Source organism: Alosa sapidissima, chromosome 5 (assembly GCF_018492685.1).
Source record: "Alosa sapidissima isolate fAloSap1 chromosome 5, fAloSap1.pri, whole genome shotgun sequence".
In the NCBI taxonomy this organism is placed as follows: domain Eukaryota; kingdom Metazoa; phylum Chordata; class Actinopteri; order Clupeiformes; family Clupeidae; genus Alosa; species Alosa sapidissima.
In genome coordinates this window covers 3,845,073-3,917,161 of record NC_055961.1, presented here as the reverse complement: position 1 = coordinate 3,917,161, position 72,089 = coordinate 3,845,073, and the positions used below count along the sequence as shown (strand labels likewise).

The 72,089-nt window shown below is 41.7% G+C and overlaps 1 protein-coding gene and 1 long non-coding RNA gene across 2 annotated transcripts; one reads left to right on the top strand and one right to left on the bottom strand.

The window, feature by feature from the left end:
- Positions 1-35,755: 35,755 nt before the first annotated feature.
- LOC121709278 (4-galactosyl-N-acetylglucosaminide 3-alpha-L-fucosyltransferase 9-like) lies at positions 35,756-58,604 on the top strand. Its single transcript, XM_042092521.1, has 2 exons — positions 35,756-35,837; positions 57,097-58,604. Exon 2 carries the CDS (start codon positions 57,097-57,099, stop codon positions 58,153-58,155), a length of 1,059 nt encoding a protein of 352 aa, XP_041948455.1. The 5' UTR covers positions 35,756-35,837; the 3' UTR covers positions 58,156-58,604.
- Positions 43,397-45,509, bottom strand: LOC121709279. The gene is made up of 3 exons (XR_006031891.1): positions 45,281-45,509; positions 44,328-44,423; positions 43,397-43,904 (listed from the first exon to the last, which is right to left on the bottom strand). It is a non-coding gene; the product is annotated as an uncharacterized LOC121709279 (long non-coding RNA).
- Positions 58,605-72,089: the final 13,485 nt, after the last annotated feature.

The following is a 72,089-nucleotide window of genomic DNA, read 5'->3' as shown; positions in this document are numbered from 1 at the left end:
TAGAAGTTATATTAAACAAAATGCAGAAAAGGAAATCAGAAATGAGGTATAAACTTTTTTATTAGAAACCAGAAACAAAAGTAGTGATGGACTCGCAAGTGCTTATAAGATATTGCAAAAAATGATAAACGTAGAATATAAAGCAAAAGAAAAATGGGGAAAAGAGCTATCGGTAAACATATCAGATGAGGCCTGGAGCGACTCTTTAAAAGAAAACTTCAAAACAACTCAGTCAAAACACTGGAAAGAGTTTGCATGGAAAATAAGCCAGAGGTACTTCACTACACCTGACCAATGTGGAAAACACATTTTAGGAACAGCTTGTTGGAGAGGATGTGGTGAAGGTAAGGCAAATCACACTCACATTTTTTTTCTCATGTCCGGTAATAAGGTCCTTTTGGGAAGAGGTAGGAAGAGCCGTTTCACACATCTTTGATTTAAAAGAACCCCTCACATTAGAAAACTTTTTAGGCATTGGCATAAAATCTAAGATTAAAACAAGTACTGCAAACTTTTTAATATCCTGAGACTAACGGCACTTAAGCAACTCACAAGGCTATGGAAACAACCAAAACAACCTGTAATACTTACATGGTACAATACAATAGAAAAAGTTTTGGAAATGGAGAAAATGATATTAAAAACTAGAAACCGTTCAGAAATATCGAATAAAACTTATCCAGAACTTATACTTAACAAAATAAATAACTACTTTGAAAATATATGTGTATAACAGACCTGCCTCTACAATGACACTCATACATACTGACACTCTACTATGACACTCATACAGGCGCACACTCATGCACACATTCATACACTTATATAGATACATACATGAACACAGGTAAGCCAATTCACTTATGTCTATTATTTAATTACTTATGTCTTGTATTTATGTCTTTGTCTTTGTCATTTGCTGGGGATGTTTGTTTTTGTTGTTGTGATGTTCCTCCTGTTGTTTTTTTGTTTTTTCTTTTCTGTCAATGTAATGTCTGTCAATGATTGTCTGTCAATGTTATGTTTTTTTGTGTTTTGTTTCTGTTGGTGATTGTTTATTTTTTGAAGGACAAAATGTAAAAATGTTAAATAGTAGTGCAGTAGAAGACCTGTCATAATGATTTGATTGTAAATGAAAGCACTACATTTAAATAAAGTAATAAAAAAAAAAAAAAAAAAAAAAAATACTAAGAACATGCTAACCGATTAGAGTCCACATGACATTTGTTAGCAAAGCCTATATATATATATATATATACTACCACAACAACTTGCTGTGTTAGCCTCAACATGTATTATTGTTATTATTATTTTTCCCTTATTATTGTGCTAAATGTTCCAAATGTAAAGCACTTGGAGCTGCATTCTGTTATGAAAGGTGCAACAATACAAATAAAGCTTACTACTACTATTTTTATTATTATTATTATTATTATTATTATTATTATTATTGATCGGGCCTTATCTGGTCCTCATCTGAGTGTATATCTGGCTCTGATCTGGCCTTATCTGCCAGCAGGCATGCACTGTTGTGAGTGATCATTTGTTCATCCCTGTCGTGTTCCGACAAGAAGTGGCCTGTGGCTTTGCTGTGATTTGAGTAATGGCTCTTATTTTGAAATCCAATCTGCCAGATCTGTCTGGGTAATGGATGTGGCCACGCCAAGGTCATGTGTCGGGACTTGCATCCGCGGAGCCTTGGGGGGACGGGTACTGAGAGAGCCGTCCTGGCCAGAGAACACGCTCGGGGCCCGCAGAGGGACGTTAAAGAGAGTGAGTGTATCGCCTGCGGTCACCCGACACTTGGGGCCACCTCACTGGACGCCACTGAAAGAGCCCTCTCCCCTGGGGACGGTCAGGTGAGCTGGCAAAGACAGAGAGAAATGGAGAGGGAGAGAGAGAGAGAGAGAGAGAGAGAGAGAGAGTACCACGGCGACGACACACTGAACAAGAGATTGCCTCTTGAACTGCCTTGTGTTCATTATCCAACTCCTTTGAGTTGAAACAAAAAAAGCCCACACATAGATATCTAGAGAGAGTACTAGAAAGAGAGAGAGAGAAGGAGAGAAAGGGAGGGAGAAAGGGAGGGAGGGAGGGAGAGGGAAGATATCTATCTCCATAGCGGGGGTTATTTAATGGATTCTTTAAGGATGGCAATTCAACTTTGACTATCTAGCAGAGAGGTCATAGAAAGGTCTTTGCATAGTCCAGGCTTCTAGAACCCCTGAGCTCAAACGGTCCCTTCTCCAGGCTTCTAGAACTCCTGAGCTCAAACAATCCCTCCTCCAGACTTTTAGAACCCCTGAGCTCAAACGATTCCACCTCCAGGCTTCTAGAACCCCTGAGCTCAAATGATTCCACCTCCAGGCTTCTAGAACACCCTGAGCTCAAACAAGGATACAAGGATACAAGGAAGTTTATTGTCACATGCATATAGTTACTGGAAGTAAGAAATGCAGTGAAATTATGTCTGGTGTCAGCCTATTTGTGCATTAATGGGGGGGGGTAAAAAGTGCAGTAGAAGAGGGGTTTAGTAGATTAAGTGGCAAGGGCTGCATAAAAAAGGTGGGGGAGGATTGGGATTGGGTGGGGGGCACCAACAAGGAGCACCCAAGAGCAACAGGGGCAAGGAAAAACTCCCTTACCAAGGAAGAAACCTTGGGCAGATCCACGGCTCAAGGGGCGACGATTCCACCTGCAAACTTCCCACCAGCTTTGCAGCAGGCCTACTGTACCTGGTGAGCATTTACTTTGGGCTTTTCTCTCTGTTGCTCCTCATCCAGATGTATGTTAGATCTATGTGGTTGCTAACACACAGTTTGGCAGTTTGGATAATGGCTAATAACCCTGAATGGATGCATAACTAGGCCTCATGGCTTCGTGTGTGTGTGTGTGTGTGTGCATGTGTGTGTGTCTGAGAGAGAGCGAGAGAGAGAGAGAGAGAGAGAGAGAGAGAGAGCGAGAGAGAGAGAGAGAGAGATTTGAGACCTCTATGGTCCCGGGCCTCATGCTAATCTGCAGGGATGTAGTCCAGACGTGGGCTCAGTGAGAGGCTTAGTCTCCACCATTAGGGGGCAGAGTGTGATTGGGAAAGTGCAACCCATTGGAGTCAAATAGCACTCAGGCTAACGTGAGCCACCATACAACATGACTGGCCTGCTTATAACTGTGTTACTGAAAGGCTGCCACTGCCATGTTGAAAGCAGACTGTTTGAACGAGTGGATGGGGGACCAGACAACAACAACAACAACAACAACAACAACACATTACATTTATATAGTGCTTTTCTTGACACTCACTCCTGGGGATCAATAAAGTATCTATCTATCTCTATCAAAACGTGTCACATGGAAGGGGGGACCTCACTAGTAACCACCACTAATGTGGTTACAACAACTATTCAAGGCTAAATATACAGGGTTAGGTACTGAATTCAGGAGTAGAGCGTTAGTTTTAGTACTCCATGACTATAAACAGACAAATGGAAAGCTGGTGATAGTTTAGACCACCAAATAAGAGTGACCAGTGATGGTCAAGAGCACGGGCGTCACTAGCAGCTCAAAACGGTCTAAACGGTTCTCATAATTCCGTCTGCTCTTGCTGTTCACTTTTGATAGATTAGTCTACATTGGAGACTCATTCATTTGCTTCTACAAAGGCAAAGTAAGTAAGACCAGCACTGCTTCACCATGTTTAGTGAAGTTTTCTAAGTCCTCTGAGTTTGGCAATATTTTTGAGGTGGTAAAAAGCTGATTTAGTTATCGCTTTCATGTGGCGGTTGAAATTTAGATAACTGTCAATTACTGTAATACACCAAGATTTTTAACAGTATCCTTTGCCTTCAACCCTTTTGTGTCAAGTAGAGTGGCAACCCTAAGTCTTTCCTCCTTTTTACCAAATATAACTACTTCAGTTATTTTCTTTGTTCAGCTGAAGAGACTCTGAAAAGAGTGAGATTGATAAACCTGTGACAACCACTTAGAAATTACATTCTCATCTCCCCTTCTCTTCAATGTAGAACATTATTGATTGTCTGAAAGTAACTCTTTTGAGTGACTGATATTCTAGAATGTTCTGTTTTAGTTCTAGACAATGTATTAGGACAGTGGAACACCTCCTACTGTAGATACTTAACTCATTGACTCGTTGGCCTTGTGTGTGTTTGCTTTCTGTCTTGTTGGTGTGTGACCGATTGCCGTGCTGGTCAGCAGATGCGCTCGCCGTCCTCCATGTCCAACACCCGCGCGCTCAGTGTCCGTCTGCGGTGCAGCTGCAGAGGATTACTTGTGACATTAAATCAACACAGTCTTAATGAAGAGGGCCGACCATAGCCAGCTGGCGTCTTCCATGAGACAGACACAGTGCCTCTGGGCCATGGACTCAGCTGAAGCTCTGGCCAACAGCTCTCAATATCCTGTTTCACCACGACAACTATGTCCGAGATATGGGTTCAGAAGAAGGACATTTATAACGATGTGCTATTGTTGCAACTCTACTGATGTATCACTGTACTGTTGTCAGTTTTCATTTCAAATCCAAATTGACTAAAGACTGCATTCATTGTAATAAAGCCATTTAAACGAACTTCCAAATGCCTCATCAGGAGCCTGAATAAAGAGCGATGATGACGAAGACTATTCTTCTGCTGCGGCTGTTTAGTTTTCCTTTTCTTTTCTTTTGCAAGAGGAGGATTAATTTATGGCCGTCCTGTCTTAAGGCAGTCATCATGGCCGAGCGAGCCCATTAATCAGCTGAACGGAGCAGCGTGGTGTAGTGGCCGTCGCTCGAGCACGTCTTTAATACGGCCTCTGTCATGCTAGCTTAGCTTAGCGCCCTCGGGAGGGTGAGGGAGTGGGCGTCTCACAGATGGGTTTCACGCGTCGCCTCGCGCAGACGGACATGCTGGTCTGCCGTGAGGCCGTCAGGTGCCTGGTAGCAGTGAGTGGAAAACCAGAGATTCAGCCAGCTGCTCCACTGCAAAGCACAGCCTGTCTGTGTGTGTGTTACGGTTTGATTATGTGCTAATGTGTGTGTGTGTGTGTGTGTGTGTGTGTGTTATGGTTGGAATATGTGTATTAATGTGTGTGTGTGTGTGTGTGTGTGTGTGTTAAAGCAACACCAATCAGTTTTTTGTACCTTAAAATAATGTTTCCAAAATCATTTCAGTGGTTCATCAACTTGTGACAGTCAACAGGGTGAACGGCAACCGCACTATGTAAGTTTGCCAGATCGGGTAGCGGATCTGTAGTTCGATGGAATGAGACATAAGAAACTACAAATTTAACTTGCATCTGATGTCGCAATACATCGTACTTTTATAAGTCATGCAACATACTCTACCTTGTCTGTGGACATCGTTATTTGCAAAGCCGGTGCTGGATAAACAAATAGTGTGCGTGTGAGTCCCAGATAACAAACTGAAGAACTCCGTTCGAACCCACAGCTTTAAACTTCCAGGTGGTATCGTGCATTCTATAGTGTCTGATTTGGAAGTATAGTATTAGGCTAGATTAAATAGGGGATGTCTACAAACCTCCTTACATATATATATATATATATATATATATATATATATATATATATATATATATATATATATATATATATATATAGATTGAGCAAACACTTAGCTAATAATACTCTATGTGCCACACTCTCCCCCACTTTTAAAAATGTCTCCTGACATTCAAGGCTGTCCTTGAAAGAACTGTACACACACTACAATACACACTAAGATAGCCCATGCACATAGTAGTGGACACTTAAAACATCAACTACCAAGGCCTCCAAGGTTTGAGGGGAGCTTGGATGCTATGCCAGTGGGGCACAACATTGATCTCTCCCACACCTATATCACTGTCACTAGGTGCGCCTGGCACGGTCAGTCTCTGCGGAGGGTATCTGTGTCTTCGTGGCCATGGCACAGTGGTCAACCATAGCAGGGGACAGGTGGTGGTGGACCTGTGTCTCTATTAGGTGCTCCTCTGACCCCACACTATCTGCACCAGTAGATTGGGGTGGGGACCTGTGACACTCAGGAACATGACAGACCGTGGGGGATTGGGACAGGAAAGGGCACAGGGATAGGTGAGTGGGGGGGTACGGACTCAGGAGCAGGTGACATGGACAGCAGGGACCTGTGGGTAAGCGACATGGGCAGGGGCCTGGGGGCAGGGGAAAGGGGTCTGGGGGGAAGGGGCTCAGATGAAGGGTTGTCTGAGGACGTGGAGAGGAACTGGGTGGGGCTCGGCTCAAAGGGCTCGGCATCTGGATCCAGCAAGGACTCTTCTTCTCTCCGGATGACTGAGCGACGACTCTGCAAGGGGTATCCGAGTCCATACTCCAGCTCTGAGTCACATTCTGAGTCTGAGTCACTATGCTTTGCCTGCCTTGTTGAGGGGGAGGGATTTGTTGGTCTCCTTATTGGCTTTTTAGGGTGCACTCCAGGGGCTACAGACTCAACCGGCTCCTCCACAGATAAGGTCACAGGGTAAGAGAAGGTTGCGATGAAGCACCCTCATGCCACCTTTGCCATTCTCTGCGGTCACCTCATAGACAGGGCCATCAGGAGTCTTTCTTTGGGTTATTATGTGTACCTTGTCCTCCCAGTATGATCTGAGCTTCCCTGGTCCCCCACGCTCAGATAAGTTCCTGACTAGGACTCTGTCACCAGGTTGCAACTCATGACCGTAGATCTTTTTGTCATAGTGCAACTTGCCTCGAGCTGCCCCCTTAGTTGCTGTTTGACTGGCGATGGAATATGCCTCCCTCATCCTCCTTTGCCACTTTTCCACATAGTCCTTGTGTTCTCCCTGTTTTTCATAGACTTTGAGGTTGAACAGTAGGTCAATAGGGAGTCTGGGGGATCTGCCAAACAGGAGAAATTAGGGGGAATAGCCAGTCGCTTCTGAGCGCGTGCAGTTGTAAGCATGAAAAACTTTGGGCAGAGAGCTCTTCCAGTCAGCTTTCTCCTCCTCTGTCAGGGTTCTCAACATGCCCAGCAGTGTCCTGTTAAATCTCTCTACTTGCCCGTTCCCCTCCGGATGATAAGGGCTGGTGTGGGACCCCCGTATGTCACACAGTTCCTTCAACCTCTTGAGGAGTTGAGCAAACTCCTTTCCCATGTCATGGTGGATTTTACATGGAAAACCAAATCGGAGGATGAAGTTGTTGAACAGCTTGTCTGTAACTGTCTTACCATGCTTGTTTTTAGTAGTTTAGCTTGTTTTGGTAGACCTGTGCAAATCGGGTGAAGTGGTCCATTACCACCAGGATGTACTCAAATCCATGTTTACAGGTCTCCAGATGGAGAAAGTCGACAGACACCATTTCAAATGGGTAGGTAGTCTTAATGGATTCGAGTGGGGCTCTTGTTTGTCTCTGTGGCTTTTTCTTTTTGAGGCACTCACATTTCTTGGTGACAAACTCCTTCAACATCGACATGCATTCTCGGCCAGAAGAATCTGTCTCTGATGAGGCTTAATGTTCTTTCCACCCCCAGATGTCCCATCTTCTGATGTAGCCAATATGAGAGGGTGAAAAACATAGGGTAGAACAAGTTGGTCTTTCTCCACTGTTCTCCTGTGTAATATCCCTTCACTATTGAGGTAGAGTTTCGGCCACTGTCTTAACAGGGTGCAAACATTGGAGTCTTCCCCATTCACAACTGGATCTTTCTCCTGGGCTTCCCCCGTCTGACACACCAAGACCCCTGGCAGTTGGGTTAGCCCCTTGAGCCGTGGATCTGCCCAAGGTTTCTTCCTTGGTAAGGGAGTTTTTCCTTGCCCCTGTTGCTCTTGGGTGCTCCTTGTTGGTGCCCCCCCCCAATCCCAATCCTCCCCCACCTTTCTTATGAAGCCCTTGCCACTTAATCTACTAAACACCCCTCTTCTACTGCACTTTTTACCCCCCCCCCCCCCCCCCATAAATGCACAAATAGGCTGACACCAGACATAATTTCACTGCATTTCTTACTTCCAGTAACTATATGCATGTGACAATAAACTTCCTTGTATCCTTGTATCCTTGTCTGCATCTGCATTGGATTTTCCAGGCCGGTATTTAATTTGAAGTTGAAGTCGGCCAGCTCTGCTACCCAGCGATGACTAGTAGCATTCAGCTTTGCAGTGGTGAGAACATAGGTGAGTGGGTTGTTGTCAGTGTACACCACAAACGATGGGGCAAGGTACAGGTAATCTCTGAACCTCACACAAATGGCCCACTTCATAGCCAAGAACTCCAGCTTGCCTGAGTGCATGTGGTAGTTTTTCTCAGGAGGTGTAAGAGTCCTGGAGCCATATGCGATTACGACCATTTTCCCACTTTGTCTCTGATAGAGGACAGCTCCAAGGTCATCTTGTGAAGCATCACAGTGCAGGACAAATGGCTGTGTCATGTCTGGATAACCCAGGATTGGAGGAGATAGCAAACAGTCAATCAACTGGTCCAACACAGACTGGTGGTGTGGCGTCCAGTTAATAGGGGTGCGAGAAGGCTTTTAGCTGGAATTCTTTGTTGGTCTCTTTCCTCTTCCCTTGGGTACTGTGGCTGCTGGTGGATTGGGTGAGCCTGGGCCTGGTGTGTCTCCAGAGAGGAGGGCTTGCAACCTTTGAGAAGTCCTTTATGTATGGCCTGTAGTATGAGACAAAACCCAGGATCTGTCTCAGCTCTCCTACAGTTGCGGGCCTTCTCTCCTTGAGTGCCTGTACAGGAGCTATGTCTTTTGGGTCCATGGTATACCCGTCTCCACTGACCATTCGCCCTAGGAACCTCACATTCCTCCTGAAGAGCTCACATTTGGGGGAGTGAGTTTAACACCATGCTGCTTGTACCTTTTCAACACCATTCTCACATGCTCCAGGTGACTTTCAAAAGAGAGGCTATGTACCAGGTTGTCGTCAAGGTACGGCTGACATACTGTGTCCTTGAGACCGGCCAAACACTCCCCCATGCTCCTCTGGAACTCAGCTGGGACGGAGCTAAGGCCAAATGGAATCCTCGTCCACTCAGAGAGGCCCCAAGGTGTGATGAAGGCAGTCAGTGGGCGGCTCACCAGATCCAGGAACCCTTGATGGTATGCTTTGCGTTGGTCGGGGACAGAGAACCAGGAACTGCCACTCATGGAGTCCAGCATGTCCTGTATACGAGGGATGGGATGACGGTCTGGCACTGATTTGCTGTTCAACTCCCTGTAGTCCCAGCACAGACGAAGACTTCCATCCTTCTTCCTCACACATACCACAGGGGAAGAGTACGGGGACCTAGAGGGGGTGATCCAACCTTTGTTCAGCAAGTCCTGGAGATACTCCTTCACCTCTGTGTGTAGTGGCTTGGGGATGGACATGTACGTCTTCTGGACAGGAGCAGGATCACGGAGTGTGATGAGCATGTTCAGTGTTGGTATACTGCCAATATCGTTCTTGTCATACCCAAATGCTTCACACTCATCATACAAGACCTTTTTCACTGCTTCCCTCTGATGCTCAGACAGGTGTTCCAGGTCAACTGGAGGGTGCCACTTTGGTCTGTGTATTTTTCCATGACTGGTGTTTCCTCCCTCACTTTGCGTTCCCCTTTTCACAGGGCTCATGCTGACTGCATAACAGGTGACATGGTGAGTGGAAATGGAGGCTGAGCCTTCTAGTTCATTGGGGGGAGCTTGGCAGCATAGACAGCCTTTACTGTATCCAGATGGCCAAGGATGGTATGCCGATCCAGAACAAAGGAGTGATTAGTGGTGTTGGCAATGGGAATTTTGATGAAATCCCTTCTTTTGTATAGAGTCTGTCCTTATCAGGCCCTCCGTCACTTCCAGGCCCTCTGGGAGTGAATGCAGGTCACTGGGACTGAAGAGGACTTCGCGACCCCTGAATCTGGCTCCCAAACAGGCAGGTACAGAAATGGTTGTCACCTCGTTGGCAGAGAGGTGGACTCGTCTACGGCCCGTAGTCACCACTCCCACACTTTCATGTTGGTCTGGAGTCTGTATGAGCTTCACCACCATCCTGGCTATCCATTGTATCCTATTATAGGTCGCTCTGCCATGGGTCTCTGGGTCATCTGACACAAGGATGGGTGCAGCAAGGGCCTCTGTCTCTCCCTCCGCATTACACAACCTGAAGTCCACTTCAATCCAGCCACAGAAAGGGATCTCAGTCCTGTTTGCTGCCAATCCGGTCAATGTATCGGGTCCTAGGAGTTCTTTAATAGGCCTGAGAATGGTGTGGGGGAGATGTTCAGTCCTCCAGGCATCATTGATGACAGTGACCTGTGCCCCACTGTCCCACAAAGCTTCCACAGTGATATCATCTATCCTGCAGTTCACCAGGCACTGTTTTCCAAAGAGGCTCACTAGCTTAGTTCTTTTGTGTGGCTTCATGTAGCTTACATGCATGGGCTTTGGTGGAGGTACGGGGGGATGAATGCTGTTTATCCTTTTCAGCTCTGTGGTGGGACCTGGAGCCTGGAGCTACGGGCGGTCTCCTCTCAGTAGCCCATTCTCGTTTCCCGACTGTCGTAGTTTCCTACACCCACGAGAGACATGGCCAGATTCCCCACAGCGGAAACAATGATCACAGAAATCTCCTCTCTGGGCCTGTTGACATGCTGCGCAGCCCCTGGGTCTCTGCCTGGCCTCTGGTCTCTCTCTTGCTGCTGGCTGATAGGTGGGTGGTCTCTGTGAGCGCTGGGTGGTGGCTTCCATGGCTGCGAAGAACACTTGCCTTATATCATACATGTCAGCCCTGAGCTGCTCTAGCATTAGATGGGTGGCAGAGTCTTGGGATGGAGCTTGCTTTGGCTGAGCCTGTGGCTCCTTTGCAGCCTTTGTGGCTCCTTTGCAGTCACTGAGGAGGAGCTTTTCATGGCTGCTGGAGCTGTACTGGGTACATCTGCCAGGATTTCACACAGGCATGCTTCTCTACCATTGGCAGATTTCCTCTGCTTCTTCTGTGTCTCTCCTTTCAGACTGGCCGCCTCATTCAGCTTATCAATGAGCATCTCATCACTCACCTCACTGTCAGTCAGGAAAGGCCTCAGCTGAAATGTTATGGAGTCACTCAAAAGACCAGTCTCAACCGCCCGGAGGAACCTCCTCTGTACCATTTTGGGGTCGTAGTAGTCATCTGCATCTCCATTATTGGACTTCCACAGCATCCTCTCCTTCAGTTCAATGGCACGGAACAGAAAAGTCTGAGCAGACTCCTTTGGCTCCTGTGAAATATTGACTAGTCTGTGGTAGATATCAGAGGTGCTCTCCTCCTTGCAGTGACCCTTTAGGATGGTCTTCAGAGTAGAGAGTGTCAAATTGCTCTTGATTTCAAGCATGTCCCTTAGATGGAGACCTGGGCTGATTGCTCTGATTACCACTTCTATTATTTCCTGCTCTGAATGTCCTTTCCGGAGGCCTGTGTCAATCTGGTGGACTAGACTGGTGTAGGACAGCTTATCTCTCTGCCCTCCCTCGCATAACCTCAGGCAAAAGCGTCTGTTTCTTACCTCCTCAGTTGCGTGACGGCTAAGGGGGGGTAATCTTTCTGTCGGGTGGTGCTCATGTGCTGAAAAGGTACCTTTTTCAATGGGGCTGAGAAGGTGGCTTTGATCAGGTGACGTGTTCTGCAGTTGACCTCTTCTCTCCTCTCTCATCTCCTGCATGAATGAAAGTAGGCCTTCCAGGTACATGCAAACATGTCCTTCATCGCCTTCCTCTTCTCCCATCTCCTCCAGTTTATCTTCAATCATTCTAATGAGCCCTCTCTTTGTTTTGCTGGTGAACCCCCCCTCGGCAGGCAAAGCACATTTCACATACTCACAGACTCTGATGATGTGTTGATGATCAAGTTGGTACAAGGTGGCAGTGACATCAGTCAGTAACAACTCCATACTTCTGCCCTAGACAGACCATAGATATAAACTGTTGTTGGGATGTTGGTCAAAAGAGTCTGGATCTTCTTACTGGAGTAGATCTTTTGCTGGCTGATCACTCTTGGGCTTGGCTCGCCAAAATATGTTACACATATGAAGTTCTATTTACTCCACTGGTGACATATTTTAATGATGTGGTTTATTCTGAAAGAATAAGAGTTGCGACATATGTGGGTAAGCAGATGCTTTACTTGAGTCCCAGATAACAAACTCAAAACAATACATGACAAAAAGTATAGGCTCACAAATTATGAAATACAGTGCAATTATAATAATGTAATATGATATTAATATAATTATAATAATATAATATAATACAATATAATATGACATATAACTACAACATCTAAATATCTACTCTAAACTATACAGTCGTCTTTATTTATGTGCAAACGATGTGCTTCTTTCAGGTGGGTTAATTTCACTTATGAATGGGCATTAACACAGTGTAACGTTGTGTATCTTGACTGGTATAGAAACTGCCATTTTGTCACTAATAATGGTTAGTATGAAACTATGTAGCGATTGTTTGATAAAACCGGATGAACGTTAATGTTAGTTGCTATCGTGCTAGCATGCCTTGAACATCGTTAATCCCTTAGTCAAAATGAGTGTGAGTGGTCAGGTGTAACACGTGCAACAGAAGGGGAAGTTCTTTGGTGTTGCTTTAATGTGTGTGTGTGTGTGTGTGTGTGTGTGTGTGTGTGTGTGTGTGTGTGTGTGTCTTTGTCAATACTGGAAGAATTTGGCCTGTCAGTGTAGCTGACGAACAGACAATTAGATCCTTGGCAGTGAATGACATGGATTGTGGGGCATTTAGAGAACATTAAAACTGTGCGACTACAGTTGATTCATCCCCTGAAATTAACATTTTTAATGATACAGGATGACATTGAATTAAAAATCATGTGTGTTTTGTGCGTGTTTGTGTTTTATGTTTATGCTTGAGTGAGTCAATGCGCGTGTGTGTGCGTGTGTGTGTGTGTAGGTGTGGGTGAGTCAGTGTGTGTGTGTGTGTGTGTGTGTGTGTGTGTGCATGTGTGTAGGCGTGGATGAGTCAGTGTGTGTGTGTGTGCTGGTTGTTTGCGCCCCTCTACTTTTTTGTCCCTCCAGGATGATTGAGAGCAGTTTTACTTCCCAATGATTAATTCTGAGGAGTCTTTATTCTCAGGATCTTCTCTCCCCTGGGGAAATGACTCATTTTAACATATGTCCCTGATGTAAATCTCACACCTGCCCTACACACACACACACACACACACACACACACACACACACACACACACACACAAACACACCATATCTGTGGCCGACATATTGTCAGGATTTCTGATTAACTGTCATGAATATGAATATATTGTCATTACTTGTGGAAGTGTGTCCTTGGTCTTGGAGAAGGTTGCCATACGAGGAGGCTCTGTTAATTGGAAGCAATCCAAAAGAGAACCGGATGTGTCCAGTGAAACGTGCAATCAACAAGAGAACCATAGAACCTGATGTGTCCAGTGACACGTGCAATCAAAAAAAGAACCATGCAATCCAAAAGAGAACCATAGAACCGGATGTGTCCAGTGAAACGTGCGATCATCAAGAGAACCATAGAACCTGATGTGTCCAGTGACACGTGCAATCAAAAAGAGAACCATGCAATCAAAAAGAGAACCATAGAACCTGATGTGTCCAGTGAAACGTGCGATCATCAACATGTGTCATTAGACAACGTGTCTTACATATCAACCTCTCATTAGACAACATATCTAACGTAAACAACATATCCTAGGTAAACAACATATCTTACGTAAACAAAATTACACAAGTTATGGACAAAGTGCTAGAACTTTTAAAAATTCGATCTTAGAAGTTCTTACCTAAGCTATTTGGCTTTTTTAATATTAAAACTTGTAAAATTTTAACTGGAAGCTGTGGAGTTTCCCCTCAAAAACAAGGACAATATTCTCTCTACAAACCACCAAGGACTTCACCACTGGATCATCAACTTCAGCCTTCTCCATAAACTTATCCGGACAGGTTTTTCCAACCTTAACACAAGGATTCATTACTACTGGCTGTGCAATAAAGTTTCTACTGGACTCTGAGGCTCACCTAACCGCTTAGGTGAGCCTTTTTACCTGGACTACTGCTTTTACTGAGGTAAGATTTCCCCACAGCTATCCCCTTTTAATCTTGTTTAAGCCTGTTTTGACTCTTTGTTTTCTTACATTTTAGCTATCCCCTTCACATTTTAGTCCTTCTCTTTTAATTAAAACCATTTATTGCCCTTCCCTTTTTTATATAAGTCATTTTATCCACACCTTTTCTTTGCCCCTTCTATTATTGTCCACCTGCTCACCTATAACCACACACATTTACTTTAATCTCATTTACCCCCCATGGTTTAGCCTAGCCTTACACTCAGCCTTTTTCTTTATTTTTTCTTTTTCTTTTTACTCCATTACTCACTTTAACTTCCTCCCTTCCCCACTTTTTAACCCTACACACACGCGCACACGCACGCACACACACACGCACGCACACACACACGCACGCACACGCACGCACACACACACGCACGCACACACACGCACGCACACACACACACACGCACACACAAACGCACCTTTTTTTCCCTTCTCTCCTGATCCCTACCCCACATACATTTACACTTCTCATATTTTATTTATATCCTCCTTTTTTAATCTTTTTTAATTATTTCTTTGTTTTTTTACTGCATGTTTTGTCTCCATCCACCCATAACATATCATGTCTGCCACGGTTCCCCCTCCCAAACACTCAGCTAGACCCACTCATAGACATCCCCCCCTTAGACCCCAACCCCATCCTAGACCTACCGCACTCCTACCCACCCCCCCTCACACTTACAGAAATGCAATTACCAACCCCACACAGAGAGGCTTTCCTTTACAGTACCCTACCCACTCCTACCTTCACATAACACGTCCTCTCCTACCTATGCCCCCACCCAACACCAGATACATTCACACACATAGACCCCCTAGGCCCACACACACATATGCATCCACCTTAACCTCCACTAGACCCCCCTCTTCACACACACGCACACACCCCACTCCACCACCAGACATGTACACAAACACTCTCAGACATGAACCAGATCCCCTCACACGCCAACAAGCCAAACAATACTTTAAATTAATCCAAGTCACACATCACAAACAGATCACACACACAGCTCTGGATACACACACTTTCCCCACAGGCATGTACAGACAGGTCACCAAACTCACAGAATTCATCAAACCAGCCGCCCCCACACCCCAGACACTAGAACTACTCAGAAACAACACAACACAGTGGATGGAACAGAACATGCAAATTTTACACAACCACTACACCTCACAAATTTTAAATTTTACTACATCTTCAGCACCTTTTAACAACACAGCTTTTCAAATAGCGTGTGGCTGGGCCAGGAAGAGGTACCAGAAAAGATTCACCGACTCCACTCTTCCCACAGTTCACCTGGCCCTCAACCCCCCTACTCCCGCCCCCTTGCCTACACCCCCTCCTCCCCATACCCCCCCATCTACTTTAACATGCCTTTCAGATTTTCCACCACTTTCATCCACAACTTCACCATCACACACAACCACAGACACGTTAGCTCAAACACTTCCCAACCCCACTTCCACCCTTCCAACCATACACAATCACAACACACCACCAGGATCCACCAACTTACAGACTCACACACATACAACACTGACAGCTGACACACTCACTACACCACACTTTACACCTCCACGCACTCCTGCTAACACAACCACACACCTTTCCCCCTACATAATATCACAAGCACATACAGCAAAGCCATTACCCCAGCGTCCCACATTGAGAGTCACCACACAGTTTCACCACACAATACACAGCCAACCTGAAACAAACACTACCCCCACCACCACACACTCACCCAGGTCAACACGTACACAACCCCCCAACCACTTAGTAGTACACACCCTCGATAATATAGTTTCCTTGTCCCCACAGCACCCACCAGAGGAGGAGAGGGAGACTCCGGCGCCTCCGCAGCTGTAGAGGGCGATGACGAAAGGGCGGACTCATCAAGTCAAACGATTTGTCACAACCGCAGCTGAGCCCTCTCCATCAAAAGCTGTGGGACCGCCGGAGACACCCAACCCTCCTATCCCTTCCACACCCCACACCTCACCACACACCATCTCCAACCTCCTCTTACAACCCACACCACCCACTACACACCTCTTCCACCCCACTTACCACCGGGCCCTCAGAAACAAACTGGAAGAATGGTCAATTTCAATACACAAACCACTAGCTTTCATAGGAGATTCCAATCTCAATAGGATTCCCCCCTTCACCCATCCCGATATACAAATTGACAGTTACCCTGGAGCCACCACCTACCACTTTGCCAAACTCTTACAGAAAACCACCCCCCTTCCCCAAGTGAAGTCGGTGGTCTTGTCAGTGGGCCTCAACAACAAGGACCATGACCCCAAAAACACCAGCATCAGACAGTTCCTCATCCTCTACAAACATGCTTCTACAGTTTTCCCCAATGCAATCATACACATTCCCCTCATTAATTTTTCACCCCACCTCACTACCCAACAGCAGGCCAATCTCACTCACATTAACAAATTTATAACTTCCCACTTCCCTCACATCCCCACTATCCCCCCAGACACCTTCCACACCACCCAAGATAACATACACTGGACACCCCATACAGCTCATACAATCTTTACACATTGGTGCCAATATTTACATTTTCAATAACTCCTCCCATAACCCTGGCCCCCCCAACTCCCACCCCTGCACACTCACCCCCTCCACCCACTCCCACCCTCCCTCATGATTTAATCATGAACCTTTCCACCCTTTTCCAACCCACTTCCCCACAACGCTCTCTGCTGGAGAGGGGGCTTACATTCATTCCACACACCTCTCGCATGGACCGGGAGGAACTCCAGAGGGACCTATACCTTTATCACCGCCGCCTTAAAATACTCCATCACTTTTCCTCAGACGACACCTACACTCCCACCCCCTTCACTCTCCCCTCCACTTGGGAACCCCACACTTCACAATTAGATAAGAAATTAGTTAAGCACATTCACACGGACAGGCGGGCACTCAATTCCTTTCTCAGACACCTCCCTCCCCCCACCACCAGCAACCTCACACTAGCGGAAAAACAGGCCATTTCACAACTCACAAACAATAAAAATATAGTCATCAAACCGGCGGACAAGGGTTCCAAAATTGTTATCATGGACACCCATCACTACCTCACTGAAGCACACAGACAGCTCAACAACACCCAGTTTTATACACCCATAGCACAGTCCACCCAACCCGCAGCACAGTCTGAAATCCGCCGGTTAGTCACCTCACTTTATCAACAACACTTCATTAACCATAAACAAAGTATATTTTTACAAGGACCGGACCACCCCCGACCACGACAATTTTATCTCCTCCCCAAAATTCACAAACCCCCACACACTTGGACAGTTCCCTCTCGGGTTCCTCCTGGTCGTCCCATTGTGTCAGATTGCAACAGCACCACATACAACATTTCCATCTATATTGACTCCTATCTTAACCCCCTTTCCAACAGACACCCTTCCTACCTCAAGGATACATACCACTTCCTCACCAGGCTTCGACCCATGGCGGTCCCACACCACACTCACCTCTTCACTTTAGACGTAGATAGCCTTTACACCAATATCAACACCCCCGCCGGATTACAAGCAGTTCAAAACACTTTTCAAAAATACCCAGACCCTCACAGACCGGACTCCATCCTCCTGCAACTTTTAGAAATCTGTCTCACTCACAATGATTTTAACTTTGACAATAAACTTTACCTACAAGTACACGGGACTGCCATGGGTCAACGCTTTGCACCTTCCTACGCCAACATCTACATGAGTGAGTGGGAGCAGGCCGCCCTGGCCAAGTGCCCCCTTCAACCCACTTTTTATTTTCGGTATCTGGATGACATCATTGGAGCTTGGCCACACCCCCTACAGGATTTCAACACTTTTTTAGACACCTTAAACTCACATCACCCATCCATCTCACTTAAGGCCACTATTGACCCTCACCAAATTAATTTTCTAGACACTACCATCTTTTTCACCCCTATTTCACCTACACATAAAACTTTTAGCTCCAAAGTTTATTTTAAACCCACGGACACTCACTCACTTTTGCACAAGCTCAGTAATCACCCAAAACACACGTTTAGATCCATAGTTAAATCACAAATAATCCGCTTTCATCGCATCTGCTCCTTTCCCACAGACCTTCACTATGCCATACAACAACTCTTTCAAGCCCTCCGTAAGAGGCACTATTCTAAACGTTTCCTCCGCCACATTAAGCACTTGACTTTGGCCGGCCTTGCTCCCACTCACTCATACACCCCAAACACTTGCCCATCACCCACTCCCACACCAGACCTTCCTCTTAACCCCAACCCAGATCTAATCCTAACCCTTTTCCTAACCTTAACCCTGACTCTAACCCCAACCCCTTTCCTAACCTTAACCCCAACCCTTTTCCTAACCTTAACCCCAACCCCAACCCTTTGCCTAACCCTAACCCCAACCCTTTTCCTAACCCTAACCCCAACCCTCTTCCTAACCCCAACCCTGACCCACCCCATCTCCTGCCCCTTATTGGCACCTACTCACACGGCATACAACACCTTCACCACACACTGAAACAACACTATACTGATTTCCAAACAACACACCCCACCTTCCAACACCACACACTCATCTCCGCATATAGACGCAAAAAAAACCTCAAAGACCTCCTCATACGCACCACCTTCACCCGTCACTTACAACCACCACCCCCTAAAGAAAACTTACACTTCACCCCTCACCTATTCATCACCAATATTCATAGTCACTGTTCTGCACCCACTAATCCACTAAACTTAGACACTCCCAACTTAGTATATGCTATCACCTGCACTCACTGTCACATGTTGTACATCGGGGAAACTGGACATACACTTCGCATACGCCTCAAACAACATCTGCACAACATACATAAAAATACACTCAACACTTATCTCGTCACACATTTCCAGACGCACAACATCACACATTTGAGGGTCTGTGGCCTTGAAGGGAACCCAGGCTGGACAATTTTACAGAGGAAAAGAGCAGAGAGATTGTGGATTTTAAAACTTCAAACACTACACCCACAAGGTCTTAATGAAAAATTAAATTAAAGTTTTAAACCACTCTGTGTCTTTTTTACAGCTCCTCTCTTTTATTTCCTTTTAACTTTTATTTTATTCTGTTTTATTTAATTTATTTGACTTTTAGATGGGATTAGTGGGGCGGGGACAACTGGCCAGTGCATAATGGTCCAAACAACCACTCACCAAAACAAATTTTAATTCTAATTTCTAACCTTAACCCATGACTAACCCTAGTACCTTCCAGGCAACGCTGCCTTGAAGACAATGTTGGGGGCATAAAAAAAATGCTAAGCCCCACCTCCACCTGCCCGCATCACACTCCCTGTTCTCCTGAATTTCACCTGCAGCTCTGCACTCACAGTGGCCCTCCTGCCCACAGCTCCAAACAGACACTCCCACACACACACACACACAGCTCCAAACAGACACTCCCACACACACACACACACAACTCCAAACAGACACTCCCACACACACACACATGCACACACAGCTCCAAACAGACACTCCCACACACACACACAGCTCCAAACAGAAACTCCCACACACACACAGCTCCAAACAGACACTCCCACACACACGCACACACACAGCTCCAAACAGACACTCCCACACACACACACAGCTCCTGCCCACAGCTCCAAACAGACACTCCCACACACACACACATGCACACACAGCTCCAAACAGACACTCCCACACACACACACACACGCACACACACAGCTCCAAACAGACACTCCCACACACACACACATGCACACACACAGTTTCAAACAGACACTCCCACACACACACACACACACAGACACACGCGCACACACAGCTCCTGCCCACAGCTCCAACAGACACTCCCACAGCATTTCCACTTTAGGCAACCCAGGACCATGGCCAGGTTCCAAGACAAACGAAAAATGAACAAAAGGCCAAGTTATATTGAAGGCAAGTCGTACCACACATGCGCACACGCACACACACGCACACACACACACGATACAGTATAATGCTTTTCATACACACAGGTAAGGGCATGCAGGCAAGGCAAGTCGCACAAGATTTCATTTCACATTTCATACACCCTGGTCATTCCAAAGTGCTTTACAAATAAGCACATTAGAGACAAAAGAAAACTAGAGATTACGGTTGGAAGGTGAAGAGCAAGTGAAAGTAAAGCATTGTGTGTGTTTGGATTTGAAACTGGCTCTGCTTTGGGCACCTTTGTAGCCATCTGAAAGTTGGTTCCTTTGGGTGTACGCCTGGGTCATCTTTTCCTGTGTGCTTGTTTACATACTGTGAAACCTGGTTTTAACAGCCAGTCCACCCTGACCTATCCGGATGCACATATGCCACACAGACCTCTTTTGTCCTTGTGGGCAGCGTGGAAAACAGGGGCATGTTCCTGAAGTCACCCAGCAGGAAGATGGAGCTTTATGGTTATGGCTATGTAGGTGGTGGGTGGTCAGCAGCGCATCAATAAATAACAGCTTTACTCAACGGCTTTATTCTCCCAGAAAGGGAACTTCATTTGCATCTTACACTACCTAGTCATAACATACATCATATTCACTACCTAGTCATAACACACAGCATCATATTCACTGGCAAGGTACTATATCAGAGGCAAGGTTTAAGCAATAAGCCCCGAGAGGCCCTAGGTTACGCTGATTCTACAACAGCTAAGGGGCGTTAAAAACCCCACTTAGCTGTTGTAGAATCAGCGTAACCTACGGACTCGAGTGACTTATTGCTTTTCTAAAACTGTTGCTATAAATACCTGGCAAAGTTTCATACAGTAAAGGCAAAGCAACGAGAAACGATTTATTCATAGATAGTCATTCTTCCGCCAAGAAATATATTTCCTCTATCTGAATGGTTGCCAAGCAACGTCGAGACACAGCTACTTTAACTTTTGTATCAAGTTATGGTAGCGCAGTAACATAGAACGGAATGCGGCCAAGGTGTATGTTTGTGCTGGATTTTAGAACGCCATCGAACGCGATTTAGCCAATCACAATGAAGGACCAGAACTATCAGTTTTAGAAAAGGTATTATATCAGAGGCAAGGTACTATATCTGTACTATAACTGAACAGTAAAATTATAGCGCTGTGAACGCTCCTGGCTGCGCCTGGCAAATACGCCACCATAATAGCAATCAGCTATGGAACAGCCTGTTGTTACAGGGAATGTGAGATGACGCCCTGATTGGTTTATTGCACGTTACGCCCAAACCACACCCATGATTAATGTAGCTACTTCAGACCACCCCATTTTAGATTTGCGTCGGGCGCAACAGTCAAATATCCCGCCGGTAAAATAGCATCAGCGCCCAAGATCCGCCCACAAAGTGACTTGCGTTTTGCGCAAAGACACTTAAAATATAGCCCAAAGAGTCAAAATAGTAGCAGCCAAAGAGGATTGTTGATAACAGAACAAGTGACGGTGAAAAAATCTTTTGCGGCACACGATTAATGCGTCAGCCTAGGCTACTACTCTTTGGCCGGCTCGTAAGCCCAAACAAGTGTGTGCAGCATGCCTTTACGTAGCCTAGCTAACGGCACATCATCATAAAGATACATTTAATCTGCATCACGCCCCATTTTAGCGGAAAACAAGTTAACATTATATCATTGATTCCAATGGGAAAGACGGCTAGTAATCACACGTTGACGTTACATCTACCGTATACTGTAAAAATTGGATAGTTCCTTGAAGAACCTCAATGTTACTCCAAGAACCCAGGGGCTCTTCTGAGAACTCAAACGTGCCTTGATGCTCTTAGAGGTATCTGCAAGAACCTTAACAATTTTTCAGTATGAAAGGAGGTTCCTCAAAGAACACAATTTAATCAAGGTTCCTGGAGGCTCTCCAGCTGAGAGAGTAATTTTCTTGAATTTATCTTTTGCAGGCCTACATTGCTGTGTAGCGTAGGCCTAGGCCTAACTGATTCAAAACATAACCTAATCAGATAATATGATAGGCTATGACAATAAAATAAGAGTTTTGATGAATATTCGCCTATAGTTTGACTAGTGGTTCATTGCGCAAAAGATTTGAAGCATTCAGCTACTTGTGTGGTGTTTTGTTAATTGTGTGTAATAAACTATTTTTAAAAACTAACCCCTCACTGCTCCCCGACCGCCGCTGTTGTTGCAGGCAGCTCACTGCGCCGGGATTAGTGTGTGCTTCACCTCACTGTGTGTTTACTCTGTGCTGAGTGTGTTTCACTAATTCACGGATTGGGATAAATGCAGAGACCAAATTTCCCTCACGGGATCAAAAGAGTATATATACTTATACTTAAACCAGGCCATTGCATTTGAATTTTTGGTAACACTCCATAATAAATAGCAAATTAGTAATTACCTAACCCTTTGTTAATATTTGTTAATTGTTACTAAAATATCTATTTGGCACAAGTTAATAGTTTTTTCATCATTAATTCAATGTTAGTTGTTTGCATAAAATCTGTATATTAATATTTTAACAAATCTATTAACTAATATTGTATTAATATGTGTTTAGTTAACTAAATGTCTTTTTGGCACTAATTTCTTAGTTATCAGTTATTTCTTACATCATTTAAATGTTAACTGTTTATTTACAAACTATATACTAATATAAAAGTTAATGACATATTATTATTTATCTAGCTTTTCTGATTAGCTTTGTGGAGAATTTATGGAATTTATGGTTTATGGCTGTATGGTCTTGTGGGGTGCATAAGGCACCCTACTGCCAGTGGTTGGTTGTGTGAGGGTTTGCACACCTCTTCTTCCACTTCATCCTTATTGGATACCTTTGTGGTTGGCTGTCCTGTAATTGGTGACCCTCTGTTAGGTGTTTGAAAGTAGTGTACTCTTTGCCTTTGGAAGTACTATTTGGTTGCTGCTTGAATTTGGTAAATTCAGGGGAGGGGTGTAACAGAGTTAGAAATATAGTTTAGTGTTTGTATGTGATTTTCGCCGTAATTAAGCAGCTTTTTTGAGATTGGTGTTTTGGAGCCCCCTTTGGAGAAACGGTATACTGCAGCTCTGCTGCGTTTTGTCCTTGCATTGTTGCCATAGCTGATCAGAAGCGGTATGCTTTGCATTGGGTAGGTTGACTGTATAAAGCATTCTCCACTTTGTTTTAGTTTTGTAACTGTAAAATGTTGTTTATGTTGAAAACTTCGATATAGCACCTGTATTATATTACTTTATATGTATTGTTAGGATTTGGTAGCAATTCTAGCAACTTAGAGAACGTTTATTAATGTTTTCATTATGACCACGAGTGCATACACACGAGTCTGGAAACTCCGCTAGCAACTTTCCATGCATTCAGTGTAGTTTAGCTTAGTGCTCATGGAAAGTGCAATTCAGTCTAGCAGGAAATGAATGTACTTTGAATGTATTTTGTTTAGCATTATGTTTATGCATTACCTCCGTATGGTCTACGTCTGTGAGTGTTTAGTGAGTCTCAGAATATTAATAAACTCGTTCTGTGCACCTGAACATTCCATGTCGCACGTCTCCCTTGCTAGTAGGGCTGACAGTGTATGCTATAGGAATCATGCATGTAATATAGCCCATTCAACTACTTCTTTTTATTTTGCTTGTGCAGATGCTGTTTTATGTATGCCAGTGCCTGAAGGCATGTTTTGTTTTAACTTTTCCTAAAGGAATAAATGTGATAAGCCAGTTTTGGTCTCAGTCCCTTCACTGTCTGACTAATAGTTATATATTACTAATATCCCACACAGCAAAAGGACTCCGCGGCGGATCCGCCGCGGAGGTATGACGGCTTCCGGAACGGACCCGCGAAACGGACCCGTATCGGAGTCCAGATGCTCTCAGGAACGGATCCGCTACGAAGGCGGATCGCGGACCCGCCGTGGCTCCGCACTGCATCCACTCCGCATCCGCGATTAAAACCTTACCTCCGCGGCGGGTCCGTTTGGGATCCGCAAATCGATACATACATCCGCCGCGGACCCGCAACGGACTCAAAGGCTCATCTGGCCCGGGTCCGTTTTGGACCCGTTTATCTAATTTTCAAAATTCCTTCTGTTCTTGCTGTAGGATAAAACTAGGCAACTATAGGATAAAAGTAAAACTATCACTAGGCCTAGCCTAGGCTACTACAGCAATATAGGCCTACGATTAATCTGCATTGCCTCGTATTTTTAACTTAACAGTCAATAAACCTAACAGAAAAGGTTTAAGTCAAGACATCAATTTACTGTACAAACGTGATCACTACTCAATGGAAATATAAAATGGACATTTATGGAAAGTTACAGGTTATAAGCTATTCTGTTTTTGTTAAGTAGCCTATATTGCCTAGGCTACTTTACATTCATTTTGTGGTCAAAACCTAATTTAGTGCATTATAGGCCTAGGTCAGTGCAGACATGAAATATTTTATCTAATAGGCTACAACTTCAATGAAATACTGCGCTATGCACAGCTAAAATATCAGAAAATGAATAACTGGTGAATGACAAGAAGTTCAATAAAAAGATTGTTTAATGCTTATTTCTCCTATTACTCCATTTGTGTGGATGGAGGCGGAACACATCTCCTCGTTGCCCGATCCACCGCCGGTTGAAACCGTGTCACCATGTTTTTCCTCACAGCACCTGTAATCAAACAGACAGATATGTTTATGTTTATGGTATGTAGCATCCAAAGCCAAGTATGCTTGCTTACACAATACAATATATGAGATAGGTATTAAGGAGATTACATTTAAAAAGAAACATGACTTACAAAGCTCCTCTGTTCGCTGCACGTTGAGGGCTGGTGTGGGGGTGGAGGGAGTTGAGGAGGGACTGCCGTTCCTGGCCCATAGTGAGGTGGGCGGTGTGCGAGAGGGGGAATTTTTTTTTATTAAATGGTAGTATAAAATTGTATTAAATCTGTTAACCATGACTGATAATACACATGGGGCCTTTCTATTCACTAATATTTCAGAGATCAGTCCCTACCTTGAGTAACTCTCCGTATGTTAAATGCAGGTGCAGGGAGTTGAGGTGGTGAAGAGTGTTGCGGTCCTGCCCCATGGTGAGGTGCTAAGGGAGATAAATGGTTGTGATCTGTTAACCATGGTAGGCTGAGAGCTACAGGGCCAAACAATGGCAAACAAAAACAAATCTCTGGTCATGCTGGACATGAATTTGTATGTTTCAATATTTTGGTATGCACTATCTATATCAACTCCATGAATGGATTGACATTGAAATCAATGTGTTTCAATACAATCTGATAATAATGAATGAACTTTTCAGACAATATTGCATGAATGCAGATGTTTTAACTGACAAAATATTTGGCTGAGATTTTGAAAGTAATGGATAAAGTATGCAGAAAATCTCAGATGGTAATGCAGATGCAATCTGTTGATCTGAAATGGAGTGACTACTGCTGTGTTAATATAGATGGGGCCACTGTATTCAATATTATTTCAGAGATCAGTCTTTACCTTAACAGTTTTCTCCAGGTTGAGGGGTAGTGACTCGGCTGCCTGGCACTCGGCGAGATGGTGGAGCTGGAGGAATAGATACAAAGAGAGGGGAATGTCTTTAGCACTGTCATCAGAGTCCCCGAAACGATGGCTGTTACATAACGATATCATTATGGTTATTGCAATCCCAAAATTTCCAAATATACATATAGTACAAGCATCTCTGGTCTATTTTGGAATGCTACGGGAATGTGTTCACATTTCATTTTAACAACCCAGAAAGTATCTTACTTGATCAAGCAAACCCAACAGAGGCAATCGTAACGTTAGATGCTAGAATCCAGCCGATAAAAGTTGACGCTGCAGAACAAACAAAATAGAAGATGGGGACCAAGTTCCATACAGTTAAGTTACGTTAGCATAATAAATCACAAACCGATGCCAATAGTTGTCTGAACCGACTTAAACAGTGATTAAAATGCCGAGGCTTTCATTACAAAGATGGCAGATAGACACTAAAGTTACGTATGAGATCAAACTTGGCAAAATGCAAACGTTAATGCACAGCTAGCTAGAGGCTAGGGCTAAACCATTACCAGTGAGTCAACATGCTAAAGTTGTAGGTAGCTATCATAGCAGAGTGCTTCACTGACTTCATTGACTGAAATACCAGTGCCAATATCACCTTAATCAAGGTTTGCATCGCAAACGTGATTTCAATATATGTATAGCACTAATAGACATTAGCAATAACTTATGCAATTGCGCCTAGCAGCATGCTAGCTAGCAGCTATATGCCGCTAGCATAGTAGCACTATATGGACAACAGCGACACATTAAAACAGACAAGACCAGACTAATGTTAAATAACAATGTGTGTTTTTTAAATCACACTACCATAACATATTCTGCCGAAATTGCTATCCCATTTTAAATCAGATAGGCTACAGACTCATATGAGCATCACAGCTAACAATAACGTTAACTTTGCACAAACTGTTGCACAAAATGACGAACGTCTCTGGTTGCACTAACGTTAACGTTAGTCCTAATATCAAACAACGTCATTACAATTAATAAACATGATGATTATAAAACCACAAAGGCCAATGTTTAGCTATTGTGAATGTCGCAATATATTAATAAATATCACTTACTCGAGGGGGTTCAGCGCAACCGTGTCCCAGCAAAGAAAATATCCACTAGTATGACTCTTCTTGGCTCTTGGTGTACAGTCATGTTCAACCGTTACAGTAAATGCGCGTCCGTGCCCGCGGATCCGACATGGGTCCACTCAGGATCCGCTGTTTGACAGTAGAATTTACGGGGCCGCCTGGAGGCGGAGCTGATCCTCTGTGCGGCACCAAAACGAATGCGACAGTCACGCGGGTTTGGCGTCTTGAAGGCGGATCCGCCTAGGAGTCTACTGCTGTGTGGGATATTAATAAAGCTTAACCAACTTTATTATAAGGGTCCCCCATACTGATAGTTATATATTACTAATATTAGGGCTGTAACGATACACCAACCTCACGATTCGGTTTGTATCACAATTTTTAACCCACGGTTCGATACGAATCTCGATTTTTCTTTTTTTTGGGGGCGGGGGCTAGACATTTTATTAAATAACATTTTAATAGTCTCCCTTAGAACACCAGAAGATTACAATATATATTTTATTTTATATCCTTTATATTTTTCTGAATGACTGATAGCACACTTTATGCAGATTAGCCTATAGCCTAGGCCTACTATTTACAGTGCATGAAAATGCACTGTACTGTTCTTCCAATGCATTTTATTACAGTGCATGAAAATGCACTGTACTGTTCTTCCTAGGCTTCTTCTTATTATAGTGCATGAAAATGCATTATACTGTTCTTCCAAGGCTTCTTCTTCTTCTTCTTCTTCTTCTTCTAACGCAGTTAATGCAGCTTCAACCGTTTAACATAGAAACCTCATTCAAACTATGTTACGTACAGTAGGTCTTACTTAGAACATGTGGGCTATGTATTTTTCAGCTTTGTAACTTTTATACTTTTTAAACTATTAATTAAAAACTACTCAAAATTTCCCCATAGACTTAACATGGGCTGATGACATCACAATAGAGCTGTTAAGCAATTAGAATCCTATGCCAGGTGTTCCGGCCACCTGGATCAACTGCCAGTCTCAGGCTTTAAGCATACAAACTGGCTCTATTCGCTACTTGCACTCGGCTTTGTTACGTATTTCTGTTTAAAACTAGTGCTGCCCGGACGCTTCCGGTACTATTTGTTTACATGGTAACGGTAACGCCCATTCATTCATTCATTCACGTTTTTTAACTTTTCAAACTATTACAACAACAACATGAGTGTGCGTCGCAAAGTAATGAAGACCCACCACCTACTCAAACAGGCTAGAAAGTACTCGGAACATTGCTGTGTTCCGTTATGTAATGCTTCGGCGAAATTTAACGGTGTCTTAAGCTTCCATAGTTTCCCAACCCAGCCCGATCTGCGACGAAGGTGGGTGGCAAACATTCGTCGGGATAGTTTTAATATAACATCCCACACTAAGGTCTGCAGCAGACACTTCATGGAAAGCGACCTAGTTGAGCCAAAAGAAGGAGGTCGAAGACGTCTGGCTAAAGGAGCAATACCTATGCTCTTTGAGTGGAATGCCTACAGGCTCACAACACGACCCAGTGTGTGGGAGAGGAGAGAAAGGCCAGAGGAACCGGAGTTATCTCTTCCTTTAGAGTCAGACACCGAAGTGTCAGCCGATCATGATTACTGTGCTATTCCAGAGCCGTCGTCTTTAGATTTGAGCTGTGCGGCAAACGAGGATTTGGCATGTGAAGTGGAGGAGTTAAAAAAGCAGCTGCAAGAATTACGGCTGCAGCGAAATTTCGGACTGCAGCGGTTTGCAGGATCCGATGAGGATATACGGTTTTACACTAGGTAGGCTAGAAGCTATGCAGATTGCAAATATTTTCAGTCTTCTGGTACCGATGGCAGGCATAATAACGTCCTCCTTTCCTTTACCCCCACCCTACAAAAACCTCAACAGAGGATAAACATACACTAGGCCAATTAGTTTATTCGTCTATAAAAATTATAAAGTACATATTTACATGTAAAATCAATCAAATGTATTTTTGCTCCACTAGATTCCCAAGTTATGATCATTTAATGGCCTTCTGGTGGCTCATTGAGCCGTTCATGTGTGTCAGGGGTAGGTGTCAGAGTTAGCTTTAATAGCTAGGCTATAAACACTATGTATTATTATTATTATTATTATTATTATGTTAAGTCAGCCATTTGGGTTTGTGGATTGAGACACATTTACAATATGTCTATCAAATCCACAGAGGCAGGTACTGCAGCCAATAGATGAGTTCTTCCTATTCCTTGTCCATCTTTCTGTTGGTCTGAAGGAGAGAGACTTAGGACATCGGTTTGGAATTCATTCCTCGACAGTCAGCAGAGTAGTGTCATCATGGACAAACTACCTATACACCCTCCTTGGGTCTGTATGCATTTGGCTGTCACCTGAGGAAGTTAAGGCAAATCTCCCAGCAGTTTTCAGCGACTTCCCTGACACACAGGTGATCATAGATTGCACTGAATTTAAATGCCAGACTCCGTCCTCACTGTTGCTGCAGAGTGAAATGTACTCACGCTACAAAAGTCACTGCACCATGAAAGGCCTGATTGGCATTGCTCCACATGGTGCAGTGACTTTTGTCTCCTCATTATATGCAGGGTCAGTGAGTGATAAAGAGTTGTTCAAAAGATCAGGGCTAGCAGAGCTACTTACAGAGGAGATGGCAGTGATGGTGGACAAGGGTTTCTTAATTAGCGACTGTGTGAATTGCAAGGTGTACTGTCCACCATTTTTGTCCAGGAAGAGTCAGATGCCTGCACATCATGTAATTGCAACACAAGCCATAGCACATCTCAGAGTACACGTGGAAAGAGTAATCAGGAGGATCAAAGAAAACAAGTTCTTCGATGGCATCATTCCACTAACTCAGACTGTAAATATCAGCCAAATGTTCACAGTGGCATGTCTGTTATCTAATTATCAGAACAAGGCATTAGTGAAGGCCTGGCTTAAATAAATAACTACATATCATGTCAACACAGAAATAATATTACTTGTACATACATTTTAATGTAAAATTAGATACATCACAATAGTATAACATACATTAGTTCAAAAGTAAAACAGTGGGTACTCTACGCATGAATATCACATAAATAAATAAAAAATGTTCTCTGAAATTGCAAAAACTACCTACCTAATATATATACATTATTTATTGTTTACAAATGCGCAGTGAAACCACTTCAGATGATCCAGAACGCGGCGGCGCGCCTGGTCTACAACCAACCCAAAAGGGCACATGTTACCCCGCTGCTCATCCAGCTACACTGGCTACCTATGGCGGCCCGCATCAAATTCAAGTCTCTAACGCTTGCCTACAAAGTAGTCTCTGGTTCTGCTCCCACCTACTTGAATGCCCTCATACAGACTTAAACTACCTCCAGACCGCTGCGCTCCTCTGACGAACGACGTCTAGCTCTACCATCGGTACGCTCAAGCCAATCCAAACTTTTCTCATCTGTTGTTCCTCGTTGGTGGAACACACTGCCAGTTCCTACAAGGGCAGGGACATCCTTTTCCACTTTCAAAAAACTCCTGAAGACCCAGCTCTTTAGAGAACATCTACTCTCATAGCAATACTTACAACAAGTCTTACTGATCCTAGCACTCACTAGCCGTTAAACTGACAAGTAACTGTTAAAATACAGCAGTCACCGACGCACTTATTCTTACTGTACTCTAATGTGTTTTTTTTAAACTGTCCTAAAATTGTGAGAATTGTTCTAAAACTTACTGTTTACCATGTTGTTAGTCGCTTTGGTTAAAAAAGCGTCAGCCAAATGTAATGCAATGTAACAAATAAAAATCTATAACACATTTGAACCATATTTTTGTCCATCATGTCTTTGACTCAATAATTAGTGTTATTTTTTAGGAGTGGATTATACAGAGGCAGTGACAGTACATTACAACAATCAATAGGGTCCTTTGTATAGATTTGTAAAAATGAACAACTCAGAAGTGGCAGATGGAGTCAGAAGTGGCAGCTGGATACAGTAAGCGGCCATGCGCTCCTTTGTATAGATTTGTAAAAATGAACAGTCATTAAACCCCTTTGTATAGATTTGTAAAAATGAACAGTCATTAAACCCCTTTGTATAGATTTGTAAAAATGAACAGTCATTAAACCCCTTTGTATAGATTTGTAAAAATGAACAGTTATAATACATTGGATTTGTAAAAATGAACAACTATTACAATATATTGGTCTATTTTTTTCTTTTTTATGATGATGATGATTTGTATTGGATTGAATAAGTTATATTTTGATCATGTTTTTAGAGCTCATTTTTCATTTGTAGGTATCGTGGCATGTAGAATAATCAGCTTTCTCTCTGATTGATTTTTGCACCTCAGTGTCTATGTAAATCCGTTGCACAAGATAGTCCTCCTGTGCCCACACAACAAAATCGCACCACTGCATCCCTGTGAGGAGCAGTTGCCCTTGTACTTGCCAGTAATAGGCGTGGCTTTTTTTAAGTTTTGGGGAACCATTTTCCATTTTTACGTATTTGCAGTCTACAAAGTTTTTGACATTAGGGCATTTGAATTCAACAAGGCCGAATTGGGGGTTTGCGTTTGGATCATAAACAACACCATCTGGAGAAGCAGCAAGCCAGGGGGTGGTTTGATGAATAACTAGACCACTGGGTGCATAGTTGACATGGACCACTGGCGTTGAATCACCAAGTGTAATCTGAGAAGAAAGAGAAAGAAAGAAGTCAGCCTGCTTTAAAAAAAAAAAAAGGAAAACCGTGGTGTTATTTAACATATGCAAAAACCTAAACTGCTGAATGCTTAGACCATAAACTTTCTCACCCTATTCAATGTTGATTACATTCATTACATACAAAACTATCATTACATTAACATTAGGCAACATGGGGGAGGGTTAGGATGAATAAAGCTGGAGCTCCTGCCTACACTTAAACGATGTGGCATCTCAGACTTCAGCATAGACCTGTAGCACAATGATCTGACGCCAACTTGCCCTGTCATCCTGTCTTTATTGGACACTATAAAATAACAGATTAAGTTGTTAGCGTTATGGGTCATTGGTGATAACCTGTGTATCAACAGCTATGCATCATTCACGTCAACACATCCTACAAGTAGCAGCAAGCTAAACAGCCGTTACACGATTGAACTACCTCACGTGAGTTAACGTTAGTTAGACATAACATTACGGTTCACAGACAACACTGTCAAAGTTAACCTCACTATTAGCGAATGTGAATTAAATCTAGATAAAGCACACCGTGTTTACTACATTGCTACTCAGATAGCATACTAATCATGACACCCACACCGAAAAAAAACAAACGATAACGATTGCTATAGCTTCTAACTAGACTATCTATCAACGTATGAAGTAAGCTATAGCTAGCGCTAACATTTACTAACGTTAGTCAGTTAGTTTAAATTATGTTCTTACCTTCATAGTTGTGTATGTACATGCCCACATACAACCTAAAACCCTTGTCCATTTTAAATGATGGGACCTTCGACATGTTGCAGATGCGGTGGACATCTGTCATACTCAATTTTGGGAGTTCTTGAAGAGACCGGGTGTAAAACACAGCTGTCGCCATCGTAGCACCGGAAACAGCTGAGCAGTACAAAGTAGAACGCGGAAGCGATTGTGACTGATTGTGCAAGTAGCCCATTAAGACTACACACCCTGTTCAACTGCTTCCTCTGCAAAAAACTGTTTCAAAGTAAAAGTCCTCACTACAATATTTCACTGTTAAACAATTTAACCCTTTAAACTACTGAACTTTTTAACTGTTCAGCCATTGTAACTGTTACTTGTCATCAACTATGACTCCTACCCACTGTAGCTAGTTAGCATGGTTAGCATAGTTTGCATGTTAGCATTGCTAACATTGTTAGCATTTTTAACAAAACTTCTAAAAATGATTAGCTAAGTCACATGGTTAGCATTGGTAGCATGTTAGTTAGCATAGCTACTAAAAATGATTAGCTAGGTTAGCTAAGTCACATAGTTAGTATAGTTAGTATTGTTAGCATTCTAGTTAGCATAACTACTAAAATGATTAGCTAAGTTAGCTAAGTCACATGGTTAGCATTTGTTAAAAGCATTAGCATTATTAACATTTTTTTAAAAACTGCTAGAAAACATTAGCTAAGTTAACTAAGTTAAGTAACTTGGTTAAAATTATTATCTTTGTTAACATAGTTAGCATAACTGCTAGCAAACATTAGAGCCATTTCAACTGTTAGTTATCGTCAACTATCTACCTAAATAATTTAACCATTTAAACTATCCACCTATTTAACTGTTCAGTCATTCCAACTATATTAAACCTCATCTACCTAGCAAATAATTTAACCATTTAAATTATCCACCTATTTAACTGTCCAGTCATTCCAACTATATTAAACCTCATCTACCTAGCAAATAAATTAACCTTTTAAACTATCCACCTATTTAACTGTTCAGTCATTCCAACTATATTAAACCTCATCTACCTAGCAAATAATTTAACCATTTAAATTATCCACCTATTTAACTGTCCAGTCATTCCAACTATATTAAACCTCATCTACCTAGCAAATAATTTAACCTTTTAAACTATCCACCTATTTAACTGTTCAGTCATTCCAACTATATTAAACCTCATCTACCTAGCAAATAATTTAAGCATTTAAACTATCCACCTATTTAACTGTTCAGGCATTCCAACTACATTAAACCTCATTTACCTCGCAAATAATTTAACCATTTAAACCAGTGTTTTTCAACCTTTTCACTTATGACACTTAAAATGTCCCACAGCACACTAACATCCTGTGTGAAGAAAAAATAAATATACCATAACCTAAAATTTCAAATAAATCACAGATACGGCCTTATTATGGCTTCTATGCAAGACCTGCTCAATAAAACAAGCGCCCTCTGTTTCATTTGTAGGTGACTATATCTATAATTTAATTGTTGTTATGAACTGGATATGTGATGATTCTGTGAATACTCGATATGGGGGCCCCGTTGTACAATGCCTGCATACCACAAACAGTGCAATCATACAATCAATGAGAGCATGTGGTTATAAATTCTTTGATGCAACAGTTGCTTTTCTGGACCAGTGAGTGATTGGATAATTTTCTGCGGCACACCTGATGATCTCTCACGCCACACTAGTGTGCCCCGGCACAGTGGTTGAAAAACACTGATTTAAACTATCCGCCTATTTAACTGTTTTGTCATTCCAACTATATTAAACCTCATCTACCTAGTTCAGTCATTCCAACTAGACACTCTAACACACCTTATATGTGATTTTGGGAACTCTGTGATGAATGGAAATGAAATATATGACGATCGTGAAACTCATGAAAACGCACAATATCCATTTCTAGAAAAAAAACAGCGATTTTGATGAAGACTAGCCACTGTTTAGCTTGGGATTTCTCAGGAACAGAGGCGTGTAGAAATACACGGTTTGCACTACTGAGAACTTAAAGTCTCACCTTTTAATCAAGCAGTGGTGGAATGTAACGAAGTACAAATACTTCGTTACTGTACTTAAGTAAATTTTCCACGTATTTGTACTTTACTTAAGTAAAATTTATAGTGCATACTTTTGACTTTTACTTCGTTACATTTTACAGCAATTATCTGTACTTTTACTCCGCTACATTTCTACAACACCATCGTTCCTTTTTACGATACATTTTATGATAAGTTTTTTTTTTCTCTCTGACAAACACGTTTGTTTTACCGGGGGGTTGCTACCAAAGATTCTGGAGCGCTACGTGCATTCTTAGAAACTTAAGCTTCTAGTCTAGACCAGGCAAAGCGTGAGCTTGTAGCCATCTGCATTCGGTAGGCTATATTCACCAGACCCATGGCTACACTGTACATGCAACTGTGTTCGGTGCCTTTCTCTTGTCTGTTATCTGCAGCGTTAGGGCCTCCTCTCCGATGAGATTGCTATCCGCGGATCAGCGAAGTTACAGGCTATGCCCATGCTTCTGTCACACGTCTGATCATTTGCGGCACAAATGAATGGTAGACTATTAATGAACCGGTGGCCGGAAAAAACGTAACATTTTCTAGATTAGGAAATATTCCTTATTTGTGTGTGATTAAATAAAGATGCATAGCCTACAATTGGGGGGTAGTAACGTAAGCGCTCATTCAATGTCTATGCGTCTGCGCAAGTGAAACTGAACTTAATCATAAAGACACCTTTCTCAGCAACTTTTCTGTTCAATCAGCATAATTGGCATTACGATCCACCCAACGTTTCCCTTGTCTACCCCGTTAAACTTCAGGCTCTCGTGTTTTGCTGAATGATATTACTCAGCAGATCACCCTAGTAGATAACCAGAATTACAGTCTCTAGAATTGTAGGTCAGAATGTAAACTGGACCACAGATGGTAAGCACAATTGCATTAACTTAAAACTATCTAGTCGAGTATAACCTAAAACTAGCTCAATTAAAATGCCACAGCCCATACTGATTTTTCCTTTTAGAATATAGATATTAAGAGAATAAATCATTATGCAAATACTTTTACTTTTAATACTTAAAGTACATTTAAAAGCAGGTACTTTTTACTTTTACTTAAGTAGGGTTGTCATTGTGGTACTTTTACTTTTACTAAAGTAAATATTTCTCTGTGTATTTGTACTTTTACTTAAGTACTGAGGTTCAGTACTTCCTCCACCACTGTAATCAAGCTATTGTATGTGTTCATAGCGATAACACAGAATATGCTGGGGCTGTACAAAAATCATCAACAATGGTGTAGATTGCTGGCACTCTTGGACAAAGCTCCCGAAAACAGCTTGGCATTCAATGAGTTAACATGGGTGCCAGTTGCCATGTAACACCAGATCTCCATGTGCTCTATATGGGCAACAATGGGCAACAATGGCAGCCTTTTTGTAGGCGAACTTTAGAGTTCAGGTACGTGCGCCTGCCCACCCCCCTGCCACCATGTAGCCGAGCTCCGCCCTATAGTCACTTCAGGTCAGGTCAGCAGGGAAAGCGCAATCCTCTTCGGTCACAGACCATCAATCCCTTCTTAGAGGTGAGTCTACTTATTATACTAGTCATTTATCAGTTGGCTATAAATCAGGGTATCTAGCCAACAGCAGGGTGCGATTTGTGTAAAAACCAAAGGGGGGGACCGTGGTAAAGTTGGTTTTATATTGGACGTTGGATATTCGACACATTCGAAAAATCTATTTAGCACTGACTACTATGGTCGAGTTTGTGTCAAACCAACTTTAATGTGTTTAAAAAAGGTCTGCCTATATTACACAAAGCTTCTTTTGTCCAAAAACCCATGTTTTGATTTTATGAATTTTTTATGCTGATAAAAGATTTCAATCTATTATGCGGCTTCACCTTTTGACTTACCCATACTAAAACACATCTCCTGAACTCGGCTTACTGCCCTTTCTAGGACACAAAGCTTCTTTTTTCCTAAAACCTGCTCTTTGATTTTATACAATTTTTAATGTTAAATGTTTCAAATCTATTATGCGGCTTGCCTTTTTGACCTACCCATGTCAAAACACATCTGGTGAACTTGGATTACTGCTCTATATAGTACACAAAGCTTATTTTTCCCCAAAACCCATTCTTTGATTTTATAAATATTTTTTAATGTAAAAGGTCAAGCCGCATAATAGATGTATAAAAGCTTTGTGTACTATGTAGGGCAGTAATCCGAGTGCAACAGATGTGTTTTGACATGGGTAGGTCAAAAGGGCAAGCCGCATAATAGATTTAAAACATTTAACATATTAAAAATTGTATAAAATCGAAGAGTAGGTTTTAGGGAAAAAGGAGCTTTGTGTACTAGAAAGGGCAGTAAGCCGAGTTCAGGAGATGTGTTTTAGTATGGGTAAGTCAAAAGGTGAAGCCGCATAATAGATTGAAATCTTTTATCAGCATAAAAAATTCATAAAATCAAAACATGGGTTTTTGGACAAAAGAAGCTTTGTGTAATATAGGCAGGCCTTGTTTAAACACATTAAAGTTGGTTTGACACAAACTCGACCCTCATAGTCAGTGCTAAATAGATTTTTCGAATGTGTCGAATATCCAACGTCCAATATAAAACCAACTTTACCACGGTGAGGGGGGGGATGATTTTGAATAAGTTTGTAACCCCCCCCCCAAAAAAAAAAAAAATGAACGAACGATTCATAGCCTAGTAATGTCATGGCTAATAATAGCCTATATTAATTTTGCCACCTTTGTAACATTTTAGTTTTAGTTTACCGTGGTGTATGACTTTAAACAGCGAGTGTGTTTGGTATGATGATCAGCTCCTCTAATGCAGGGTAGGACTACGTTTTGACAAGCATACAAATTCACCTTGTTCTTGCCCCATCTGAAATTACTCCTTTGCTGCCTCCATCCTTTCTGTATTTGTTGTGCAAAAAAACGTTGTATATGATGGCACTGAAGTCTTAAAGGAGAATTCCGGTGTGATATTGACCTAAAGTGTATCGAAACATGATACCGAGTGTGAACGTATGTCTCATAGCCCATCTCGGCTTGTCCCCTGCACTCCAAAATCTGGCGCTAGTTAGCCGATGCTACCAACATCTTCTTCAATAGTGGTGCTTCGGCATCGGGCTAGCCATGCAAATAAATCACTGTTTTACACCCATTTACTAGGCTCAATGTATCTCCACACTTCATTGGTAGACTTCCTAGGGCCCTGACATTTAAAACGAGACATTGAGAACTTTGAAAAAGCACTGGTAGTTTACTTACAAGACGATTTATACAGACAGTATCTTCACGAAGTTTAGCGTTTGCAGCCATCTTGAATTTAGTCACGATAAGTCGAGCAACGAGTAAGAATGAACAGCTATGATAAGGGATCAGATTCCAAAAATAATTCAGTGGAAATGCATGGATTCCAGTTGCTGCTACTGGAAGAAACTGGAATCCATGCATTTCCACTGAATTATTTTTGGAATCTGATCCCTTATCATACCTGTTCATTCTTACTCGTTGCTCGACTTATCGTGACTAAATTCAAGATGGCTGCAAACGTTAAACTTAGTGAAGATACTGTCTGTATAAATCATCTTGTAAGTAAACTACCAGTGCTTTTTCAAAGTTCTCAATGTCTCGTTTTAAATGTCAGGGCCCTAGGAAGTCTACCAATGAAGTGTGGAGATACATTGAGCCTCGTAAATGGGTGTAAAACAGTGATTTATTTGCATGGCTAGCCCGATGCCGAAGCACCACTACTGAAAAAGTTGTTGGTAGCATCGGCTAACTAGCGCCAGATTTTGGAGTGCAGGGGACAAGTCGAGATGGGCTATGAGACATACGTTCACACTCGGTATCATGTTTCAATACACTTTAGGTCAATATCACACCGGAATTCTCCTTTAAGTTAGTGAATTGGCTAACAATGTTAGTTGGTAACCAAATAGCACATTGCGCTACACGCTGCGTAGGCTACGTGCATTCTCTTTCCTGCTGATTTGCGTTCAGTAGCCAAGTGCGTAATATTGCAAAAGTTGAAAAAACAAATGTGTTTATTGTAGCCTACAGAAAATAAATAGCCTACTATCATACTGTCAGTTAAATGGCTACGTGCAGTGAAGAGTTTGGAGAGTAAAGGTATAGGACAACTTGACGTTTTATGAAAATAATTTACGAACCAGAACATAAAGACCATGAAGCTTCTATTTCTTGCAGCTGTTAAAACACCCGCTAGATAGTTTAAATACCCATCAACATTCGTTTTTGCAGTACAGATTATTTCTGAAAGTTATTTGTCTACTAGGCCTAGCCTACTGGCTGATTTATCAAAGGAGTGCTTTCTAGTTCGTTCTCCGCACACTATAGGTGTTTCGGTAGAGAGCCATTGAATAAGCGATGCCAAGCAAATATCTCCTCATTTAATGTAAGTTCCTTCGGACAATAGGCCTACATTCTGTACGTGCAGTTGTCCTCCATCTCAGTTGCATCAGTTTTCTCATTTTGAAGGTTCTAAAATATGACGATATGCTTCACTGAATCTTTATCGTATTCTTTCATTTGTCCAGCTAACTTTTCCATTGAAACTAGCCATTTATGATGGATTACACACTCGACATTCTGAAATGTCCTGCACGATCAAGGCCAAATTAAGTTATCACACAGCCACTGTCAGCACAGCGGCATGAGTGACGGTGACGTTTCACCAGCCACTATAGATATATAACATGATTAAAATGTGCTACTGTCCAACTACTATCCATGATTAAAATGTGCTACTGTTCAACTTGATCTAACTACACTGTGTAGCCTATATAATCTGATTTTATGTAGGCTACAGATATGTAGGCTATATTTAACATTTATTTTCTATTTGGTCTGTTATGAAATCATGCCAATTTAAGCACAGCTCAGTTTTAAGAAACTTAAATACATGCATTCTTAGCATTTTGTGAAAATAAATCATTAAGGCTACATTGACAAACTCTTAACCGTGAGCTGCCTGTAGCCTACATTCTCTGATTCTAATATTTACAGATATCTAGGCGATGTAAGTACAGCTCATTTTTAAGAAATGCAGCCGAAAGACCATGTTGAATTTTGCTATAATTTATTTCAAACCCGGATTACTCTGGAACAGCTAACTATACACGGGAATGCATTACACCTTTGTGTTCGGTGGTTGTGTTGCGTGAAGAGTGTGCAGGCCTACGATAGGGTAGACTGAGTACAGTTGTGACACTTTTTGCCCACACAAAATCAAACAAAAAATAAATACTGAAAAGAAGTGATTTTCCACACAACATTCCACATGCCATTTCCTTAGCTTGTAGACTAAAATATTATAAATCAATAATACCCATAAGTAGTTTATATTTTCCACAATTAGCTCATAAACATAAGGTGCATTGTTTGTCTTGACTGTGTCTCAACTGTACCCTATAGAGTACAGTTGAGACACCCACCTGGTACAGTTGAGACACCCATCTTTAATGATGTATAGTTAACTAACCGTTAGTTGGAAAGTTTAATAAATAAAAACATAGCAATTGCAAAGTGTTTGTAGTTCGAATTCATTCATTTCATTTAAATTAGCGTTGGTTAAAAGGAATACATCATGAACAAAATGTGACACAGGAACAGATAGCAAACAGTAGCCTACAAATGGAATGTTCAAGTAGCCTAACACAATCCAATGTGTGTCTCAATTGTACCCCGCTGACCACCTCACACATTTCTCTAGATTTTGCAACGACCTTACATGACACAATACCATAAAATATGCCAGTTTTTAGGACACAGAATAATGTTTGTAATGATACAAGTTACGTTTAACAGTAACATAAGTGTAATGAGCTATTCATTGTCGAAGGTGCATGGTGAAGTGAAATTCTTACTTTGGAAAAAAAACATGTGCCGATATCCTTGGATGGGAGATATTTTTGTCGTTCAAATTTGCCATGATCAAAGAGGGCACTAATACGCATGTGCATAGCAAAAATCACAACTTGGGGTTGCTGTGCAAGCAAGATATTTAAGGTGTCTCAACTGTACTCAGTCTACCCTATTCCACCGAGACGAATGGATGTGGAGATGGGCGCAGAGAATAATTATTAAATCTCTTGAAGTTATTTTTCTCACGAACTGTTTATCACAGCAAACAGTGGCTAGCTAGCACCGTTTAAAAGCTGAGAAAAGGCTCTTTCATGTGACACATGTGTGATGAGTAGGCTAGCCTACTTCTCGAGGAGTTCAACAGAGAAGAATGTGAATTTGGACGCACTTCATGCTTGTAGTGAAGTAAAGTAAACTTAAAATCAGAGCGATTTACCCTTATAGGCTACTGCACATCACAAGATCTGTACGAGATGATCCGCAGCACTGAAGTGAGAAATGATTTAACTCTTTGTGTAGCGCATGTGAGCGCTTTTTCCCCCATTTCAACCTGAATATTGGTGGGGACATTTCAGTCGTAATTTGACATTGGTGTGGACAACTCTGCCTCGCCTCATTGAACCGATCTCCCCGTGTCAGTATACTGTATCTATCAGTATATCTGTGGAACTCCTCCTTCCGTATGACACATGCCACCTAATAATCTAACTCCTTCACCATTTTGATCGAACAGGTTGACAGAACAACAGAACAACTGTTGCACAAATCTGAATAGGCTACGATTAGGGAAGTGAGGGACTGCGTTTGTAACGTGATGTAGGCTAATATTTTGAATGTGCAAATCTAGGGGCGTAGATTTGCATGGGGCACATTCAAAATATCACGTTAAAAACGCAGTCCCTCACTTACCTAATCGTAGCCTATTCAGATTTGTGCAACAGTTGTTCTGTCAACCTGTTCGATCAAAATGGTGAAGGAGTTAGATTATTAGGTGGCATGTGTCATACGGAAGGAGGAGTTCCACAGATATACTGATAGATACAGTATACTGACACGGGGAGATCGGTTCAATGAGGCGATTTATCATTTTGTGCAATTTCATTCTTAATGTCTTAACAAGAGGGAATTTGCACTAATATTCAGGGAATTTCGCATGTAGCCTAGGCTGTAGATTAGTGGTTCTCAACCTTTTTAACGGAAATGCCCATACATCTAATTGCAACGTTACCTGCAGTTTTTTTTTTTAAACGCTACGTGAACACATAATAATCAATTGGACGTGAAATGTCTTTCCTCGTTGCCACTATTAGAGATCAGCCTTTCTTAAAAGCGTAAGCCTATTGCTGCACAAACGTTTTGTGATATCCTAACCTGCAAAAAGTCCTTTCAGGGAGGTATCCCTAAACTTTATCCTACTTAGATACTGAAATACAGATGATTGTGTTTCTTCAATAGTCAGTAGGCTAAACCAAATAAGGGAGGCCTATAGTTAGGAATTCACCCTTCGCTAAGCCACACCCGAAAACCGCCACAGGTCAATCGTGGCTTAGCAACCCGTCAGGCAGGCATAGGCGGAGTTTGACATTCGAGCCGGGGGGGGGGAAGACAAAAATAATAATAATTGTAGCTGCTGAGACCAGGGATGGATTATTGCACGGGCCTACCGTCAGGTCCGGGGGCCCTGAAGCCCAAGCCTTTGCATGGAATCATTGCCTCATTATTAACAAATCAGGATGTAGGCTATGGATCTGATTGAATTTAGTATCGGCCATCCCCAAAATGCACCAGAATACAGGAAATCACATCAAACAAATTAAAAAAATTCTGGGGGAGGACCCCCAAAGCCCCCCTCCCACATATACGACAATAAGTGGGGGGCCCTTAATACATCTGGGCCCAGGGGCCCGAAAGTTCATAATCCGCCCATGGCTGAGACCTGGCCTACCACTTGAGGAACACAGTATGAGCAGGGCCGTTTCACTGTAAAAAAAATATCTGCCTAGTTTACTCAAAAAAGTAATGCAACCTATTACAAGGGCTTTTTTGAGTAAACACAACTAGAAATAAGGCAACTTATTGTAAATGTTTTTCTGAGTATACTCGAAGAGAGGGCAGAACTTACATAAGCAATTTGAAATAAAAACATCTTTCAACTATAAAAAGCTTTTTCTACCAACTATTCAGAGGACTTCAAAACACAAGTTTAAGTTACTAGTTGGTACAACTTAAGATAAAAAGTAAGGAAAACCCAAAGCAACAATTAATGCAAGTGATTTATTGCAGAAATCAGTGTAGAAGCACTGCACACACAAGTAGCCTCAAAATGATCTTTTACACAGCCTTATGCAGCATAGAATACACAGATATTTTTCAAAAATGTTTTGAAACTACAGGTTTTCACCTCTAATCAGTGAACTTTGAGCTGCACACAATAAAAAAATAAATAAATAAATATTTTGAAACAGGTTTTCAACTCTAATCAGTGAACTTTCATCTGCACACAATAAAATAATATAAATGTTTTGAAACAATGGGGTTTTAACTATATTCAGTGATCTTTGAGCTGCACACAATCAAAAAATAATAATAATAATAATAAAAAAAAAAAAGAAATCACTTAATACACAATAGGTGCTGTAGTGTTAAGATCCTGAGTGCTATGGGCCTCATAATACGAACTGTAATGAGGGAACTCTGTGTAATGAGGATAAAACATGGGATAAAATGGCTTTGAAAAGAAAATGCCATTGTTTTCAAAATTGAATAATAAAATGCACTTTGTTGTACCTTTAGTCGCAAAGCAACAAAAATTGTATAAAAATGCATGGTAACATTTTACATGACGGGTAAGTACATATCACATTCATAGCAGCTGTGAAATTATCAAACTTAGTATTTATAATTTATTCATAAAACATGACTCAACATTCATTCACATCTAAGTTTAACACTGGGAAGTAAACCACATAGAGATGACCCGGGAACTTTGGACATTTTCCCTTGATTGTGGGCAAAGCGGCAAAATATTATAATTACCTCAAGGTGTCAACAAATCAGGGTCAACAAATACTGGTCAGCTATATGTAGTTTACCTCTCAGTCTTAAACTCGGATAAGTGATTATGAATACTTCACAACCTGTATAGTAATAATATAAACTATTTATAAAAATATTTAGATATGATATGATCAGATGACAAGCATAAATGGCAATAAATATCGCCATTCTGACATTTTTGAAGGGTTGGGTATGAATGTTGTCATGTCTTCTGAAACGGTCACTACAGCTACTATGAATATGTTATGTACTCACCCGTTAAGTAAAGCGTTACCAAATGCATAAAATTAAACTTAAAAGGTCTCACAGTCCTAACAATCAGTAAAACTTCCAGTAATGTGCCATTACATCAATCAAACTATCGCAGATGTCCCTGCATTTTATTTCTGAAAGACAGGGTTCTCGCAGAACAGCTGCTAGCTCCTAGGTTGAGAAAAACCTTTTGTATCACTTCAAAGGTATACTTGAGGTTTTTGGGGTATTGCATATTGATTGCATAAACAAGGCCCATCAAATATGCAAATGCAGATAGTACATCCTTAATATCCTGGAGAACAACAGTCTCTTCCAAAATGATGGCTGTGTTGATTACCGTAGGAAGAGACTTGACTGCTGCAACGTCATCTTCTATCACTGTGAGGATCCCAATTTTCACACCTTTGGTGTAGTCTTCCTCAACATCTCTATCCTGAGAGTGTGCAAACACAGAAGACACCACTTGATTGAGTCAAACATAATTAAAAGAAAAGCTGTATAGATTAATCCATTTGTTAACAATCAAAATACTTTAGAAAGTCATCATAAATACACTACTTGGCTTGTGTACTATGATATAGTGTGTATCCAACTGTTTTATAATGAATAAAAACACAGTTTACACATTACAATACAATGTGTCATTCAATATCAAGGGACAGGGAAGAGGAAGACGGCAAAAGGGATGCCAGAGAGACGGACAGAAGACAGGGACGAGTTGGTAAAAGGACACAAGGAGATTGAGGATAGGAAAAAGGAGGAGAGGCAGGATAAAAGATAGGGGTCAAAGAAGTAGAGGAAGAAACACGGGTGGTGAGATAAGACAACATGCACAGAGAATAAGATTGATTATTACCAGACATTTCTTGAAAAGACGTGTTGGGTCCTCCCTGAGGTAGAGGGGCAATGCTTCCAAGGCTATTCTTTTACGGTGTTCTGCAATCGCCATCACCTGGGCACACAGACAGAAATACAAAGATTATTTAATTCCCAAATGTTCATAATTCAGAATTAATCTGTAGTCCTTAAAGTGCATGCACCACATTACATGGGTTGAGGCAAGCTAAAGCTGGCAATCATGGAAATAACTTCATGTCATAGGTTTAAACTATTGTTGTGAAAAGGTTGTGTCTATTTTCCTGCTCCCCTGATATAATGCTAAGGCTAATGTTTATAAATTTAAATGTGAATTTGTGGCGTAAAGCGTTTTTGCTCTGAGCAAAAGTAGCAAAGCGGCAGTGAAACTTGCCAGCATTGAGCAGAGCGGAAAGCAAAGGGGCATACTGCTGGCGATGTGAAAACCCCTTTACAGGAGAAACATTTACATATCACTTTGTATTGTTATTAAGCAAAGTTTGGCTAACGTTAAATGAAGTCATTGAAAACAGAAAAGTGATACCCTAAAAGGACTGGTCCAACGTTTATAAATAGTAGTCTTATTTAGATTGTAACGAAGCATCTTACAAGCTAGCAAACACAACTTTGCATGACAAGCTATGGCATTTTCGCGTTTTCAGCTACAACACAAACTGTTCCCCAGCAATTTGGCTATGGACACAACTGGACAATAATAAGCTGAATTACGTGAAGCAAGGGAAACTTTCGTTGTTCAGAGGTGTACGCATAACTTTATAGTCAATATCATTGGCCAAAGTCTCACCAAAGATGTCGGTTTATGTTAGCTTCCATTAACATTAGCTCGCCAGCTGAGTAGACTAACGCTAGCTAGCCATTGCAATGTTCAACAAACTATACAAGACTTGAGTTTAAGGCATTAAAATGACTGTGTAGATTGATTTTGTACTTTACCTAAGCTTTACTGCGATGTTCCTGGTCGCTGTAGATAGAAACCACAAACTTTCTGGAGATCTTCCCCGCGCACGCAATCCACAGCATGGAGTAGTTCTTCTTGGCTTTGCCTTGAGCTCCTTCTGGCTCAGTGGGGAATCCCCGTAGTGATTCAAAGTACGCATGTGCCAACATGATGATTTTTTTTCAGGTGACTTCACAGACACAGGCAATTAAATATTGAAGTTGAGTCAACTGAGTTACAAAAGTATGTGAGATAAAGTCACAAAACTTGATAAGATAAATTCAATATATGAGTTTAGTATATTTTTCTGGTCTTTCCAGTTCTGTTTACTCCTTTACATATTCTGGCTGAAAAAATGCAAGTTCTAATTTTTACAGTGAAGGAATTTGGGGCCCCCAAGCAAAATGGACATGGAGACCCCCACCCACCGCACGCAAAGCCTACAGGAACCACCGCATAGCCATACAGTTTAAGTTCACCCACAGTTTATATAAACACAAAATATTGACACTGCAAATACTGCAGTTGCATATATATACTGTGGATTAGTTTTGAACATTTTGAACATTTGAACATTGAACACCACCGTACCATAAAATCCAATATAAATGTAAAAAAGTGCACAATAACTAAATCCAACATACTTAAACACACACACACACACTCACATTAACATTTTTCAGTTCTCACAAAGTGAGAAAATAAAACACTGCCATCTTATGCAGAAAAAGGATGCATTGTTCAAACTATAAAAAGTGCAGGTTGTATAGCAATTTAAAAATCCAACATAAATACAAGTACACACACACACACACACACACACACACACACACACACAAGATTAACCTTTCAGGCCATCTTCATCAGTGGAGGTATCCTTAGGAGGAGCCTGAGGCAGTGGCCTGGGGTGGCATGAGGTTTCAGGAGGGGGGCCAAGGACAAAACTTAAAATGCTACGGATTTCATTGAATGTGTTTTGTTCTCTACACTACATTACACGGAGAGGGAGTCAAATGAGAGATGTAGCGGGGTTTTTGGATTGTGTGGGTCTTAATTTGTGAATTGTGGACCCTTTCTCTGTGTAATCACTATCAACAGTCTGTGTAGTCTATACTTACATTGTACTGACTGAAAAAAGCAATTTTAGGGGGTTTGGGGGTATGCCCCCCAGGGGATTTTTTTTTAAAACAAAGACCCCTCAAATGATGTCTTCTAGTGAGTTTTGAGGGAATATGGACATATTTAGTCATACAACATAAGCCATCAATAGTTTTAGGTTATCTGGATTGAAACAAGATTACAATGCAGGATTGTTGCAATGATAACTGTCAAAACATTTCCCTCTGATTCAATAAAGACTGAATAACCTGTTTAGTCAAACATTCTATTTGTATTTATTACAATATAACATACAACAATTTAAAATGTACATAAGAATGTAATTCATAATCTCTCTCTCTCTATAAACGGCTGATCACTTTAAACTGCTGATCACTTGAGGGCAAACATCAAAAAGACAATTTTCTGAGGCAAGACCTCAAAATCTAACCTGGCAATAGCCAGATGAATTTCGCTCCGCCTAGCTCCACTCATCCATCTGGAACCGATCCATTGAAGTGTTGCTTCAGAAGGCTGGGCCTAATCAAAAAATGCTTGCATATGATTGAATAAGCCACTTGTCCGTCATCTATTGACGTGCTACTTCAACCACTCACATCGAAGCCAACCCGTGACGCTAATAACAGACTCACAGTCGCTTCTACGCTATGTCACATCTATGAAACTCCCGCCCTGCGTCCTGATTGGCTAAACCATAAAGTTGGTTGGAGAAATCACTCTCAATGGAAGAGGTCCCAGATGGATGTGAGTGAAGCTAGGCGGAGCTAAGCGGAACGACATTCATCTGGCTAGGGTCAGGTTACTCAAAATCCACAGGAAATATGGAATTCATATTAACTATAGTTTGGGCATTTCAGCCCAAGATAAGCATGCCAAATACTCCATACTGTATGCAGAAAACATACGAAAAAGAACATCTTGAAATGAAAAACATTAACTTGATAAAATTATAACCAAATACAATTTTCTTATTCGCAAAATGCTATTCTTATAATTGCACATGACTTTTAAACTGTAGAGGTTAAATCAATTGCAGACGCCTGTTTCCATGAATGCTAGCAAAGCGTTGAACAAACTCGTTTAAGTCCACTGCTTTTGAACGGTCACTCTCAATGCTGAGGATAGATAGATGGGACAATCTCTCAGTTAGCATAGATGAGTGCAGGTGATTTTTTACGAGTTTGAGAGTGGAAAAACTGCGCTCACATCCAGCTGTGGTAACTGGTAAAACAGCTGCAATCTTGCATAAACGATGCATCTCATAAAACACCTCTTTAAAAGGGTCCAAATAACCTAGCAGTTCAATTAAAGATGAAGGGCAATTTTTTCCATCTCTTTTACTCCTTGCAAGAAGCCTCTCAACCTGAGTGAGTTCATTTTTCAGATCCTCAATATTTGAGCCATATGCTTCAGCAAGTAGCAAGACAACATCCTCTTTTAGGAAGTGATTGCCAACTGGGTTTAGCCCCTGTAAGCCTTTCATTATATTGCAACTGGGCATTGAAAAACGCTTCTCCATTTCCCCAATAAGGGAGTCCATTATGGGCAGGAATATGTTTGTTCTAAAGGCATCCTTGCCATTAACTTGGCTTCTGTGACCAAGTGTGGATGTGACATAACTGTCATTTAGTGCTCTGGGTGTCTGTTTGGCTCTTTTTAGTCTAACATTGATGGGGATGTTGCAGGTTTCACATGTGTGGATCACTGTGTTCCACAGCTCATTAAAGTACTCATCCTCATTGCGATGCTCTTCAAAGGTCTCCCTGAGGGTCTCAATTAAGTCTACAGCTCTGAGGAGATCCAGGTTTGGGGACTGTAGCAGCTCAGACAAAAACTTTGCGTCACCAAGCACCTGTCTAAATACGGCAAGTAGCCCAATGAAGTTCAGGTCAATTTGAAACATTAACCCTCGGGCCTTCGTAGATCTTTCAGGATCAACCTCATATGATGGGTCATCCAACACTTTGAGTACTGCAGACAATCTATCAAAAAGGTTCCTACAGGCAATGCCGCGACAGGCCCATCTGGTGTCGCTGAGGCTTTGAAGTTCTCTAGGGGGGCCACTAAACATCTCTGCTTGTACTTCCATCCACTTTTGATGGACATAAGAGCCGGAAAGGAACACATACTGTAAATAAACATGTCTTGTTTATTTGTTTTTGTTTAAATATACCTGTTGTTTATTTGTTTTTGTTTAATTTCAATTCATATGTATCATTTATATTTGACTTAATTCCATTGGTACAGTAGCCTACATTCCACAAGGTGCATTCTAAGGCTTTGGCTGCACGCTTGTTATTGTCACTACGGCAACGGCATTATTTAGAATGCATTTACTTTTAAAGGAACTAGGCTACAGTAAAGTCTTGGATACGGTGCTACTTTGTAGCTAGTAACTCTTACGGAGAACAAGGCTACTTGTATAGCTCTCACGGTGCTACTTTGTAGCTTAAGGACACGACTCTTACGGAGAACAAGGTTTCTAAATACTTTTCTTTCTTTTTATCCTTGTTTTAATAAATCGTGTTAAATTATATTGTTTGTTCTTAATTAATATCACTGTATTATAGGCTTATCGTATAGCTCTTACGGTGCTACTTTGTAGCTTAAAGAAGTGGATTCTTAAGGATAAATCTTAGCACTCAGCTGGAACGGGAACAAGGTGGCTAGACACTATTCTTTCTTTTTATTCATTTTACTGTAACCTAACATATTGCTGTTATGTGTGTCATGTTAAGTCCTTATTGTATGTTATTGTATTATATTGTACATAGCTCTTACGGTGGTCTCAGGACTTTCACAAAGAAATAAAGAAACCATCAGTACACTACAACTGTCCTGCTGGAGTTTGCTACACATACAATTGCTGGAGCAAAGTAAAAAACTCCCCAGCCTCAGGGACATTTTTTACGCAATCGACAATGACCAAATTTAAGCAATGAGCATTGCAGTGGACATAAAAAGCATATTTGGCCACCTGTTTAATTCTTGTCTGCACCCCTGAGCACCGGCCACTCATTACGGCAGCCCCGTCGTACCCTTGGCCCACTAAATTCTCCTTGTATTCAAGGCCATACTGCTCCATACAAGAGATGATTTTGTTAGATAAGGAGCTGGCATCCAAATGTTCAGCTTCCCAAAAGCCCAAGAAGCCCTCCCGTACGGCTCCCTCATAATAATACCTTAGGACTATGGACAATTGCTCCTTTTTGCTGAGATCTTTTGTTTCATCAGCAGTAACAGAGAAGTACTGACTAGATTTTACTTCTTTTAGTATGTCCTCCTGGACCATCCCTGCCAGGATTTGTAATATTTCGTTTTGAATATTTTTGGAAGTATACATCGCATTGCGGGGGGCCTTCTGATAGTCTTTTTTGAATAAAAGAATCATGATCTCCTACTAAGTGCAAAATCTCAAGGAAATTGCCTCTGTTCCTAGACTCATCATTTTCATTATGTCCACGCTGAGCTATATTTTGTGTTGCAGTAAGACGCAATACCTGACTTATAGTCTTTATGTACTGTATTTTCCGGACTATAAGTCGCTCCTGAGTATAAGTCTCATCAGTCAAAAAATGTGTCATGAGCAGGAAAAAAACATATATAAGTCCCACCGGACTATAAGTCACATTTATTTAGAAATGTATTTCACAAAATCCAAAACCAAAAACAGAGACTATGTAACTGGATTATTGAGGCCAAAAAGATTAATGAAGATGGAGTGAAGGCAGCCAAGAGGAGGGCAGGAAGGTAATTGCAAAGCAAAAGATTCACTGAAAGAAAATGCCATGAGGTGCACCAAAATGTATCTAAAATGTGGAGAATACAATGCAATCAAGCATTTTGGGCGATGTGGAGTCACAAGCTGGCAGCAGATTAAATGCTCATGAGAGAGAAAAAGATGCAGTTTTAGACGTGACCGAAACAATAGGCCTATAGGCCTGACGGTAATTGTAAAGCAATTTACAAAAGATTCACTGAACAAAAATGCTGATATGATACATGAAAATGTAGCTAAAAATGTGGAGAATACAATGCAATCAACCTTTTTTTGGCGATGTGGAGTCACAAGCTGGCAGATGATTAAATGCTCACCATATAAAAAGACGGTTTTAAAAGGACGAGCCATGGCAATAGGCCAATAGGCCCGACAGTATTTGTAAAGCAATTTACAAAAGATTCACATAACAAAAATGCTGATGTGGTACATGAAAATGTAGCTAAAAATGTGGAGAATGCAATGCAATCAAGCATTTTGGACGATACAAGAGATAAAAGCTGGCAGCAGATTAAATGCTCGAGAGAGAAAAAGATGCGGGTTTAAATTGACGTGCAGACCGAAGCTGCAGCAAGCAGGTGATATTTAGAAATGTATTTCACAAAATCAAAGACTAAGAACAGACAGACTATGTAACTGTACACATTGAGGCCAAAAAAATTGAGAATTCTACAGGGAATGTTAATGAAGAAGAAGGAGTGAATAGTGGCAAGAGGCAAGCCGAAGGCTGCTGACAAGGCCCGACGCTAATTGTAAAGCAATTTACAAAAAAATCACTGAACTCAAATGCTGATGTGGTACATGAAAATGTAGCTAAAAATGTGAATGCAATGCAATCAATCATTTTGTACGATATATTGGCACAGGCTGGCATGCAGCAGAACAATTGCTTGGCTGGCCACCTCCGAGAGAGCGAGAGAAAAAAAGATGCACATTTAAAAGGGTCTAAATTCCAGCGCGGAATTGCGGGTATTGCAAATAAATTATTACTTAGTATTGAGCATAATAATAAAAGTCCCGCAAATCTAGCCATCATAATGCGAGAGATTCCCACACATTTTACCCTGTACCCTGTCTGACATTACTATAATAATGGAGCGGCCGGAGTGCGGGACTATTGACTGACCAACTCTGACTTCAATTGAACCCCATGCAGAGACACACGCGCGCGCAGGACCACTTTGGGGGTGCCTCTCTTTCGTTGCTCTCTCTCTCTCTCAGCAGGATTTGTCACCGCTGAAGTCAAATTATAGCTAAGGTGCTTCAACATTAACCGCTATCGACAGGAAAGGAAAACAAACATTTAGCGATCAGGAACCGTCAGGAATTTTGCAAATACAGAAGCATGACCGCCTAGGCTATAACGTAGAGAACATGGATGACTTCTCTATTTGACGTTCGATTGTGGACGTGAACAGACAGCTACAGACACGGAGCGCACATTAGGCCTACTTTCACTTTCTGTGCGTATTCATTACGTGAAAGATAAGTAGTAGCAAAACAGCGATCAAATATGACATGGCAGTGCGTTTTGTTTTCAAATGTTTTCATGCATGTCTAGAAAACAGATGAGGGATGTTTAGGAGACTCGTAAATCCTCAAATTTAGGCTGCGCAAAGCGCAGCACCTTTATTTGGCCATGGCTTGTATTCGAGTCAGCTATAATATAATCCTTTATTTCTTGCGTTTTATTGTGAGACATAGGCCTACTTTTCGTTTGGAGCGACATGGGTAGGCTATCAAAAGCAGATGTTTAATTTGAGATTTAATTTACGTTTGGACTGTTGATTATATTGCTAAATATCGGGACTGATGACCATCAGTATTTAATGGCTTACTATTAAGTTTCATAGTGTCGGGAATTTCGATTGCCATCCACTTATTGCGAGATAAGGTATCCGCGCTTTCATTCATTCGTGTGCTGTGCTGCAAGGGAAACCTTATTCCGTATAGCCAAAGATGTCTAAGATAGCATAAATGTAGTTATTTTTTAAATTATGCATGATTTACTTTTTTATAAAATTCATAGGCTGGTGTCTGGCAGCAACAATTGTGTTTAAATGTAGGCTTCAGCCTCTAGCTCAGAAGGGTGCGGCATGCGACTAGCTTGAGAGCAATGAGAGCAACGTGTTGGAGACTCATGGTGTAAATGACTTTTCATTGGCAACAATACCAACCAGCAATATAAAATATTAAGAAGAGCTCTTTTATGAGTTAAATTGAAACAAAATTATACTGGCTTTTATCTGTCCAAATCTGAGGCCCGGCTATAAATAGAATCCCTGCCATAATTTGACGATTTAGGTATGCACGTGTGTTTCAGGCATAGTGCAAGCACTAATCTCTGACTGAAAGTGCACAGGACTTGTGCATTTGAGAGCGCTCTCTCTCGGCTGTAGACCTAATGTTTCGTAGGGTTCATGTCAGTTAATATAAATTAACATTTTAAAACATGTTCAATTATATATTTTTTCATATATAAGTCGCACCTGACTATAAGTCGCAGGACCAGCCAAACTATGAAAAAAAGTGCGACTTATAGTCCGGAAAATACGGTATTGTTGATTCTCTTTTATCTGTTTGCTATTCTCATCATTCATCATGCCTAATACTGATATGTTGCGTTTCACCATCTTTTGATGCTCTCGCCATGTGCTCATTGCATTCAAATGCGCCTCAGATTTGGAATGTACACATTAACATGGATCATCTGCCTTCAGCTTTGATATATCTGAGAAGAGAAAACAAAAAAACACAAATCACAATCACAGCACTGACAACATGTTACAATTTTTGTTGCATTTATCTAAACAAGATCAGTTTTAATTTTGCTGCCTAGAGTTGGACATGTCTTTACAGCAGTGATTCAACGCACCATGAGGGCCAGCTTGACATCCGCTGCTCCTAGCCATCTCTCCAGCTTCACTTTCACATTCTTCACTGATTTGCCCTCTCTCTCGTCCTACATTTCTCTCTTCTTCAGTGGGCTGCTCCAGCCCCGCATGCTGCTCATGACCCTCATACTAATCCTGCCTCTCGTGCTGCTTCTGGCCCTCTGTCTGCTCCAGTCTCTCCTGCTGCTCCAGTCTCTCCTGCTGCTCCTAAACCCTGGTCTGCTTCTGGCCCTCGGTCCGTTCCAGTCTCTTGTGCTGCTCATCTTTGTCTAACTTCTCTCCAGTCCCCTGGTTTCTCTCCCTGTCTTCTTCACCTGTGTCCAGTTCCCCCCTTTTTTTCTTTGGTTGGAAAAACTTGGCTATGCCAAACCTTTTCATTTTGCATCCTAATCTGACCTGCAGTTTGTCAAACGTAAAAATAGCATGTTGGTTAAAATCATGTCATACAATTCCTATTCCTCTATCCATATCAATTGAATCATAATCCTTAGTAAAATGTAAATACTTTGACTAGACACATAATATTGTGTATTCCCATGAGAAGTTTTTTTTTGCTAACAATGCTGCAGAGCCATGAACAGCTGTTATCAACAATGTTACTGTTTATGTTCTCTCTACTTGATCATGATTTTTGCAAGTTTGGTCATGGCACCAACACCTTGTATGAAATACCACCTTCAATAAACTGACAGTCTTGTACCAAGGCTGCCAAATGTCTGCTGGTTGAAGACTTTGGTGGTATTCAGATGTGGAATGTAGCCTAACTAATTACCTCAACTCAAATTACCACAATTAAGTAGGTTTTCTTGTACTTTTAATGTATTTTTTAACAAAAATGCACTCACTTCAGTAAGTTGAAGTAATTGTACAGAAATATATTTCAAATTGCATAAGCTACCAAAATGTGGTTAATCATGCATCAGATGCTGTGCTGGCCTCAGCTTTCTGTTGGTTCATCTACCAGCAAACCCAATGAAATATTTAACTGGAATCTAAACAATTACATCTCATGCACTAAGCATGTGATGTGCTGATATCAGCTTCAAATGTCTAGACTAGTAGCCTACTCTGAGTAGGGTTTGAAAGTAGTGGGCTACTTTTATTTGTTGTGATTGAGTAGAATTTCAGTCATGTAGGGCTAACTGCAAAATGTGTGGTCAACCAGAGAGAAAACGGTAACGTTGTTGACAACAGGTGTCCACGTGAGTCAAACGTGCGGTGTGCATCATCAGCTTATAACACCGCTTAGATATCTCAGTTTAATTTGGCATGTCGAACATTTTTTCAAAATTGGATAGTATCTGGGAAAGTGGATGCATGCCAATTTTGTGACAGCAGTAGTTTTAATCAAAGGGTATAAACTAGCAACACACACAAAGAGTTATCTGACCTGACCATCATCGATAAATTCGATGAGACAACAAAGTATTGCGGATGTAAATAAAGTAACAATGTGGTTGTTGCAGGGTTAACTGCTTATGGACTTTTTTTTTTTACTTGGTGTCAAACTTACCTCTAAACTCACTGCTAACTGCTTATCAGCCTCTCTTCTCCGACACACTGCGTGATCCGAGACACTGCCAGACTGCCCTGCTACCAATGGTGAAATTTCGCGGGGGTCGCTGCCGTGCTGGTGATGGGTGAAACCATTGTGAGGGGGAGGGCATTCTAAATCGGCGATTTCTGTTTGAGAGGAGTTTGGTGCGGGTCTTCTTGGCCGTCAACGACTAGGCTATGAACATAAAATATACTTATATATTTTTTTTATCTGATTTATAAATGGGGTGGCAACAGGGGTGGCAAGACTGTCTCTCAGGGGTGGCAGCTGCCACCCTTTGCCACCCCGTAGATCCGCACATGGCCTGAGGGCTGAGAAATTTAAGCAAAGCACCTTGAGGGAGAAAGAAAAGATATGTTAGCATTTCCATATTTTGATATTTAAAAGGGATGCAGCTGCTTTCACAACTATGCTTACTGTAAAAACATCCCAAGCTAATGTTATACATTGACCTAGGCCCACTTGTAGCTTAACATAGCATTTACATTCTGCTGTTTGAGAATTAGACAGACGCACCTGGTGCTTTAAAGACAGTAAACAGCTGGCGTGCATGAATACTACTAGACATGAAAGTTCCAGTCTGCTTTGATGCACAGAATTTATCTTGTGTTTTTCCTAACCCCCATTTGGTAAATAGATTATCACGGTTGAATAGTTAGTATAGCAGAGAAGCTATGCCACTTTCATCAAAACCTATTACAAAGCTATAGCAATGTTATGTCATTAAATACAATAAACAGTGATTCTGGAACAGATCTGCGTCTTCCTTACCCCGCTAATAAACATATTACAGTATGTAACCATATTCCGTCCGTTCGGAAAAAAAAAGTTGCTCTAACTGTTCTAGTTTGTTACAAGCAGCATGGGCCGTCAGGCAGGTAGTTAACATAAACATTTTTTGCTAGGCTAGCCTTCCTGCTGCGACATTACACCATTTGTACAAGACAAGTAGAGCTATTTTATCCAGTGTAATTTATCACTTACCACTATCTTGTTTTTTCTTGTCATCCTCTTCCTTTCTCTTCTGGCTTCCGGACGCATAACTCCGCTTCATTATGACTGCCGAGGTTTTATATTTTCGCGGCAGCAGCAGAGACCACAAACCTGGCTGAAACTACTGAGAGGGCCCCCCTTGAGGGGGATCCCGGTATTGCCGGTAACAGTGTCGTTGCACTTTACTGCATTGACTATCAAAGGGGCGCTCACAGTTTGTCGTTGCATTTTATTCTTAACCAGTCGTTGTCTTGGGGCCCCTGGCCAGCTCGAGGCCCCAAGCAATTGCTTGGTTTGCTTGCCTTCTAGCGACGGGCCTGCTAACCGTAATCATATAGCGTGCATTCAGGACAACAGAAATTGGAGAATGCCTTGTGTAAGCTGGCACACGTGGGTGCTCGATATTTTCTGTGGGTGCTCGGGCGACGGAGCACCCATGGTATCGGTGCCTATGCCCCAGAGTTCTCACCCCGATTCTCTGGTCATGATGTCTGATTATAGCCTGGCGGGCCATCCTATATCATTGAAATGTATAGTCTGGAATCAAACCATTCACCTCGCTTAATCCAAGGGGCGGGCAGAGAATTGTCTTTCAAACTGCCTAGGCATGCAATAGGCCAGCGCTACGACCATATCCGTATCCGGTCGGCAAAACGGCAAATACATCCTTCTTCGAAAAGAATGACTTAAGTGCATTGTGTTGCTCAACTTTCAAAGAAAAGCACAAGTCTAACTCCTCCAAAGTTGACGCCAACGCCGATTCAAACAACTGCTCTTCGTTAGCCATAGCCACCTTCCTTGTTGTTCACCGTCACAGGACTGTCGTTATCCTGTTAAGCCCGCCTTAAGACTCTGCATCAAGCGCTGTGATTGGATGACGTCCATGGCATCAGCCAATAGAAATCCCTATGGTTTGATACTAGACGTACAGGCTGAGCAAATTAATTTGCCGCCGCTAGGGTGCGTCTAGATTTCTAGGCTAGTCTGATTATTGACTAAGCTCAGTAAGATTTTACTTTGATGTCTTTATCTGTTCAGTTCTTCAAGGTAAAGAGTTTAAGATATATTTTTGTTTACATTCCATTGTTACTGAGTGCTTTTTGCCAATCCCAGTTTGTTGTACACTAATGTCTGTAAACTCTTTCCCTAGAATTTACAGAGGTTTTGCTCCGATAAAGTCTTTTTGGTTAAAAAAAAACTTTGTGACACAACTCTAGATCTGTGTATGAACAGATGATGAAACATACTTTTATAGAAGGCTGGTATTTCAGATCTATACTAGCCTATACTTAAGTCTTTATACAATTGCAATATTCAGATATTGCTTTTGCATAAATAGTTATTAATGCATCAAAATACATTACATCATAAATAATTGTTGAGGGGTATCTACAAACAAATTCAATTAAATAACACTCCTATAATGAAGCTTTTATAGTGAAATAATGTTGATTGTTTACTTTTTCTTAGATGCTTCAGAAAGGCTGTATTGCATTGCTGTTTGCCGCTGGGTTCACTATTCTGGTAAGCATGTACCTGGGTATCCGTCAGCCGACCCATTGCAGGCTTCCTCCCCAGAGACAACAACCTTATACAGACCCCACCAAGCTGCCCTTACTCCTACTGTGGTTCTGGCCAGAGAACCTCAAGTTTGACCCACGTGAATGCCAGACAGAATTTGGCATCAACGAGTGCAGTGTGACAGATGACAGATCCGTGTATGAGAATGCCGAGGGTGTACTGATATACCACAGAGCCATCCGCTCAGATCTGGCCAATCTGCCGCCTCGTGAACGCCCACCTTTCCAGAAATGGATCTGGTTTAACGTCGATCCCCCAACAAAAACACAGAACCTGACCAATTTGGACAACCTCTTTAACCTGACCATGAGCTATCGGAAAGATGCAGACATCACAGTGCGTGTGCGAGTATTATCACACAAGAATCCAGAGGAGTTTGTGTTGCCAGTGAAGGACAAACTGGTTTGTTGGTTGAGCGATGAAGAGGACTTGGGAGTGGCACGTGACTACTATAAGGAACTTCAAAAGCACATAAAGATTAATGTTTTTGGTAAAGCCTTTGGCAAACCCATTAAGCCTGATATTTACTACTCCACCATAGCCTCCTGTAAGTTTCACCTATCCTTTGAGAACAGCATACACCCAGATTACATTACAAAGACCTTGCACGACCCACTGGTCTCTGGAACCGTTCCAGTGGTGCTTGGTCCCCCGAGAAAGAACTATGAGGACTTTATACCGCGGGACTGTTTCATACATGTAAACGACTTCCCAGATGCTAAAGCTCTGGCAGAGTCACTCTCTCACCTTGACTCTGACAACAGCACCTATCAGAACTACTTTGCATGGCGCAAATATCTGTATGTAAGGCCCCGACAGCTAAAGAGTGAGAAGCAGTTCCTTCATGACATTTGCTTGGCGTGTCAACACCTGGGGAGGAAGAGGGTGTACCGGAGAATCCATGATGTGTACAAATGGTTTTACGGTCGACCAAAATGGCTCCCGTAGACAATCACTGTATCATAGCAGCGGCTGTTCAAGATTGTGCAGGACAAGAGGGATGTTTGGAACGTTCTGGTTATCTATGCTGTGTATTAGGTTATGAAATGATACAATAGGATTGCCTTGTTATGAAACTGTGGGTTTTATGGTATTGAATGTATTATTATGACTACCGCTAGCGAAGCTACCGAAGCTAGCGAAGCACTCATTTTAGCGAACCCCCTCAATTTGGTGGGCCCCACTACACTTTAACAGAAAATTTTAATTTGGTCCCCGGGTGCCACCCCCCCACCCCCTGCGCTGGGCCCCCCGAAACCCAAAAAATGCAGTTTTTCCTAAATAACTACCTGAACCGGCAGCATTTCCAGAATTGGCGTTAGTAGTCGTTTGTCCACCAGATGGCGCATGTTGCAGTGAGACGTAATTTTGTTGGAAGTTAATCTAATGTGGGTTGGAAAGACAGGGACAACACTAGTTTACCGCAGAGAACGTCTAATAAGGGTAGGATGATTTCCACATTAAATGTAATTCCCATTTCTTCTTGAAGCCGAAATAAATCTGAGAATGTTTATCGGACATGCTTGGTTTTTACTGCAGGTAGGCTACGTTAATCTTGTAAATTATAGGAGGTAGGAAAAATAATGTTACCGTTAGCATTGGTTGAGTGATGAAGGCCAATTTGATTATGTATTTGTAGAAAACCATAAATGCGGTTATAGACTACCAAGCAAATTGATAACAGCACTAATTCTATCTTTCGACTGTCATCCCATTCTCTTATGACCATAACCTAGGCTACTAGCAGGAGCTAAGTGAGTTAGCCACAACATGTTCGCTAATGTGATGGTTTTCTAATGGAAAATATATAGGCTAGCTGCTACCTGAAAGATAACCTGTCTATGATGCATCCTAAACACCGGGCTGGGACATTTCTGCTAAAAGTCTCAAAAAGTCCGATACAGTTTTGCCTATGACTATAGCCTACCGTGAGACTGAGACGCTTTTTGTTTGTTTGAAGTGCGTGTTTAGGGTGTGAGAGGGGAGTCAATGTGCTTTGATTCCAGCTTGGTAGTTGTAGTCTATGCGATTAAAAAGCATGTGTGTGTGAAGTATCCAAACAAGGATAACACATTCTTATGACCTGCTTTAGCCACAGACCTTCAGCTACTGTACAGTGGGTACCATTTAGAAGTGTCCACTCCATTCGCGCTTTCCGTGATTCACGCAGCTGCGTGAAATGTATTACTACTGATATGCAAAACTATTAACTTTTCGCCAAGAGGTGGCAGCTTAAGTCCGCTTGATACTGTTGGTTCCCAAAAGAAGATTTTATTTGGATCGCCAGCATAGCCTAGTGACAATATATGTTGTGTAATAGGCCCAGCATAGCCTAGTGACAATATATGTTGTGTAATAGGCCCAGCATAGCCTAGTGACAATATATGTTGTGTAATAGGCCCAGCATAGGGCTCCCCTGTGGGGGCATCCGTGGCCTACTGGTTAGCACTCTGGACTTGTAACCGGAGGGTTGCCGGTTCCAGCCCCGACCAGTGGGCCGCGGCTGAAGTGCCCTTGAGCAAGGCACCTAACCCCTCACTCGACCCGAGCGCCGCTGTTAGTGCAGGCAGCTCACTGCACCGGGATTAGTGTGTGCTTCACCTCACTGTGTGCTGTGTTTCACTAATTCACCAATTGGGTTAAATGTAGAGACCAAATTTCCCTCACGGGATCAAAAAAGTATATATACTATACTATACTATACTACCTTATATAGCTTATAGTCACGGTTTTGTCATAACTCCCTCTATGCATTTTTGCATTTAGAATAGCTCTGAAACTGGGGGGCGAACATCGCAGAGAAGGCGCCAGTGCGTGGATATCTCAATCACAAAATTAAACAATATTTCTTAACAATATTTTGGGTGCCTACCATGGACTAGCGTGGGTGAATCCAGCCTGATCTGCTGGCGATTTCTTTTTCGATTTCTTAAAAGATTGAGCTTGGTCTGGCGAAAGGCAGACTAACCATGGACCTCACAGTTGCAAAATGCAAGGGAACATGAATCAGCCTATATTTGCACAAACAATAACGGACAGCAGCTCTTCAACTTGGCCCGTTAAAATGTGTATCTAGAGACGCATTTCATGAAGGCCCTTTTGGACATGTCAGTTATTTGCACCACTGGGTAAAACTGCATTTTGTTTTAGAGTACTGGTATTTAATTTGTGCATTGACAATAAAGTTGAATATCATATGAACTAGATGACTAAACTCTTGCATATGAAGAAGAAGAAACATTCACAAAAGTCCATGACATGACCTCTCTTCTTGATAGCTGTTGAAAACTGCATGGATCTGACAGGGATTGTTTTGTTTAATAATAATAAATAAATAAATAAATAAATAAATACATTATGCTGCTACCTTCTGCTTTTCCCAAATACAATGTAGCCTACAGGTGTACCTTTCATCAGTCCAGTTGCAATGGATGGACTGTGATGAACTGCCCTACTTGTGATTGCCCTACTCGTGAACTGCCCTACTAAAGTTTAGTGATTGATTTGTAGTTTTTGTTTGGAGTTTGGTTTTTATTTTATTTTTCCGATTTCTCCAGACTGGTATGTGCTCAGCTTCCAAGGTGGAAATAAAACCTTGCCTTTTGAGAAACCTCAACACTGTCTCCTATTTCCATCGCCGCAACGCCATCCCGATCACAACAACATTTGATAAATGAACCTTACATTTTTCAGTAGGCATGGGTGTGTAGATTTGAACAAAATCTGATTTGGTTCTTAACGGGAGCATTTACTGCCTTAAAAATCCGATTTTGTTTACCATGCTCGGAGTTTGCACTGTAAAATGTAATTTGTTGACTTTACTTAAAAAAAAATTAGGAAGCCGATTGCCTCAAATTTTTAAAGTAAAGTTGGCAATCAATATTTAAGTTGTTATAGCTGAAAAGAAATGTGTTAGGACAACTCATATCATGGTAGTACACTTCAGTACAGTTAACTCAAAATCATTAGTTATGACTAAAAAAAATTAGTAGACTCAACTCATGTCATGGTAGGACAGTGAACTCAAAACTCTTTAGTTATTATGACTAGAAAAATGTTAGTAGAGTCAACTCAAAAATCATTAGTTATTATGACTAGAAAAATGTTACTAGAGTCAACTCATGTCAACTCAGTGAACTCAAAAATCATTAGCATTAGAAATGTCAGTTCAGACAACTGAGTTATGTTCAGTTAGCAGTACTCGTTAAGACAAGTTATCCTTACAAGGCTGTGTTCTCAATACTAGGGAAATCTTAGGAAACCGATTGCCTTAAAATATTCAAGTAAACTTTACCCAAAAGTTTTAAGTTGTTGAAACAAAGAGAGACAACAGTTTGAATGAATCACTGAGACACTTTATTTGATCTAAACATATCAATAATGTGAACTGCAGACTCAATACAAAAAGGCTCAACAAAAAAAATTAGGCTTAACAAAAAAAACTTTAAAAAATTAAAGACCTCCATAAATAAAATGGAAAGAAATCTAGATGATCTTTAATGTCTTTAATGTGTGTGAGACAGTGCGTGTGTGTGTGAGAGAATGAGAGTGTGTGTGTGTGTGTGAGAGAGAGAGAAAGAGAATGAGAGTGTGTGTGTGTGTGAGTGAGTGCGTCAATTTACTTGATCAATACATAAACAAAATACATAAACTGCACATCCAAAACAAAAGGCTCAACAAAAGCCTATGACCTTTAGTGTCTCTGTGTGTGAGAGAGTGCGTGTGTGTGTGAGAGAATGAGAGAGAGAGAATGAGAGTGTGTGTGTGTGTGTGTGTGTGTGAGTGAGTGCGTCAATTTACTTGATCAATATATAATACACAAACAAAATACATAAACTGCACATCCAAAACAAAAGGCTCAACAAAAGCCTATGAAGGCTGTAAAACATTTAAAACAAATTGAGACCTCCATCAATGTGTGTGTGTGTGTGAGAGTGAGTGAGAGGGTGAGAGAGTGTGTGTCACTTTACTTGATCGAAACATATCAATACAGTGAACTGCAGAAACAAAACAAAAGGCCCAACAAAAGCCTATAAACATTTAAAACAAATTGAAAGACCTGCATAATTGTGAGTGTGTGTGTGTGTTGAGTGAGTGAGTGAGTGCGAGAGAGTTAGTGAGTGAGTGTGTGTGTGTGTGAGAGAGAGAATGAGAGTGTCTAAGTGAATGAGTGAGTGAGTGTGTGTATGCTATTGAGTGAGTGCGTCACTTTACTTGATCTAAACATATCAATACAGTGAACTGCAGATCCAACAAAAGGCTCTACAAAAGCCTATGAACATTTAAAACAAATTGCATAATTGTGTGTGTGTGTGTGTTTAGCGAGTGAGTGAGCGAGTGAGCGAGCGTGTGTGTACGTTGAGTGAGTGCGAGAGAGCGAGCGAGTGTGTGTGTTGAGTTTGTGAGTGAGTGCGCGAGCGTGTGTGTTGAGTGAGTGTGTGTGTGTTGAGTTTGTGAGTGAGTGCGCGAGCGTGTGTGTTGAGTGAGTGTGAGAGAGAGAGCGTGAGTGCACGCACACATGTGTGTGTGTTTAGTGAGTGAATGAGTGCGAGTGAGCGTGTGTGTGTTGAGTGAGTGAGTACGAGAGAGTGAGTGTGTGTGTGTTGAGTGAGTGAGTGCGAGCGAGCGTGTGTGTGTAGTGAGTGAGTGTGTGTGTGTTAAGTGAGTGAGTGAATGAGTGCGAGTAAGTGTGTGTTTGTGTTGAGTGAGTGAGTACGAGAGAGCGAGTGTGTGTGTGTTGAGTGAGTGAGTGAGTGTGTGTTGAGTTTGTAAGTGAGTGCACGCACACGTGTGTGTGTTGAGTGAGAGCGTGTGTGTGTGTGTGTTGGGTGAGTGCGAGAGAGCGGGTGAGTGTGTGTTTTGAGTGAGTGCAAGAGAGTGAGTGCGAGAGTGTGGGTGGGTGAGTGAGTGAGAGTGTGTGTGTGTGTGTTGAGTTTGTGAGTGAGTGAGTGAGTGAGTGCGCGCGCGCGCGTGTGTTGAGTGAGTGAGTGCGAGAGAGAGTGAGTGTGTGTGTTGAGTGAGTGCGAGAGAAGGAGCGAGCGAGCGTGTGTGTGTGTTGAGTGAGTGAGTGAGTGTGTGGTGAGTGAGTGCAAGAGAGAAAGCGAGTGCACGCACCGTGTGTGTGTGTGTGTTGAGTGAGTGAGTGAGTGTGTGGTGAGTGAGTGCAAGAGAGAAAGCGAGTGCACGCACCGTGTGTGTGTGTGTGTGTTGAGTGAGTGTGAGAGAGCGAGTGAGCGAGTGTGAGAGTGTGTGTGTGTGAAAAACAAAGAACTTCACTACTCACTGCACAGAAGATTTTTGAGAGATTTATTTTTGGGTTTTAAAGATTTGTGACCCAGTGAAAGTAGAACTCTTTGGATAAAGTCCATCGTGTTCTTAAGCTGTTCAGGGTACTTCAAATTCAGGGCATAAATGAGCCCGAACAGTTGGCACAATGCCGCTGGAAGATTTTCCAGATCATCCATGACAATTGTGCCCTCTAAAATGAGGGCAGTTGCTGAAGCCTCTAGATTGAACGAGTCAGGAAGAGGTGGGGTATCTTCAGGGATTACTGTTAGGATCCCAATGGAGGTGTTGGCCAGGTCTGGTTCATCACAGTCCTAAAAACACAATTACATGAGATATTACACAATTCGTTATTGATATACAATCTTGCATTTAGGTAGAAAACACAACAACTTTTTACTGCATTGCCATGAACAAAGTAGAGGCAAAAAAGGGGTTTCTTTGTTGAACAAATTGGGATGCAATGTGAGCCTTGAATTGGATGCCATGCAGGAATTTGCTAGGATCTCAAAACCGGATTATGAACATGCTTTGCCATAGAGAAACAAACACACGATAGCGTTATAAACATTTGCCACAAAAACAGACAAAACATGGGGTAAGTCCAACTATATGAAGTTATTATTTTGCTGTCACTTCGTCTGTTTTATAACCCAGAAGGAGGTATCAAATGATAGCTCTGTGTCTCCTCTTTCATCTGACATGCGTGGCATATCTATCCGATCACGGGTCCGCGAGTAATTCAAACGAGAGTAATGGGTGTGCAACGTTGGTTTGTGTACATGACGTTATTATTATGACCGCCGCGCAGCGAAGCAGCGGTCATATAGGTTTAGTCAGATTTTTTTTTTTTTTTTTTTTCTTTTTCGCATGCCCAAATTTCCGTCAATGATTCCCGGGACACTGAAAGACCGGGGTACACGAAACTTGGTGGGCATGTAACCCCACATGGATAGCATGGAACCATCGTTTTTCGTTTTGATCTGTAGCCCCCCCGCTGGACTGGACCCCCCGAAAGGAGGGTAGGGCAGACACAGTTTTCTGTGAATATCTCGAAAACCATAGGGTTTAGGAGGACCATTTTTTTTTTGTATGTTGATCTCAAGGGGCCATGTCAACCCATTCCATAACCACTCATTTCATGTATAGCGCCACCTAGTTAAACACAAAAAAGTAAAAATGAGGTGTTGTAATTGAAGGTATCTGTGACCTAACATAGTCAAAACTGCACGAAAATGGAATTGTAGGATCATTATGACACCCTCTGTATGCACGCCAAGTTTTGTGGAATTCCGTTCATGGGGGCCACACAATAAATTAATTTATGTTCCTATACACCAACTGGCCTGTAGGTGGCCGGAGACAGTTTTCTGTGAATATGTCGAGAACCGTAGGGCCTAGGTAGGGCCTGTGAATATGTCGAGAACCGTAGGGCCTTTTATGTATGTTGGTCTTAAGGGGGCATGTCAACCCATCCCATTACCACTTATTTCATGTATAGCGCCACCTAGTTAAAAATTAAAAAGCAAAAAATTAGGTGTTTTCATCACAATATCTCTGGCTGACAAGGTCAAAACTGCACGAAATTAAAAGTGTAGGATCATTATGACAAACGACTACTTATCGCCAATACTGGAAATGCAGCAATGATGATGATGATGAATATTTATTTTGGCTTTCTTTTAATCCTACTGAATTTGTAATTATGTATGGCCGTTCTAATACCGATAGTATGTGGGTGCCTGTGTGTGTGTGCATGTGTATATGTGTGCACCGCCATCTACAGGTCAATGAGTGTACAGTCACTAAATGTACACATAACTAATTTCTTTTAGACCCCCCCATGGATGAAATTCTACGAAACTTGGCATACCCCCAGAGAATGCCAGGTCAATCATACACATAAAATTTGGTGCAGTTCTGAACATCTTAACTGAAGATAGGGGCGATTAAAGCAGAATAATATTGCATTTTCATTTTTTACCGGGGGGGTGCAAATCACAAATGAGTGATTATGGGCCAGGTTGATGTGGGCCCTTGAGACCAACATACCATAAAAGATTCTTCATCCTCAGTGCCACGGTTCAGGTAGTTATTTAGGAAAAACTGCTTTTTTTGCGGTTCGGGGGGCCCAGCATGGGGGGGAGTGGTCCCCGGGGACGAAACAACATTTTTCCGTAAAAGTCTAGTGGGGCTACATACCCACCAAATTTCATGTGCCCCGGTGGTTCGGTGTCCCGGGTATCGTTGACCAAAAATTCAGGAAGTAGATGACGGGGAAAAAAAAAAAACTTTGACAATCCCTATATCCCTCATAATTATAGGCTGTTTATCTTATTGACTCAAACACAGAACCCACCCCCACCCCCCCTTCACCTACCACCACAAATACAATTCAATTCTCTGGGAAACACTGCCTTCCATTATCAAACCCTTCATCTTATCCATGACAAATAAATAGTCCTGTAGAATCAAGTATTGTTAGAATACTATTGGGTTGTAGAGATTAGCACAGAGATTTTCACAGAGGTGAAAAGACTCCCTTTTATATGTATATATATATTATAAGTTTATATATATATTATATTGTTTATCATTTCTCATTTTCGAATGTACACTTAAATCTGCACAAAGTCCTTGAGGTGAAAGTGCTGTGGAGAAATTGCAGGATTGTTTGGCTCTGCCACCTAACCACACCCAGTTTACCTGCTGGGAAACCCTGTAGCTCCGGAGCAGGGGCTCAGACCAGGATAAATTGTTTGCTCGCCCTCAGTTCACTCTTTTGTTCATCTCAACCCAGCACTCCAGTGTGTCCTGCTTTGTGTGCGTCTTTGAGTTAACGTAAGTCATCACTTTAATGACCCTCACTAAGACTTTTGTGATGTTTATCAGTTTGTAGAGTAGCTCTGCCATCATGTGTAAAGTTAAGGTCTTTGTTTGTTGGTTTGGTGTGTTGGAGTCCCATGTGAGAGATGATTAGATGATGTTGGTTGACTTGGGATGTCAAGTATTGTTTAGTTGTACCTTATATAGCCATATGATTTCAGTTTATTGTTGTGAGTTGGGATCTGTACTGATTTACCCCATTTCACTGATTACTCCATTTTCTGTTTGTTTCCTCTTTGATGCAGCACACATACAAGTAAAAACAAAAGAACAGATGAATTGAAACTCAAATAAAGTTCACTTGTGTTGCACCGAAACCTGCCATCTCTGTGTCATCACTCCATACCATTAAGCCTTCTGACCGAGTCTCTGCCTGCTCTCCACACACTCACTCTACCTCAACCCACATCGCCCCCTACAGTTCCTTCAGTTGGGTTGTGGAGGTTAGCATACTAGAATAGAATACTGTTAGAATACTGTTGGGTTGTGGAGGTTAGCACACTATAACGTTACAGCACAGGGTAATCCTAATTTTATGGATCAAATTTATTCCAATCCAACTCAAACGTTTTGAACAACACAAAGGTTTTATCCTGATCAAAACCAAGAATAGATTATGTGATCTAATCCAAATTTCAGGATCCTTGTTTCCCTTTGAACAACTTCGAACAACAATTTTCAAGATTTGAAATCCGATAGCCGAAATCTGGTAACTGAAATCCAATCACGTTTTTTTGAACAATTGGGCTCAAACAATCGAAACATATGTAACTAAAAAGCTATGCTACCTCATGTTCATTTTGCTCGGACCCCGTTAAATCACCGCTTGCGGTTATATTTATTATTATTCCGTCATGGAAGTCTATGGCAGCCCATAAAACCGTTTGGTAAAAAGTTGTAAAATTTGGCACACAAATTAGGCACAGTCCCATGATTAATTTAACCAAGTTTCAAGTTGGCACCTCGAGCACTCTAGCGCCACCAACAGGCCAAAGTTGGACGTGCGTTCATGCAAGTAACTTTTGACCCGTTGGCTCGATTGTCAAATATGAGGTATCGTTGAAATCCTTGGACCAAGCAGAGTTCAACGCACCCTATGACGTCGTTTTCCGCCATGATGGATTGTCCGCCATATTGGATTTAATCAAAAACACCTAAAAGTTTTCACAGGTCACAAAGTTTGTCCGATTGACACCAAACTTGACACACATAATCTTCAGTCCAAGCCTCAAAAAAGTTATCCCTTTTTGTTTTCAAACCTAAAACCGTTCGCCCGTAACAGCCAATCAAAATTGGTGGCAAAGCCACCAAACAGGAAGTGAAGGGATCTCAGCAATGCTTTCACGTATCAAAACCAAACTTGTTACATGGGCTCAGGACCCAATTAGGAGGAGGTTCAAGAAATTTGGTAAATTTTGACCACTGTGTGGCGCTATAATCACAGGAAGTAGGCTCATATCTCAGCAATGCTTTCACATATGGAAACCAAACTTGGTATATAGACTTGGGACCCAATGCTGAGGACACACAATACATCTGTTGACTTTTCACCACTAGGGGGCGCTAGAGATACAGGAAATTAGCTCATATCTCAGTAACGCCTTTACGTATCATAACCAAACTTGGTATATGGACTCGGGACCCGATCCTGAGGACGTACAATACATTTGGTGTACTTTGACCACTAGGGGCGCTATAATTAGGAAGACTTTCTCGTATTGACACCAAACTTGGTACGTTGATTCGTGAACACATCCTAAGGACCCACAATACATATGGTGATGTTTGACCACTAGGGGCGGTATGATGACTACATCCTGAGGATGCACAATTTATTTGGTGTGATTTGACCACTAAGGGCGCTATATTTATTAACACTTTCACCGATTGAGACTAAACTTAGTATGTGGAGTCGTGACCCCATATTAAGACTGCACAATTATTTTGGTGACCTTTGACCACTAGGGGTGCTATAATTATCAACACTTTAACAGATTTAAACCAAACTTGGTGTGGAGTCATGACCCCATATTAAGACTGCACAATTATTTTGGTGACCTTTCACCACTAGGGGTGCTATAATTATCAACACTTTCACCGATTTAAACCAAACTTGGTATGTGGTCTTAGGAGTACATTTTGAGGACACACAATACATTCAGTGAATTTTGAGTCCAGTCCAGTCCAATCCAATCCAATCCCAACTCTTGCTCAACTGCTTATCTGATTGGCCCCCTCATTGCTGCTTGCAGCTATATTATATATTGTTGTTTTTTTTCAGCAGAGTCTAGGCTATCCAGATTTGCCATCATTTCATGTATTAGTACTAGCATTGATTTTATTTTGATTTTTAAAGAATTAAAATATAAAAAGCGTATTATAAAAAATCTTATATTTAGACATGTATCTCACCACAGCAAGCTCATAGCTCGACATGCATTTCATGTGTGTGTAGGGCAGACCGTCCTGAATCTGGCAATATCATTGCCACGGTGGAGGGATTCTCTGGGGCTGAGCAATTTACAGACATATGTGGTGTGCGCCTTACAGAAATAAATGCCATTTTTTTATTTAGTGATTAAAAATGACCTTTCTGCGCTCCATATCTGTAACACGAACTGATCTGACCTGACTTGACCCGAGTTTACGTGTTAGCCTGGTGTGCCTGTCTGCACTCATGATTCTCTACAACTTTTTATTGCCATGAACAAAGTAAAGGCAAAAAAGGTGTTTCTTTGTCGAACAAATTGGAATGCAATGTAAGCCTTGAATTGAATGCCACGCAGGAATTTGCTAGGATCTCAAACCCGGATTATGAACATTCTTTGCCATAGAGAAACACACAATAGCGTTAGATTATAAACATGCTTTGCCACAAAAACAGACAAAAACGTGAGGTAAGTCGAGCTATAAGTAATTATTATTTAGCTGTCACTACGTCTGTTTTATACTGTTTTACCCAGAAGGATGTACTTGGTATCAATTGATAGCTCTGTGATAGCTCCTCTTTCATGCGTGGCATATCTATCTGATCACAGGTCCGCGAGTAATTCAAACGAGAGTAATGGGTGTGTGGTTTTTGTACATGACGTTATTATTTTGCAGTCACTTCGTCTGTTTTCATAAGCCAGAAGGATCGACATACTTGGTACCAATGGATAGCCCCATGTCTCCTCTTTCATCTGATATGCTTGCCATATCTATGCGTTCACGGGTTTGCGAGTAATTCAAACGAGAGTAATGGGTGCGCAGGTGATCGCAGAGACTGTATGATGCAATTTGATTTAAAGGGACATTGTGTAGTATTTTAAGTATTTTATTAGATAAAATCAATTTCTTCATTCATAAATGTGTCCTCATTGGTGTAAAATTACCTCTGCCAATGATCTGACTTCTCCTCGTAAGCGAAGAATTTCTTATCTGTATATACATAGGACGGGTAAGTCCACGGAGGTTTCCATGTCGTTCCGCCATCTTGAAAAACTACAATCGCATAGAGCAGCGGTCCCCAACCACCGGGCCGCAGGACATTCCTAACCGGGCCGTAGCCTACGATGAGTTTAAAAAAAAAATGCATGGAAACTAAACTAAATATAATTCGCAATAATGTCACGTTTTTACATGGCATAGGCCTATATGCAGTTGTTTGATTGCACGCATGTTTGCATTTTGCAAGGTCTATTTTCTTACGTCTGTCTGTCCCGCCTTCAACACTTTTACATATTGCCTTCAGCGCTGCGCAGCCTCAGGTCAGCTCACTTCACTTGATCAGTTCTTGGCGAACGGTAGTGTCACACGAAGTTAGCTAAACTGCTAGAATGAGCAACAAAAAACAAGCATCTTTAGCAGGTCACTGGCCAGAGTGTTTGAGTTGCGAGAGCAGAAAAAAAGTCACCGTTAGCTGCACATTTTAGTGATGAGGACTGGGTGTCAAAACTCGCTTACCTGTGTGACATATTCGGGTTGCTTAATGGCCTCAACCTGTAACTCCAGGGGAATCCTTATTGGTGTACGGTCACTAAATGTACACATAAATTAATTAAGGCCCCCCATGAATGAAAGTCCACGAAACTTGGCATGCATTCGGAGGGTGTCATAATGATCCTACACTTTCAATTTCGTGCAGTTTTGACCATGTCAGCCAGAGATATTGTGATGAAAACACCTAATGTTTTGCTTTTTAATTTTTAACTAGGTGGCGCTATACATGAAATAAGTGGTAATGGGATAGGTTGACATGCCCCCTTAAGGCCAACATAGAAAAAAAAGGTGGACCTCCTAGGCCCTACAGTTCCCGAGATATTCACAGAAAACTGTCTCCGGCCACCTACAGGCCAGTTGGTGTATAGTAACATAAATTTATTGTGTGGCCCAACATGAACGGAATTCCACGAAACTTGGCGTGCATTCAGAGGGTGTCATAATGTTCCTACACTTCTAATTTCGTGCAGTTTTGACTATGTTAGGTCACAGATACCTGCGATTACAACACCTCATTTTTACTTTTTTGTGTTTAACTAGGTGGCGCTATACATGAAATGAGTGGTTATGGAATGGGTTGACATGGCCCTTTGAGATCAACATACAAAAAAAAATGTTCCTCCGAAAACCTACGGTTCTCGAGATATTCACAGAAAACGGTGTCTGCCCTACCCTCCTTTCGGGGGGTCCAGTCCAGCGGGGGGGCTACAGATCATAACGAAAACAGGAGGTTCCATGCTATCCATGTGGGGTTACATGCCCACCAAGTTTTGTGTACCCCGGTCTTACAGTGTCCCGGGAATCCTTGACGGAAATTTGGACATGCGGAAAAAAAAAGAAAAAAAATCTGACTAAACCTATATGACCGCCGCTTCGCTGCGCGGCGGTCATAATAATCCTCTATCTAGGCTACTGTAGCCTATATGCAGGTGAATTAAATAGGTTGGCATAACATAAGGGATAGATGTAGGCCTATTTCTTTACAAAAAAATATATAATAATAATGGATTGAAAAGAGGTAGGCCTAATAATAGACCAGACATGATTGAATAGATATAAGAAAATGGACAACATATCCACATCAGTCCCCATCAACACAACTGTTTTCACAGGTCAGGATTATTAAGCTCTAAAACAGATTGTTCAAAATTATAGAGCTAGGCTACTGTAAAAGATTCAGTTTGTATTTTCAGAAACACCTTGGATCAAATTTAGAGATATGCAACATTAAAGATGGGTTGCCATTCAAATATATCTTGCGCGTATAGAGCTCGCTTTTATTGTAATTATTGTTTTTGCACATTGAAAACTTTCAAGTGTTCAAAATAGTCTTTTGAGGCAGTGTTTTTCTGTTAGCGTTGGGCTGGCCAATCAAGCTCATTATCATACATAGTCACCATGTCTGTTGACACCCCCCCCCCCCCCCCCCCCCCCCACACACACACACACACACACACACTGAAGTGTCCTCTTTTTTCACAAACCCAAATCTGGTCACCCTATCCTAATGCCTGTTAGTTGTCCGTGGATTGGCCTATATTTGGCGTTGAAAATGGAAACGTCTTTAGATTTAGATCTTACAATCGATTCAATGAACAATTACGTCTCAAAAAATCGAACAGTATTTTTTAACAAAAGTGACAGCCCTAATTATGACTAGTATGACTAGCGCTTGCACAGCACGGTCATATAGGAGTTCTCGGGGTTTTTTCCATAACTTTTCGGTTGAT

What these genes read in the sequence shown, in the direction of transcription:
- LOC121709278 (XM_042092521.1), top strand. Translation starts at nt 57,097, where the DNA reads ATGCTTCAGAAAGGCTGTATTGCATTGCTGTTTGCCGCTGGGTTCACT.